Raw genomic sequence first — 72,089 nt, forward strand, 5'->3', positions numbered from 1 at the left:
TAATCTATGAAACTCGATCTGGTTTCCTAAATGGGTACTTGCCCATATTAATCTGTTTTAAGTCTTCAAATGTTGGGCTATAAATATGTAAGCAAACCTGTTAACATATTATTTTCTCTTCTACTTATTTTTACCATCCGTTTGATTCGATAGATCACACATAGTGTTATCAATACGTAGAGAAGTAGCATATTTAAGTCAAAATGTATAATAATCGTCTTTATGTACATGAGCAGCAGAGAGACTGAGCCCACCAACTATTCAGCCAAACAGAACCCTCTAGCGAGAACACTCTTGATAGAGGGTCTTATTTCACAAAATAAACCCTCTATTCAGAAAACTATGATAAATAAGCCTTCTCTGCTGACTAGAAGAGTTATTTCATGAAAAATAACTAACTATAAAAATACTTCTTGACTCCGGGGTCTACTAGACGAAACACTTGGTGGCTCAGTCTCTCTGCTGCTAAAAATGTAAATATTCTAGGATTTCTGCTGTGAATTAAAAATTTAAGTTAACAATAATGGCCAACATTGAAGAAGTACATTTTGCTAGACTAGCTCGAGAGCGACTAGAAGCAATAAAAAAATTTATTCCTGTGCGAGACAGTGTAAGACAAAAATTACAAGCACGGCAACAAGCACAAATTGAATTTGCAACAGGTGCAGAACAGTTATTTAAACCAATCGTTGAACCAACCAAAAAGATCGCTGAAGCCACAACAGCATCACAGCGAGTTATCGCGGAATTACCAAAACAGATCAGCGAAGCAATGGAGTCTGCTAACAAAACACGTGCTGAAATCGAAGACGTTAAATATATTGTCGAGGATCTATCTACTAAACCAGAATTAAAAACTAGATATTTTTCTCAGCAGGGTTATGCAGAAGTTATAGCCAATCCTGTTGCGGTCGCTGCAGCGCGATATCAATTACGTCATCAGCTTCTAAAGCCAGAATTTCGTAACACTCCAGAACATGAGTGGAACGCGAGGGTATTTCGTGAGTATAAAGATATTTCACAGATCAGCAAAAAATATAAGCGCGAATATGATAAGTTTGTTGAGCAAGTTAATAAAATGAAAAAGGGTATTCCAACACCAACGAAGCAGCAATCTCGACCACGAAGACAACCATCGCCTGACCCGGGTGGAACCGGTAGTGGTTTGGGGGGTGATTTTATTCCCTGCCCTGATAATATCGTCAATGATGTATCACGGCTAGAAGTTCTCTTAGGAGGAAAGCGTGCCGGAAATAACTCACCAGAAATAATTAATGAAGCAGCTGATATATGTCAGCGACTATTTCGCGGCGGCATCATGGATGCTCACATCTATCGGGAACTTATTGATGAACTCGTGGACAGCGATTAGAGAAATAACAATTAAATAAAATGATTGTACACAATTCTCATCGTAGACCAGTCATGGTCAGGGTGGTAAATTCACGAGTCCCTGTATACAGGATGACTTATGGAAACGGATCAGGTGAAGTTGTCAAGGGTTTATTTGCGAGGATGGCACCTAAAGCAATACCGATCCCAAAACAATTATCGATGAAAGCCATTGATGTTATTAAAGATAAAGCTATTGGCGCTGTTGGTAGCGCTGCCGGTAAAGCATTCACGGCAATCAAGGACAGACTAGCATGACTGATACGTAGAAAACCTCCGCCGGTAAAATTACCAGCCACCGCAGACATGCCAGCAAATGTTAGTAAAGTAATAAATGAAGCCGCAAATCAAAAACTAGCGGCGCTGATAAATCCTGAACAAATAAATGAAGCCGCAAATCAAAAACTAGCAGCGCTGATAAATCCTGAACAAATAAATACAAGTTTGATTGCGGGAAGTGGTCTTCGTTTTAGACGATAACTTCTATAATAAAATGTTTAAACAGGAATCCGACCCAGCATTCGACATAGACGAACCGGTTCTCAAAAATGAATCAGTGCGTGATTATCAGTATTATTCTTATGACGCACGAGAACCAAATAAACGATGACTAATTGAACTTCAGGTTCAGGATACCAGTAGATATTTCCTGCCCGCTGAAGCATTTATTGAGGTAGAAGGTGAAATTATAAAAACCGATGACACAGAATACGGACCCAATGTTAAAATCGGTTTTGTCAATAACGGAATTATGGCCTTGTTTGATAGTGCTATCTACATGATTGATGGAAAAAATATTGAATCAATTCAGAAGGATGTCGATGTTGCTACAACAATAATTGGTCTAGCGAGATATTCTGATGATTATACAAGATCAGCCGGTCCATCAATGATGTTTGCCAAGGATAATTCTAATCATGCTGACAGTGATCAGTACAATATTAGACGACCAAGAAACTTTGCCGATAACGCTGACGCTGATGTGAATCCGGTGGTTCATGGTGCTAATGCAAATTACAATTTAGGTTTCGCTACCCGTAGACAAATGCTAAAAGGTAATCGTAGAAATTTTTCATGTGCCATTCCGCTGTCGCACATCTTTGGATTTTGCAGAGATGTCAGAAAGGTGATTTTTGGAGCAAAACATACAGTCGTGCTTGTTAGAAAAGCCGACGACAATGATGCGCTATGGCGACCTCTAGGTGACGCTGGTAAGGTAAACATAACAAAACTATCACTGTGGATGCCGATAATGACTCCTGCAATTACTGAAGAACAGCGACTGCTTTCTTTTATGGGATTAAGGTGGCAAAACGCTGCTATCGTGGCTTACAACAACCACAGATAGTATTCAAAGTGCCATGAATGGTTTATTCACATGGCATATAGCATCACAGCAGGGGGTTGCCGCGCCGCGACATATTTTCATTGCTCTTCAGGATGCTGCATTGGTGGGTAATGAAACACGTTCGCATATGATATTTGATCAACTTGGTATCACTGACGTTTCTCTGAGAATAAACGGACATCAGGAACCATCCGAGAGCATAATGCTAAATTTTGCAAACAACCATGTTGCACGTGCATATCAACGATTGACAAAATATCTAGCGCGTGATCTAAATATCGACACTGGTTTGCAAATATCACAATTGGATTTTATATCTCATTATCCAATCTATTACTTCTCGCTGGAGCATCTTGATTTAACCAGACAGTCTGTCGTTGATATTCACTTTCGGGCTACCGTAAATAGAGACGCAGGAGTTATAGCTAATTACAGAGCAATCGCGGTCATACTTTCCGATAAAGCAATGTTGCTTGAAGGTGCTGGCGGCCGAATGATACTCGTTGATGCGCCAGTAGAAAATATGTAATATTTTCCGAAGATACGTAACAATTAGATCAATCTCGTATTAAATAAAATGTCATACAGTCATGTTAATGTTACACTGACTCCTGGTCAGATCAAGAAATTAAAATCAAAGCAAGCAAATGCCACAGGGATATCAATAACACTCAAACATGGACAATTAAGTGGTGGTCAAAATAAGATATCAGTTACTCAAACACAGCTTAATCAAATCAACCACGCTAAATCGACAGGAAGAGGAATCAGACTTGATTTTAGTGCCGCAGCTGTTCATGATATGATCAAATCAGGTGGAATATTTCCGCTTCTTGCAGCAATATCAGCGATGATTGCCGCAGCAGCACCAGCAGTAGCGAAAGCTTCAGCGTTAGGCGCAGTTGGAACCGCAGCTGGAATGGCACTAAAGAAAGCAACTGGAGGAAAATATAAGAAACAAGGAGGAAATATACCAGCAGCAGCACTCATGGGTGATTTCGCTCCTGCGATACTAAAAGCACTTTACATGAGACGGCCACAAGGAGCTCAAACAGGATCCGGATACAGAAAAAAAAAAAAACGGGCCGAGGGCTAAGACTTCCAGGAACTCCGCCATCATGGTAACCAAAAAGGTTTTGAAGCCACAAGGTGTTTCTGTCTCACTTCCAGCGTCCAACTTTGACTTACTTGAAGCCGCTAAACGATTACTCGTAAAACATTTCAGAGGTGTCTTTATGCGAGATCAATTACCGAAACAACCGCGCAATCCAGAAACAGGAATTATTAATCTTGATAACAGCGATGGTCCAGGAACTCACTGGGTTGCTTACGCGATCGATCCACGTGGAATTATCTATTTTGATTCGTACGGGCTAGCACCGCCAATTGAGTTTCTTCGATATATAAAAAACATCCCCGCGTCAGGTAAGGTTTGGTATTCAACGTTACCAACACAAACACTAACCGATCCTTCGATATGTGGCCGTGAATTATTAAATGTTCTTGATGCGATCTCGAAATCAGCGAATTCTCCTCACAAAGTCGTGCATGAATACACGTTGAAATCACAGATGTGATAAAACAACCCCATAACTAATAATGGTTGATATTTACGGAAGATCAAGCAGAACAAAGGAAGAAAAGAAATATATCGATTTATCAAAGTATGCGACCAAAGATGAAATTGATAATCTTTTAACGTTAACCGGAATAGACCCAGATGAGGTTGTAATTTTTCAAGATCGACATGGCAAGCTAAAAACCAGTAACATTAGGTGGAATGACATAATTCGCAGGGTCCTTGGAGCTACCGCGGACAACATCGTTGTATTCACTGACAGCGGCAGAATCAGAGATTCGTTGATATCAATTGTGATGCTGCGAGATGATGCACGAAAAGCCGCAGGGGAACGTGTAGCGAAGACCGGTGATACAATGACAGGTGAACTCAGCATGAACGGTAACAAAATAACCGTTTTAAGAGATCCAACATCCCCGGAAGATGCCGCAAACAAACAATATGTATACACGAGTGTCCACACAAGCACCAGCGCCATTGACTGTAGACTAGCCATGTTGCGGGCAGAGTATGATGTTCACGTGGGCGCGTTTACAAGACTTCGAAGAAACTTCGCAAAAACTGATGAGGCCGTGGATAAGTTCTTTGGGGCTCCTCCTGTCATCGACATGAAACTTTCTGAAATCATACCAAATCTTACTAATAACGCCAACGATATCAACAAGATTAATACCCGGTTAGGTGTAGTCAGAACAGATAGAAGTTTTTCAGATCAAATCCAGATAATAGAAAATAACATTAACACGATCAAACAAACACAGCAGGATATCGTATCGGGAATTCCTGACATCGTTAGCAAAACCAGTTCAATTAAAGTCCCCACTGGAGTTACCCCCGGGCATATCACCAACATCGTATACACGGTATCATCGGGATTCGCAACATGGTCCCGACAAAATAATACTATCAAATATACAGCAACAGCCACTGGTGTGCACAGGTTGTCTGTATTTAGTGCTGCAAAATTTGAAATCTTCACAACATATCCCTGGAGACATTCCACTGACAAATATTCCGGGGTTGTGACTATCATATTAAACAAGGGAACCGAAGAGGATTTTATACTGGAAGCCGCAGACAAGAAATTAACCGCATCATCTTACGGGTGGTTTTTGGAATTTGTAGCTGAAACGCCTCAATTGGTTACCGCGTAAAATAATAAATGCAAATTGTTTCGGCATCAACGACAACACTAAATCCTCAGCAATATAGGTATGATCAAGTACGCGAATGGCAGTAAGAGTTAAAAACCACTATTGACAATTGTGCAACAAAGATAAAAAAATACAAACGGCGTGTAACTGTATTAGACACAATAGTGTATTCGGTATCCGCGGTAGTTGCATCTACTGGGGTGCTATTATCAGCGCTGACACCAGTGACAACTGCAATCGCGATTACAATCACAATTTCAGCATCAACGACAATTGCAGGAGTTGCTAATATAATTGCGAAAAAAATATCCTCGTGCGCGCTAACAAAATTACACGAATATGAAAAGTTAAACAACGCGGCCACAAGCACCTACTCGAAATTGTCCTCGTTGATATCATCCAGCATTGACGATACAACAATATCCGATTCCGAATTCACGTTGATGTCCAGCGCATACAACGATTACAAAAACACAAAGTACTTTGATTTGAAAACGATGAAGATAAATAATGGCGGAATTACTTCAGCAGATAGCCGCAAACACAGCTCCGGCAAAAACATCAATGATAACAATATCGTCAAGGCAACCAGAGTTTAATATTAATTTTCCAACTGTGATTCCAGTAAAAGATATCGCGTTGGCACAATTACGAGTATATCACAGTTGGCCCAACATCAGGTCGACATCATTTCACGGACAGTTGCCAGATAATTCATTTGTATTTTCGAATCAGAATAACCCCGACGGTACCCCCGACTGGAATGTCATTCATTTACCAGCAGGGCCTTATCAGATAGAAGAAATCAACAAAGAAATACAGCGTCAAATGAAGCGTATCATCGGAAAAGAAGCAAAAATATCAATAATCGCACACGAGCCAACGTTGTCAACGATCATCGAGGTCGCTTCACTGGGTTACGCCGTAGACATTTATAACAGTTCAATCAGAACAGTATTAGGATGGCCTGAATCAAAACCATCGACACCACCGATACCACCTGAACCTAAAAAGTCTGATTATATCACTGACGAACAGGAATATCATTTCACAATTACCAAAGATGTTGAAAAATATATTGTCCCGATACTAACGGATTTTCCTATTCAAGATCCAGAATTTTGGTTTTACTACGTACCACCAGACAGCGGCAACTGGGTGGTAAGATACCATAAAACATATGAATATTCGCTGCAGGATCTTACTGATCTATTTAATTATTATCGTGAATTGCATAATCGACGATTAAAGAATTTACGTTCGCACTTTCAATCACATATCAGCGATATAACAGGTTCCGTGACAATATCATCAGCGAGATCAAAGTATTAAACAAAGTCGCGAGTTACATGGACATTTTGAACAACAGAGCAGTTGTTGCTATAGTCAAAGCGATCGAGCAGCAAAAAGGATTAGTAAGGAATGCTGTGGAAAGTGAAGAATACAACAAGGCTTTTTTTTAAAGACCATGATATTCCACACGAAGGATTACGAGAAGCTGTGGAAAGAAGAAAAAACGAAGAAGATAAACTGCGTGATCTCCGAGCCGCATTAGATAAACTTAAAATCAGCTAGGATAAACTTGCAAATTATAAACTACCAGGATATATTTCCCCGGTCATCTTGAAAAAATTTGTTACTGATGTCATCGATGAATACTTCGATGACATACTTGAACAGCACAAGCGAATACTGCCATCACCAACTATCCTCAGACATGATAATTCCACAGCGGGCGATGGCAGACATATTTCTCCGGAAATCGTAAATATCACTGATGTCGTCGCGGTCAATCTTGTGTGTGACGTAATCTATGGCAGTTACAACATAGACACAACAGTATCAAATCAAGCCCAGCAAGGGTTTATACTATACTCATTTACTCCTGAAGAACCACCTGGGTTTTTGATTGTACAAGAGCCAGTCAATCCAGTATTTCTGCAGTGTTTGAGCCCAACGCTGACAAGGATAAATTTTAAAGTCACTGACCAACAGGGTAGACTTTTGGACCTGAGAAATGTAACTATTAGTATTAATTTGCTGGTAAAATCGTAGACTTTCAATTAATGATATCATATCATAATAATGTCCCAAAAATCTTCGACTTACAAGAAATGCAAAGCGTTTCCGAGAAATTCGAAGAATTACCAGAAGTATGATGATGATGATAAAAATCTCTCTGACAGTGATTTTATTGTTAGTGACAGTGAAACACAAAGTGTTTCCACTGACAGTGATTTTATTGTTAGTAATGAAGATGAAAATGTCTCTGACAGTGATTTTATTCTTAGTGACAGTGACGACGATGATGGCACTGTTGGTAACATCACCATCAATGACAGCACTGTCACAATAAATTATATTAAATGATAAAAAATATAGCATGTATCAGCACGTAAAATGTTTCATATATGACAAACAAACACTTGAAGAATATATCAGGAAAATATTCAGCGATAAAAATCATTTGATAGGTGAAGTTAAAATAGTTATTGATAAATACGGCAATGATAATTTTTTACTGACAGAATCGCAGTTGAAACAATACAAGAATATCATATCATAGCGATCACATGTTTTCCAGACCAAATCATGAATTATGCTCACTCGTGCATTTCACGGGATCATCTTGATAAGATACTGCAGTGAAAGTCAAGGGGAAAAGTCACAGAAATCGGACGATAATGTTATTTTTTTGTGCAGTAAAAATATTTCTAAAGAATTTTTACTTTATATATATGATTTTTACACCACTGACCATTTCACTGATCCTGACAGGGTATTTGCTAGTAGCAACCAACGAAATCGGACAATTGCATAATTGGACAGTAAAAAAAAAGTAATATTTTTTTTTACTTTCGATTTCACTTCCAAGTACTCGATTTCACTTCCTTGATTTCGTTGAGATAAATTGCAAAGCATTTCAAGGTGAGGTATTTACTTCCTCGTCAGTGACAAAGTCAGCGATGACTTCGTCAGCGGACATACAATGCTTTAATTTTCGAACACGATTATTTATTATCTTTTTAGTTTCATACTCGGCTGCCAGTGCCAGCCGATCTTTTCGATTGCACGAGACAGTGGAACAAATTCATTTACTTGTGCCTCCGCTACGCTGGCCAGCGATTTATACAAATTATTTTGGATTATCTTTATGAATCGATATTGAGCAGGACGAATATAACACCCTGCGCATTTAGCTTCATATAATGACTCAAAATCTGACAGAATTGTTTCAGGATTTAGTACTATATTAAATCCTTGTTTTTCTAATTTTTTAATAGCATCAATCACATTATTGATATTTTCGTGATTCATATTTATATATATTTTTATATATTTAAAATAAAAAAACATCACATCTCCTTTGAGCTTCTAGCTTATCATATGATAGGCTACCAAACTCAGGAGCGGAAACATATAGGGACAACACATAACATGTAACTTATCCTAGTACTTAATTCTAACTTATCCTCGGGACGGTACAAACATATAACTTAATTCTAACTTATCCTAGGGACGGCACAAACATATAACTTAATTCTAACTTATCCTAAGGACGGTACAAACATATAACTTAATTTTAACTTATCTTAAGACGGCACAAACATATAACTTAATTCTAACTTATCTTAAGACGGCACAAATATATAGTATTTACAATATTTACAGTAGAAGCATATTTACAGCAGTAGAATCATATTTACAGCAGTTGTATACAGTAGAAGCATATTTACAGCAGTAGAAGCATATTTACAGCAGTTGTATTTACAATTATATAACTTATCCTAGGACGGTACAAACATATAGTATTTACAATATTTACAGTAGAAGCATATTTACAGCAGTAGAAGCATATTTACAGCAGTTGTATACAGTAGAAGCATATTTACAGCAGTTGTGTATTACCCCACCATGTGTGCGTGTGTGTGATTTGGATTTTTAACATAGCTTTAACAATTGTTCAGTCATATCACTATGATGCCTGCAGTGTGGCAGTTTATAGTGATACCTAGCACTGGGGGTATCTCCAAGCGAAAGTGAAACTGCCTGTGTGCATACCCCCCCAAATCGAATCCCAGGGGTAAAACGTACCCCCACGATTCGACGTGGAGGATATATGCACACAAGGCCCCTGCTTGGAGCCCCCACTATTATAAAACAACCCCAAATGGGCCCGTCGACAATATGTCCGTAACGAGGATTCGAACATGGCATTTGATAGCGTCGGGGCGAAAGTCAAACGCGTTACCATTGTGCCACTGCTCAATCTGATAATACAGGGTTTAAAAATTATTATATACTGATCTACCTGTTGTGAAATTTATACAGGTAGGTTATTTGCAGAAAATCGTCTGCTCGTTGTGTTACCTGTAGAATAATATACCTCTGTAGTGGTAACAGACAGTTAACAAATTCTGAATTGAATTTTAAACACTGAATTTAAGCTCTGATTTATGAAAATACTGACAAACGCGAGACTGTGACGCAGTGTGTATACAGTTGGATGTAAACAAAAAAACGCACTGGATAAATTTACCTGTCAAGGAGTGTTGCGCAACACTTCCTGACAAGGGGAAATAATTGTATCATTGACTTCAAAAATCGAAGGATTTTCACGCAGTCGCTGCAGAGTTATCTACATAAGAAAATATAATTTTCTGATTATTATATTTTTTTGACAACGCGGATTTATATATTTTTTCTGCGACTTTTCGTACTGAAGCCGCACAAATATCAAAATACTTGCCAGCTGCATATATCGATTGAAATATTATTTGTTCATTCGTGTCTAAATTTATGGAAACAACTGCCCTAGACTCTCTCTTTCCCCCAGTATTACCAGCTTTGCAATTTTCGCTCTGCGTTACAGCTCTCAAATTGGATGAATTATTATTAAGTTTCTGTCCATCAATGTGATCAATTACAAGACCGTCTTTGATCTCTCCGCGGAAACACTCGAACACGACCCTGTGATTAAGATACTTCTTTTTCCCAGCCCTAAATCTTAAATAACCAGCATTAGTAACAACACCAACTGGTTTTTTCACTCTGCAATGTCTCACTATTCCCTCGCGGGATGCTTCATAATTCTTAATGATAGGATGCCGAACAAATTCTTGATTCATTTATGTAATAATATATTTGTCTAATTTATAATTTGTCTGAAAACTTAGTTATATAATCACTCTCGGATTTCAACGCATTTCCGTTATTTTTTTTATTGTAATATCGCTTGAGTTCCCGGTATCGTTTCCCCCCGCATCCCGCACATAATTGTGTTTTACCCCTGACACCAATGCCACATCGCAGGCAGGGAAGAGGTCCTGTGCTTCCTCGTGTGATGCTTTGGATATGTTCATCGCAGAATTCCTTCCTGCAGGGCTTATTACAGACTGTTACAGATCCAACTTTTAACCACTTGCAGTTATTCATTTATATATATTTCTTATTTAAATATTTGTCTTAAATATAATATGAAGGGTTTATTTGGCGCTGGGAGATTTGATCTTGACGGGCTAAACAGAGACTCACGACGGCGGAATCTAACTGATCTATTTAATATAATCAGGGAGGGTAAAAAAGAATTCCGCGACGACGGCGCTGCTCATGTATGGTCGTCATTTAAAATTATCCGTAACACCGACGAAGTCATCGATGCTACAATGACTGATGCCCGAGCAAAAACAATTATTGATTACCTCGCTGATGGACATGAAAGCGATGGACACAGTAAGAAATATTTTCTTAGAATAAAATTTATCGTCAGCGTTGGAGACGATGAATGGATTATCCGTGACAAACTCGACCCTGTTCTTGCTAACGGAAAGACCATTCTGTTAAGTAAAGATTCCAAACCAGGAATGCTGACCGGGATTGATAAACCATATTACGCTCGAGCGTATCCTGTAACCGCAGTCATTTATGGAATATATCCGGTAAAAAAACCAAAAATTGATAAACTCACCCCGATGAGAACGTCATCAATGACTACGTTAAATTGTGTAGCCGAGCGAGTAATGGAACATTTTAAAAACGCAAAACGAGGAAACGGTTTAACCGATCTGCGACGTGAAAAAATAACAGCATGGGCTGAGCAAGTCAAAGATACTGGGGCAACAATAAATGATGTTTCTGTGCTATCAAGTAAATTAAAATTAATTAAAAAATTAAATTAAAATGTAAAAACACTAACCGGGGAAATATTATATAGTTCGAAGCATTATAAAAAGTCAGGATCACCGATTGAAATTATTGATCATAACTCTCATGCCTGGACTGATGCAGTTACAATATTTCCACGAGATCGTGTTGTCAAACTTTATTCTGGAAACATATTTGATGCTATTTAGACACTGAGTAAAACCGACCCTGTGTCAGTATGGTTATTTAAGAGTTCCGAAGATTCCGAGTATGATCAATTTGTAAAACCCAACGGGGAATTATACCGGACGGAGTCGTTGCAACAACAAATGAAAAAACTCGCAGAGAAATATGTGAAAGAAAACATTGAGCAGTTATTGGTTAATTGTTTTACAGTTCCAAGTGTTGCCGCTCACGCCGCCAGAGAAAGAAATTCGTGGAGACCAACCCGAAGTCAGTTTCTTTCGGATATACAATTAAGTTGTGTCGAGTATAGGCATGGCGGGTTGTGGAATACCCGATATGACCACCGGGATATGATTTCCGTGGATATGATTGCTTGCTACCCAGGAAGCTTTCTCGGGAACGGCGAGTGCAGCGAATACTTTAAGCGATCTGGACATCCCACGAACTCGATGACACAAGTTGCTATGAACGGCAGTTTACCCCACTTTGACCTGACAGGATTTGCTCGTGTGACTTCGTTTGAATTCGCCGCGGGACTTCATCCGTGCTGTTATGTTTGGTTTGGCAGACACTTCTCAGAGAAGCGCTGGGTACCAATAGTGTTATTGCGATATACGCTTGACAGCCGAATACTGGTATCGTTGACTGTCAGTGAAGCATTCATATCATATCGACCGCAGACCTCAGTCTGGTTACCAACACCGGAGCATGTCAGTGTAGATGAAGTTATCGGCGAGTATGCACGAGAGAGTCCAAATGCTCCAATGGATGTCATTGTCAGTGAGGCTCCTAAAGTTCTTAAGATCAAACTTAGCAATAGTGAAAAAGCAGCAAAAGATCTTGGACGAAGAATAATCGGTAAATTTACTCAGGGTGCAGCATTTGATCATAAAATGCATCACTCGCGACTGATTATCGATGATGCTGAATTGGATTTTATAATTGCTGACGCTGTTGCGCGAAATATATTTTGTAATCGGGAGGATGTGTTCTTGTCCGACGGGAAAAAGTTGGGCACAATTGTAAGTTATATCGACGGAGAATCGCCTCAATACACACATCTAAGATCTTCAATGCTGGGTTATGTTTCTATAAATTTACTATCAATGATAAATCAATTTCCTGACACCGCAGTTAGAGTTGCAACGGATTAATTTTACATCAATAAAAGATATTCAGAATCACTGGCTCGTTTTATAAGCACTGATGAATCATGGAGTTCGTGGAGAATAAAAGCGGAGATGTTACACGAATATTGTGAATCCGCTGATGTTGCAATTAAGGATGATTATTGTAAATTATCAGAAATGTCAGAAATGTCGAACGCACCATCTGTGTATGATCCAATCACTAGACACAAAGCCGTTTATTTGAACGGACCGGGAGGGTCTGGTAAAACAACTCGAGCGATTGAATTCTTTGGAAAATCGGATATGATTGTGCTAACACCTACACACATGCTTGCCAGGGAGATGAAACAGCGAGGAGTCAATTCTTGCACTTATCACAGCTTTTTCAAATACAGCGGCGGTGTGTGGACGCCAGATCGAATGGGAACAAAATATATTCCCGAGAAAATAATTTGGGATGAGATATGTACGGTACCGCTGGAAACATTAAAAACATTTCTTGATTGGCTGCTAACGAAAAATACTGCATTCGTTATGTGCGGCGATCACGATCAACCACCTCCGTTTGTCGGCGCATCTCCGCATGATTGGTTAAAAGATTTTGTTGATTATTACGAAGAAGTGTCTGATGATCATAGAGCACTTGATGCAACGTTGAAAGAATTTAAAACATTAATCAGATTACAACCGAATAAAAGTCATTGTGAAATTATGCGCGAGATGATTCCTGAAACTTCAATGAGTGAATTTTTACGCGTATGGAAACCATACGATTTGATAGTGGCAAGTAGAAAGATAGTCAGAGACACACTTCAACAGCAGTTATTTCAATTACAACAAGAAAAGTTTCCAATGCTGCCAGTGCCGTTATGTTATAGACCAGCTGATACGCGGTTACAAAATATAGATGTTGATATCCCTGGAAAAACAGAGAAACAGAATTTAGTACTGAATGATATTGTGTTAGTTGATATTAATGCTGTCAAAGATGCACTAAAAATAAATAAATCCCCGTGGACGCTAGGATACGCAATGACCATTCATTCGTCTCAAGGACTGACTATTTCAGATACAACTGTCTGGATTGTTGATGATCGAATCGAATGGTCAAACTTAGTTTACTTAGCTGTGTCCAGAGTCAGAAGAATATCTCAACTGCGAAGAATTGTCTTGGATGAATCAAACGCTGATAAAATTAATAATGAAAACAACAGCGATGATGATGTAATAAGAAAAAAACTCGCCGGTTACAAACAGAGTGACAAAAAAAAATAATCGCGATTTTGATCTTGACGTTGAATTTATCAGAGCGCTGAAACAACAGCAGAATAATCACTGCCAAACGAGGGGTCACGAGTTCGAAACTCGCGGATTCCCAATTGTGTATTGTTTTCATTTTTACTTCCTGATTTTTATGTTGAAGGTTTCTTTTAATCTCGCGCATCCCATTCTTGACCTTTATAATTTTGTGTTGATAGCGTCTTTTGTGACTCCTGTCCTAAATAAGATTTCATCAGCAGATAACATGGTTTCTTTTAAAGACTTAAGCAAACTCGATGTTTAAATTGTATGATCTTGAAGCAACTAAAGAACGACACTAGCTTCGATTTGTATATCCATTAATTTTTCGGTACTGACTACGTTTACTTCAATATGAAACAAAGGTCTATCAAATGATAGTAATATAGTTTATCAGATATGTGGATTGTGTTTGCATTAGTGGTTTTGATTCTGCTATTGTGCTTGTAGCTGCAAGTAAACCTGGTGTCGCACGTTAGCTGCTTCAAGATCAGTTTATTGAAACATAGCGTTTGCTTCAGTCTTTAAACGAAATCTAAGTAACTGATACCATACATCATGAATTCAACACTAATATATATGTTGTTTTTATTTCGGTGGGAGAATTTCAACGAATTATGAAGCTTTATTTGTTAGTTAAGTGGGACATGCTTATAATCTTACACTGGTCATGTCAGATCAAGACCTGATGTTATCGTCTGCATCAAGCCATTGTGAATTAGCTATATTAGCCTCACATCAATGACAAATTATACCACTAATTATAAATGCATTTCATCAAAATGTAACACTTTGTTGGGGGTGGGGGGTGGGGGCGGGCATTAAGCATGATTCATTGGTTGCAGCCAGTATATATCAACATCCTTGAAAACGTTATACAATTCTGAAAAAAGGTCGTTTATATATTCAATTCTCCGAGCCCTCCGTACCGCATCCACGGTAGGTTATCGTCCTTCGGTCCAAATGTTCACTAAAGGATTATTGACTTGATAGTATTATATGCACAGTTTGAGGGCAAAAGGAGTGAAACAAGACCAAGAAACAAACTGCAGAAGGAACATACATAATTGATGATGAGATGTCTGGTTTTGTAATCAGCTTCGCTCTGTACGTTTTGCCCAAAGACCTTAAAGTATTAAATGGCTAAAGACTTTACAGATTGTTAATTTATATTTATTCAGGATAAAGAAAAGACAGAAACGTTACAATTCATAGATTTATATACGAAACGTGCCTTAAAATAAATCAGTTCTAACGACAACTTGTTTGGATTACTTTACTTTAGCTAATGACTTCCACTGTATGACTTACACTGTGTGACTTACACAGTATTTCCGTTTGTGAATATGTGCATGCGTATCTCCTCCCCCTCTTGAGAGCAAATAAGTCGAATTTATGAAACCTTGTCTAATATCAGATTTATTATATTTTTCAGGAATAATTACCTGCTCACTATGATTAAGCTGCATTTATTTTTGCAAATATCTTCATGCTTGTCTACTCTCACTTTTGATAGCAAATACGCGCAAAATATTTCACCCTGTCTAATAACTGGTTTATTGTATTCTTTAAGAACGAAAGAGAGAAGAAAGAAAGAGTAAGCATAATTATATGTGTTTTCAGTAAATAGGTAAATATTTTGCATTGCATAAAGTTAATGTGTGATTTCTAAGACGCATATATTTATGAGAATTAATTATTTGTCATATGTATTGCATATCTGTTATCATTTAACAAGGCAGGATTATTTTCAAAATCTTCTCTGATTTATATTTTTCCAATATCGCGCATTTATCGCTTTCGTCGGAAAGAGAAGTTACATGTATTTATGGACTTACGAAATATGCGTTTATTTCAAGATGTTTCTATTATAATATGACATTGTCTCCCTGTTAATCATGTTAAATTTTTTACTGATCGGCCATAATATCACTAGCATTGGAGAGATGTTAATGAGTGTATTTTTTTTTTCTCCAAAATGTAAAATGTGACTAACATTTTCTGTTGGATCTTACAATTCACGGTTAAACAAAGGAAAATGGAATTATTACTTTTCTTTCAGTGTCCGGAATACAATTTTGTGGATACAGGCAACACTTCCGTATCATATTCATCAAAACATACACGATGCGTCACTTCAGTAGTACATAGTCCCGTCGTTGTTAAAATGTTGATGTCTCAACAAGGAAAGGTTGACTAGTATATTTGGTTAAACGTCAGCTCTTGTGAAATATTGAGCAAAATTAGTGACATAAGTTGTAATTGTATTTTCGCATGCTTTTGTTTCCCCTTTTTGAGACCTAAAAAGCGACGTTTGTTTCACTGTTTGTAATATTACATCTGTTATATTATTTCAGGAAAAAAAGCAGATACAAGCATTTGTAAGTATAAATATATTTCCTCTCAGTCAGAGTAAGATATGTATTTATTATGTTTTTTATTTGATTATTACGACATATGTTCATTAAAATATGTATTCATCGAATTTAAGCCATCATTTACTATTAAGTATAGGACCCATCCCATGGTCTAGTGGTAAGAACGTCCGCCTCAGATGCTGGAGGCCATGGGTTCGATCCCCGGCCGAGTCATACCAAAGACTTACAAAAATGGTACTAACAGATGCCCCTCTTGGCGCTTAGCATTAAGAGGTTAGTGTTAGGACTGGTCGGCCTGGTGTCACGATAACGTGACTGGGTGCCCCAGTGCATACCATCACTATAAACTGCCACACTGCAAACATCGTGGCGATATGACTGAAAACGTGTTAAAGCTACGTTAAAAAATCCAAATCACACACAAATACACATACACACACACTACTGAGTATAACGTTACAGTTTAGGTATCATGCCCTTTTTCTTTTCTATAATGAGTTATCAATGTCATTACAATAACATCAGGTAATCAAAATGCTTTATATTCGCATATAATAAAAGGGTATTGTGTTTGATACCAACTATACATTAATAAGTTCATAATACAACTTTAGATTTTCTGCAGAGAAATGAAGATGTAAATGTTTAATACAAATATGAAAACCACAATAGAAGACGCATACTTTATTTAGAGTTTCCTCTCCATTACTGAAGAAACGTGTTTCATTTTGCCATAATTGTCAGGAGAGTGAGAGTTATACCTTGTAGGTTGCGATGCTGTTTCCCAGACATTTAAATCTCAAAGCCTGCAAATTAGGTTTGATTTCATTCCAGTTTCCTCGCAGTTGTATCGTTTACTAACTAATAATTACTCTTTCATTATTTTATGTTCTGTTGGTATCAGTACCCCAGGAAAATATATTTGTCAAAGTGACAAAACTTACTATTGTAAGACACTTTTACGGGTGGTATACACTAACGTCTTTTTCGTATACCAGAAGAGACTAAGGGTTGGTATGTTATCCATTGTCCTTCTATCTGTCAGCAGTATATGTTATCATCGTACAATACGTGGACGATTGCCATTAAACGTTACACACACATACACACACACATCGCGAGTTTAGTTGCTCCTAAATGAAAATTGTGCTGCTCGGACATATAGCATGGCCACCACAGCAGCCGTCTAGAAAATAATGTTATCGCTATTCTTTCTGAGTAGATGGTCATAACAGTATTGGTATTCATGATATCAACTATGGCGGTATCGAAATTCTTGTTATCGCCATTCCTCCTCGATGCAATAGATGAATATTCGTCCGTAAGTACGAAAGACAGCTTATACAGGGAGGTACGTGTACACTTGAAAATAAATTTTCAATCATTGTGAGGTACCATTTGCCTGAATGATACAAATTTGTTGTGGCTTGTGTAAAATGGTTTATAAATCGTTACATTTCAATCAATACCTCATTCTAACTTACTTAGTATACAGCGAGTAAAATGTAGCTTTTGGCAATAATGATACAAAGAAAGTTTATATGGCTTGACATTCGATATTCCCATTATTTGATATATATCATGGATAAAAATAAATATATGATGGATAACACAGAAGTTACTCGAATAGTAAACGTTCTTATCAAAGTTTCGTTCATGGCACACCAACACCGTAAAGATCAAGAGACCATACATTTTATACCAAAGACGATGCTGGTATTAAGCATCATAACAATTGTATTGGAAGGTAGTTAAACGGCATTAGTCACAGCCAACAAATTATACACTCTAACTGTGTACAGCAATTTACAGCTGCTTGGAATATTTTACATTTCAGAGACATAGCGTGAGATTGTAAAGAAAATGCGGGATGTTTATTCATCGTTTCGAATATGAATTTTGTTTTGTTTTCATGGGGAAGAAAGGAAAATAGCATCCTTATGAACCAAAAGATCTGAAAAATTGCATCTACTTTCAAAAATCAGTATAAAGTATGCATTGGACAAGGCTATGCTCTCTAATCACCTACAGGCATTAGAAAAAATATATTGCAACTACCTACGAGAAGTATATTTTGCAATTTCTATTATCACGCTTTTTGTGTTCTTTCAGCGCTTGAAGTATCCAGATGTAAGTATTGTTTTGAACACGTTATGCATTATATAATATGTATTACTCGACCTTAATCGTTACTGAACTGCTGATTGCAAAGTTTTCAATTCATTTATCATTTAATTTCTTTAGTTTTTGAGGATAAGATATCAGTGACACTATTTCAGAACACATTACGATATCTAACTTAGTGTTTTTTCTTTAGCTTATAACGAAATTACCTTTTCACAGTAACACATGATGTATATCATAATAAAGGAACGTGTCTTCTCCACATTAAAGAGGGCGTACATTATTGTTACACAAAGGAAATATATAAAAGAAAGTGCAGATTATAATGGGAGTATGCTCACCAGTAAAGTGCCGATCAGACTGTTCTCGAATTTGCCAGGTAATTGTGGAACTGTCATTATAACTGATAATACCGTACTCCCAGACATTTAAATGCTCAAGTTTCGAACGACCGCAGACTTGTTTGTTTTATTCTTCCACTCGGTTGTGTTGACTATAAACCATTGATTATGTTCATGCATGGTTTATGTTCTAAAGAAGGAAATATGGTGTTATTTTCTTTTCTTTGCATAATATCACAAAAAGTTGAGGAATACCCATATGTATGTATGTATGTATGTATGTATGTATGTATGTATGTATGTATGTATGTATGTATGTATGTATGTATGTTTGTATGTCCTGTTCAGCTGATATTACATGAAGTTAAGCAAACCCCAGATAATGCAACATATTGAAACACAACACAGAACTGAGTCCAAAATTTAAAGAGGAATACTGTGTCAACTTACGCATTTACAAGAAGAAACATATAATCACATACATATGACAAGGGAATAGTGGAACTAAATATCATTGAACTTTATATAATCAAGCCTCTTTAAACGGTTGTTTGGTGCTGCTAGTGCCACACATAGTGTCAGTACATATTTATAGTTGCATTGTTAAATGGAATATTAACGAAAATTCCACTGCAATTATTCCTAATGAGAGAGACGTGTACATAAATGCTGTTATGCAAACGGTACGTGAGAACATTAATAAAATACGGAAAGCCAATAAACTTCGACTAACATCTTATATTTTCGTCATATGAAAGTCACCCAGTGCATTGCATTCCTACGTCACGCTAAGTACATTGAACCTAAATTACTGGGGACAACATGCTGGATGAAGTTTCTACCGACCGACGATGTAAATTTTCAGCATATTTGTCCTTCCTCGGGCTTTCAAATGCATAACGGTACCGGAAACAATTTGCTACGCTATTTATCTCAACAACACTTCTTGCCATTGCTCGCGCTTAAATTGCACTCAAGATTTCGGCTACGTCTACCAGAACTGTAATTTATTGTAGCGTGTCTGTCCACTTCTGCATACCTGCCTTAGATTCGTCCACTTTTGTAATGGAGAACTGCAAATGTGACAGATGAAGGTCTGGAGCCCTCGATGGTTCGAATTGTAAGTCGTATATTGGTATTACTTCCATTGTTTATGTTAGGAAAATGCGTCTCAAATTCGATTAAAGCGACGGGAATGTGATAAATCGTTTAATCTAAGAAAATACTGAGGGATTTCCAACCAAGCATTTGGTCATCCATAACAATAATTCGCTTTACTAAGACGCCAATACACATTGCGTTGTCCGCGTAATACCATAATATCGAGACCGTTGTCGGTACCACGATCGTCACTACCCTCGTATTTTGGATTAGACTAAAGCTGATTGACGGAATAAGGTACTGAAACATCTGCGCATGAAAAAGGACTTGCATGCCATATTTATTTGATTTGTTAGGATCTAAACAAAGCATTTTCGTGCAGGACAAACTTTCGAGATGCGTCCACTCTTTAAATCCTTGACCTTTCGATTCTTACGATTAGCACCCTTTCCGGATTGAAAACGTCCTTTAATAAGTACATGGTTTATTGTGTTCTGTCTCTTGTCTTTAAATTCATTAACTGACGTATTGTATTTTAGACCTCATTGTTGGTACACACCAGAGTTTTAAGGAACTAGTCTGCTTTCATAGCTATGTCAGAGATATTTGTGATGAATATTTCCTTCAGAAACCGGTACTGCTCTTTACCGCAAGTGGTCAACAACTGGATATCTGTGTAAATTAGTGCTTGAGCCTTGAATTGTGTTCTACCCTACTACAAATATTCGATCGTTCTGGATATTTACTTGTTATGCTGACTTATTGTGTGAATGTTCTCCCTCTCTAGATTGCGCTACATTTAAACGTTTGCGAAAACCAATTCGTTGGTTAGCTCGAATAGTTCACGTTGTTTTACTAGGAATCCACGGAACAATTGAATATTCAACTCTTAAAGCAAGATCACATGATAATCGTTATGCACATTCTCAAGTTACGGTCGTTTGTCTTGTGCCTCTTATTAAGGCGAGAAGTTCCATAATTGAATTAAACTCCTACAACACTTTTTTTCTATCCAGTGGACCGGAAATTACCTTGATCTGAAAGGTGTATGTTGCTACGTGCTTTTTCTGAGTATCGATAATAAAAAAGGAAATATATTAAGATTACACGTTTATATAATTTGATAGATATTCAGAGATATTAGGTTAATTCTATTTTTCATTAGATGTTTTAGCGGCATATACATATATTTGAAATAACACTCACTGATGAACCTTTGAATGTTGGTTTGCCTTAAATCAACATTTTTCAAAACATAGATGGCTTAATTTTTTCTTGGGCAGTTGAAACAGATATGAATTAAATTAGGCTTTCGTGATAAGATATAAAAATATATGTCAGTCTGAATCATGCTTTGTTGTCTCATATAGCTTTCAAAAACTGTTAAAATTTAGCGGATATATATATATATATATATATATATATATATATATATATATATATATATATATAAATATATATATATATATATATTAAATTAGGTTTCCTTGATACAATATAACTCTGTCTGAATCATGCTTAGTTATATAGTTTTCAAACAGTTGACGAAATTGCGTACGTAGTTATTAAATGATGTGACAAATGAATATAATGCGTTTACAAAGAAATAAGAGTAAAGACGTTAAAGACATAAAATAAAGTGTATTAGGTAAACAAATTTGGAGCAAATATGAATAGATAATATACCTCACGTTGCGTTGTTAAAAATGCAAATGTACTGATACCGAACGTTTATGACTGAGATAGCTGTCGAATGTAGGATATCCAAAGATGTTTAAACTGTTGTAAATAAGTGAATTGATGATAGGCACTCAGAATCCCATAAACATTCATTTATGTATTAAACTTTTATACATTTTACCTCGATTCTCGTCTTTACTTATATCATCCTGTGAAAACATTGCATTTGGGAAAACTAATATATTTATTTCAATATAATAGTCTGGTGCCTTGTCATAGATGTGAACAAATATATTCTCAATTATATGGTATCATCATTGCTATAGACTAAATAAAAATGATGAAAGTGAGGTAGCAACTTTATCGCTGTTAACTGCAATTATATTGTGATATTTTATTGATACGTAAGTGTTCACTCTATCATTTGCTTTCTTGCAAACGCAACTGTCTTTGCCTTTCTGGTGACTATCATCGTAAGTTCAAAATCATATCGTCAGTTGATTGTTCTTTTATGCATGTCGTTAAGTCTTATGTTGTCTGTTTCGGTGGTATATGACGGTTCTATATGATATAATTTGTGTGTTATGCAGTTAAATGTTAGCATTATGTCCATGCATGTATATAGTTCATACTGTTTTTAATGTACATAATTGTTTATCGCCATTTAGAAGAATAAATAATTCACCTTTTGTTATATATTATATACACGTATAAACCTCGGACTCACGATCCAAGGGTCTCATATTCAATTCTTAAGGCAACCAAAATCTACTGCATTAGTGTTTTCTTCCGAATTACATTTATCTCTCACTTCCACGGCTTAATATGATAAATAATGGGTTACTAAGTGGATTGAGCAAAAAACAACCGACCACCCTTTTTTGTACAGCCTAGTCACTTACTTTATATCTTTTATTTTCGGTAAGGAAATAACGATTTCACTGGCAGTGTTTATACTGTGCTTCAAATTGGAAAGCAAGCCTAAATTGAGCTTCCTGTTTGTTGCCTTTCCTTACATTAAGAACCCTGGCGCTACATGGTCTTTTTTAAATTTGTGTGCTTTAAAACACTGAACCGTGTTATATCTGTATCAAATGCTGTATAAAACATCCCCGATCCTGTAACAGTTCTTGGACAAAATGCAAGAACAATCATTACGAACACCACACAGGAGCGGCATTTACGTTATTCTAAGTAATTCTGCCAGAATATTGATATAAACAGTGTGACATGCTGAATTCGAGAATAATGTATATGAGGAAAACATCTACCTGCGTCACAAGGTAGTCTAGCAGAATAATAAAATGTCCGACTGTTCTGTGGGCAAGCACGAATAGTTGCCAGCGGAGCAGATCCAAGCTGGGATGTGATGTATGGTGGCGTAGTCATCAAGTCAACAGTTTGAAAACCCAGGCGCCACTGTGTTTTTCCCTCACAAGGACCTCAAATACAATCGTCGAGCACGACTTCCCCTCACCCGTACGATCGTCGAGCTGATTCAATAGTGTATGTTTGGGGGTGGTGGGAAGGCATGTGGTATAAAATGCGTTTACCTTGATTCGTAGCTTGAAGCTAAAATCCTTTTTTTGATACTACTGCCGTAGTGTAGTAGGATGTTCCACAGAGAGGTTCGGTGCAGGCTGTCGAAGACCTTCCCAAAGTCCACAAAGACCACATCAAGGGATCCATTCCACTCATGGGACTGCTGAAGGATCTGTGTCAGAACGACGATGTGGTCGATGCAGGATTTGCCCTTCCTAAAGCCTGCCTGTTCCTGGCGTAGGATGCCGTCCACAGCTATTGTGATGCGTTGGAGAATGGTGCGACTGACAATCTTACTGGAGATGGATATTAAGGTGATTCCTCGCCAGTTGTTGCAGTTCCCCAGATTTCCTTTCTTGGGAAGTTTGACGATGATTCCTGTTTTCCAGTCATTCGGTGCTTCTTCACTATCCCAGATCTTTTGGAGACTCTGGCAAAGACACTGCGGTGTCTTTTTGTCTTCTGCCTTCAACATCTCAGGACATATTCCATCATAGCCAGGTGTCTTCCCATTCTTCAGCTTGTGGATGGCCTGCTTGACCTCCTCAACAGTGATGTTGTCGCAGTTGATGTCAAGGTCCTCCTCTGTTTCAGGAATGTCAGCGAGTACTGGTGGATCTGGGCGATTCAGTAGGGACTCACAGTGTTGCTTCCATCTATTTAGCTTCTCCTCCTCCACTGTGACATAAGTTCCATCTTCATCTCTCACTGGAAAGTCGATGTGCTGGCCGAAGTCGCCCTTCAGCTTCTTTGTGTTCTGTTACCACGTCTTCATGTCTTTCTGCTCTAATGCTGCCTCCGCCTCCTTTGCCAGTCTCTCTGTGCATTCTCTCCTGTCTCTCCTTGCTGATTGCTTCACCTCCTTGTCTTTTCCTCTATACTCCTTCGAAATTCACTGTTTCAGTCTTGGTGACTTGGAGTCCAAAAGTTTCTTCTTAATCTGTCTTCTCTCGTCTATGCGAGTCCACGTCTCTCCTGATATCTACTCTGTCTTCTTACTGTTCCTATAACCTAAAACTACTTCTCCTGTTTCCTTCATTACTCTGTTGCTTGTCGATGGTAAGCGCTGTCTCATCTGCTAGAACACTATACATATTCCTTAGGGCCAGCCTAAACTATTCCTTCACTTTTGGATCTTTCAGCTTGGCCATATCGAAGCGCTGATTCCTGGAGACCCCTATCCTAATTTTCCTAAGCTTCAAAGGTACCTTGGCCACCACAAAACTATGATCGCTGCCGATGTCAGCGTGCCGCATCACTCGCACATCCTGCAGGGAGTGTTTCCATCGGCCGTTGATGATGATGTGGTCGATCTGGTTCTGAGTTCTGCCGTCTGGTGTCGTCCACCAGCTTGAGGATGTTCTTGTGCTCGAACAGGGTCCCTCTTATGACCAGGTCATTCTCTTCACAAAAGTTGACCAGTCTTTCCCCGTTGTCGGTCATCACACCTACTCCTTGGCGCCCCATGGTCCTCTCTCTGTCTTTATTGTCGCAGCCGACCCTAGCGTTGAAGTCGGCAAGTAGCAACAGCACGTAATGTCGAGGGACGTCCTCTAAAATGGCTTGACGAGTATCGTAGAAGGTGTCTTTGTCCTCTTCTTCCGCGTCGTCTATTGGTGCATAGGCCACAACAACATACAGCTTGGCGTACTTGGAGTTCATCCTGACGTACATCAGGCGCTTGTTCACTGGCTTCCACTGTGGAACGGTATTGGTCTTGTTTTTGCTGATAATGATGGCGACCCCCTCCCGGTGGTCATTGTCCTTCCTTCCGGACCAGATGATGACTTCTCCGGAGTTCAACTTCTTGCCGGCACCAGTCCACCCATGAGGGTCAAGTTGTAGTGATTCAACTCGATCAATACTTGTGCCAGTTTTCCAGTCTGGTTGAGCGTTCGCACATTCCAGCATCCAACTCTGATCCATGCTTTTGGCGTCAGGAGTTCCGCTATCGGGATGACGACATCCTTGCGATTTTGTTTTCCTTTGTTACAACCTTTATAGCCAAACCAAAAAAAAAGTTAAACCAATTTAATACAACCTGTAACTGTTCCAGCAACTTGAGGGCAATGTAACTGAAACGTAAATTGCAATGAAAACACTCGTTAGCCTGCGAAATATTCCGACTATGACATTTTACTTTTCAAGTTTGAATCGACGTGAATGATATGATTTCTTTTTTGAAGTTACATTCTCCGCTGACTTAGGAACCATAACATATTTTTAACCTTTGCTTCCCTTACATGTTGTAGCCATATTTGCATTTTCTTAAACAGTTATCCCATTTAAATTCTGTTCAGCTTATTAGAAACACTTGTTATAGTTGTATTTGTTGTATTTGTGAACTGTTTTATTGTATCATCTTGCAAGTAGGTTAAAGCATTGTTGATAAAATATTGTAAATACATACAACTATGTTATGATTCAATTTGTTAAAATATTCTGAAATCACATATGCCCCGCCTTCTACTATGGTTCAGTTTAACTGATTTTGGTAACAAATACTATCATTTTCAAAATGTTCTCGTGCATTTCGCGTACACTGTTAAGAGAGTGATTTATTTTTGTACGTGGCATAGTGATCTTTACCATGCTGGATTTAAGCATGTATACAGTTATTTATATTGACTAATAAACTGTAGCTGAATTGTAACTCCTGGACATATTGACTGTGTATGTAAGGAATTTACATTCAATGTATCGCATTCATATTACATATCGATAGCTGAAAGAGATAAAGGTATTGCAATGGGAATTTCTGCTTATACATAGTGTTCCATTGCGTTCCTTCATTTATATTTTCGATACCCGTGCTTTTCATTATTTGTTTTTGAATGTTATTGTATGTCCTTACAAACGAAACACATACTATTAATATCTCTAATAATACTAAAATATCACCCTAATGCATTGTAGGGATGATAAAATAATACAATTAAGACAATCAAAGATCTAAAATAACTGAACACACACACACACACACACACACACACACACCCAATATATACTTGCATTAGTGTCGGATATTTTTATCCTTCTTGCTCCTATATCAAAACTGTCGTGTCGGACACTGGCAAATTTAGGGTTCGTGCTCTGATTAATTATCTGTTAAGAGCGTTACAATGTCAATACTGGCGTGAATCCAAGTTTATTGGCTTGCCATGGTCTAGCCAAGTCCGTCAAGGGACAATCCATAGCGGCGAAAAATTGATACGAATTTCATACACAACCCGACTAACCAAAGGGGCAATGGAATATATTTCTTTGTTCTGATATATAATCGTCTCTGATCGCTTCTGTTTGTCACGGTTGGATTGACCGACTTAACAGATGATCAAAACATTCCATACTAGATTGCACATGGTTTTACTCAATTTGATATTGACATTGTAGGGTTTGTTGAAAACGTGTATTAAATCTGTACACTGATTTTCCTGGCAATGCTCGTACACATATAGATCGTCAACGTAACTAAGTGGTGAGAATGACGTTTACGTGCGGCATCATCTGTGATGGGCACCTGTCAATATTCCTTAGTGTGATCTAGTTTCGAAATATTGGTGCATTGCCAATTTTGAAAACAATCACTCTAGTTTTGGCATCGGTTTGGCATCAAAAACACTTATTTTACAAACTATATACATCAACAGTTTGATCCACCTTTAGTTTTTCTCCGCTAATACCACACCTCTTTGGTGGCCTAAGTGGTCTGAGCATCCGTATCGAATGCTGAGTTCATGGGTTTCATAGCCCGAATGAGTCATACCTAAGACTTATACAATTAGTACTATCAGCTGCCTCTCGTGGTGCTGAGCATTAAGAGGTTGATGTTATGACGGGTCGGCCTGGTGTCAGGATAATGTGACAGGTTGGGACATGATGTTAAATGTCTACGGACATGATGCCCCAGTTATAGGCATCACTATAAACTGTCACACTTCAGACGTCGTAGCGATCTGACTGGAAAATTATAAACTCTACGTGAAAAATCCAGATCACAAACACACATATCTACACACATTCAATAACATCACAGGTTTACTGTGCATCCGAAACGTTTGCGTGTTCAGTTACATCCAGGTCCTGCATTATAGGTACTTCCTCGCTGATTTTCTACCGTTCATTTTAAGGTATTCCACATTTTTCAATTTTCATTGACACTGAGGTACTTAATTTTCTTTCAAGTTGTGTTAACTCATTATGACCTATCATAAACAAAGCTGATTATCTATAATCTCCCTGCATTGTTGAAACTGATCTTCAGAAAACTGTCCACAGGTATTTATCCTATATAATACTTTATACCCCATGGCGTAATCTAGTGTAATTTATGTACTCTTGTCTTCTTTTGGTCTTCCACAAGGCTCATCATGGAAGAGTACATAATACATTATATACATGGTTGCTACTCACTGGTATTAATCTAAGTAATAAAAAGCAGCAAAGGAAACAATGTTTGCAAAACTCACCTAATATCTTAATTACTTAAACTATAAAATTAGAATTTAAGAAGAACGTACAGTATTGTAAACTAAGTCCAAAACAATCCTAGAAATGTATATGACGAGAACGAATTTCAGGTCACGAATATGCTGATATACCACCAAAATCCTGGAATATCCTTAAGTGCCAACAGTCTTGATTTATCAAACTCTCAGTATACAATACTTATTTTAAAGAATTCACAATAAGATCAAATTCGTAAGAGAGTTAGAGGGAAACAGAAACATACAAATATAATTTTTTACCTGTGGCAGGTACAATTAATGTAAATATAACACATATTTCCGGTTATAATGCAGATTGCTATGTTCTAATTCGTTTTATTCTATTTTCGCGAATGTATGTTTATCGGACCATTAGATCACTGAATATGGAAAATATGCTTACTGTCGATATTAAATAATTAAATCACGTATAATTAAATGATTTTGAATCAAGGAATCTTAATTTACTTTCAGTATAACGTCTTAGACAATCATTATTAAGTCCTAACAATTCTTTGGAAATGTTTGATTAGTATTGTAAAAAGGGTGAGAAAGCCAAGCAAAGGCAAGTCATGTTACTTAATATGCGGAGTTTCTGGTGTCGTGGCATTTGAATATATGTGTGTACACTATGGCCAAAGTAAATTATGATGAAATCGGTCGAAAACAAGAAAGGTTTACAATACAGAATTTTAATAAATTATAAAACTCTAAGTACGAAAGCTGACATTTACTAGTTAGCTGCTTTCAAATTCTACACGTCTGGGAAGATGATTCCCATGTTTATTTACCGGCAACTATATACTGTCTTTGTCTCTCTCCCTTTCTTTCTCAGACGAGGAACCATAGTCACCCGGTTCCGAAAGTTACAGACTGCAAGTGTTTACTTCACTGATGTAAATGTTTTAGAATTTGGCAAATCTCCATGTACCAAATACAAACCCTCAATCATTGTTTTTTTTACGTTTTTCCTGGACAACTTTATAACGAGAGCTTAAAAGTTGCAATGTATTGACAAATTCAAATGCAGTTTTAATTGAAATAAAGTGTTTAGTGATTTGTTTGTCTACCGCATTTAACTTATTATCTGATGTAGATCGAAGGCTTGAAGAAATTCTTTTTTAGAGAGCTACAATCTAGCAAATGCCTCGATTTCCTAATTTGTTTCTCCTTGAGAGTAACACTTTAGGATTTTGTTCTAGGTTAATATTGATGTGTAACGTAAACCAATCTAAGTGTGCATGAAAGCTATTACGAATATATAAAAGGAAAAAAATCTCCTGTTGAAAAAAATTCCTGGTAAAAAGTGTGTTGCATTCTATCTCACACTATAACGTATACTGTTTGCATTTGGGGCATGTGATAAAACCATGGCCCACGAATTTCTAAATGTCATAGCACAGTACATTTTGTTTTATACAAATGTGTTTCATTTTTATGTTTCTAGCTGCTTATTGAACTTATTTTTGATATTTTCTTTTCTCCATAATTTTCTTATATGAAAAAGCCACTGTTACCCTACCCATGATAATTCCTGGTATGCTTGCATTTTGCATGATTGCTCTTTTTCATACTTATTGCATGCATCTTATAAAGGTGATATATTGGAACCATACCGATTTTCTAGTGAGGTTGAATGTCAAACATCATGCTTTATTTATGTTTTCACTACTCACATAGTTATCAAATTTATATTTTTATCGAAATAATAATATCGTCAATAGGTAAACCTAGTTGTTGATGATACCTGATATTCCTAATAAATATATCATAGTGTCATTTCTAAGTGTGGTTGGTGATATTCCTTGTGAAAATATATTTATCTAATCACTGATTTGACCACCTACTGCGTTTATGTTGGCCCTCTTTCAAGGCGCCAGCTTCTATGATTGTGTAAGCGATATTCGTTAATAATGACGTATCAGAAGGAAACAATTTATATCAAAATGCATTTAAATGACAATATCGTTTTAATATGGTACAAGTAGACGTGGTCCAAACGTAGATTGTTGGGGCACATTACCCTTGATATACTGATATTCAGTACTGTTTATGTCTTGGATCTTTTGATGATGACGTAACTAATGCTGTATAACCTCATAAAATAACTCCCATAAAATCATAATACTTATATTGCATCCCAATAAACACGTAAGTGAACACTTGGTTCATACTAGCAAATTATTAACATAGTGCAGACTTTATTTGAGTAAAGATTTAGGTGCTCCGGAGTAAAATCAGCATGAACGCTCTAATGTTGGAAACGAACAAGAGACATGAAGTTGTTGTATGTAATGTTGTATTACTAGGTTATTAATATTGTCTAATAGCTCCCCTATGATGTATGTTGATTTGGGTCGCTGTGATTCAGGAGCTTGAGTTCCTCCATCACCTGGAACATGCACTTGTTATACTGAGTCTGAATAATGATACAGCATCTCAAACTTGCTGTTGTTATAGTACGTCTGAATGATACAACATTAATTGCATTCTTTTTCTTTCCGTTCAGTTGGTAAGAATTTACAGCAAAGATGAACATACATGATGATGGTATGTACGTAAAGGTAGCTGATCATTACATGGGTTCTACTTATATTGGAACACAAAGGTGAAGTTTGTGAAGCATCAGGCGTTGTTTGTGTTGAAAATATTATGTCTATAGGAGATCAGTGTGAGCCAGCATTATAGTTGTACCTAAATCTATAGCATTACAAATTCGACCAAACTTTCCAAAGGTGTTAATCTAGTAATGTGTAGAATGAATCACAACGTTAGTACCACAATCGCTGTATCCGATTATTTCAAATGAGAAGAACTCACTACATGGCATACCGTTTTATGCAACAATATATTTTATTATGCTTAAGTATGTCGTCACTTTTATAAAGTCTCGCCTACATTTAAGTGATACGTATTAAAAAATGCAATAATTGTTTGAAACTTAAATTTTGAATATATATATATATATATATATATATATATCACTGTCATTGTATGATAAGATAGGTTTAAGATTTAAGATTTCCAGTAAGGATTATAATAGGTTATTAGACAAGAGTGAGAAGGAACATGTTTTGTATAATTCAACAAATCATTTATGTCCTTAGAATACAAATGTAAATAGAAACCTTTCGTTATTGCAAATTAAGACCGAATTATTATTAGAATTAGGGATACAGGTCTTAACAATTCAGAATGATAACATTTCTGAATAAACGTTAATGGAAATCCAAATTAAATCCAATGCTGGAAGTGCTGATGTACCAGTGGTTGACCGTGTAGTGATAATGTGCAAACGTTATTTTGTTAATGACAATAATGCAATTCAAAATATATCCTTATCTGAAATTTCTCTAAAGTTAAGTCTCTGTTTCCAACATTGTTACTTTTATTGTGAATAAATAAATTGAATAAATAATTTCCAGCCCAAATAAATTGCTGAAAACAACAATAACGCAACCAATTATACAAGGACCTTACATCATGAATGAATAATTTCTAGAAAAACAAGAATATGTACTCTTCTACTTTAACTCAGGTCACAATTAGCATTTTCTAAAAAAGACTTTACCTGATGGAAAACATCCTTGTAGAATATTCCTAATGTTTACAAGATAGAACCTCAGCTATAAATAGAAAGTCTGGTACTAAGTTATAATACATATTGGGGAGTTTATCAGGATAGCTAAGCATATGTATAGGGGAAATTAAATAACCTAGACCCTGACCCAAATAAATGTATACTTATATTAATACTCATCCCAATTTTCTCCCCATACATGTATAAAATATGTTAGCTATGTATTATATGTTTGCATAGTTAAAAAATCAATGATTCAGGTTATAAGGAGATAAACATTCATTTCGACAAGGTCAAGTGCAACAAACAATGTCACATTATAAATTGCATATAATGAACTAACGCAAATACCACACATAATATATATATATATATATATATATATATATATATATATATATATATATATATATATATATACCCTTTGTATTCATATCAGCGGCATTGTCAATAATTATAAATTTGTATCGTATCGTGTTTTGCTGTCTCACTGGGATTGTATCATTATTTAAATTGGGGGACCATTCCGGTGGCCTAGTGATTAGATCGTCAGCCTCGGAAGTGGGTGACATCATTCAAACATAATATAATAACCATTTAAGCAGATAATTATACCGTGGTCGTCAACAACGATGTCAAAGACTTGACGAGAACGATCAAAAAAACGCTGCCTCTATTAGATACAAATAATAAATCAAAACATTAATGAAATGTTGCAAGAAGATATTAAATAAGAGATTTATAATACAAATATGATATCAGCACCAACGATAATCCCTTAGATTTATCAGGAAGAATTAGAGTTTGATCAACTGTCTCTCAGGGATTTGAACAAAAGCAAACCCAATCACATTAAAGATAATCCCAATCACATTAATGGTGCTAAATTCTAACTTTGGACATTTCGGAAAGGTGAATTGTATCAAGTCTCATACATGTGAGATATGCAACCGGAAAAGAAATATAAGCTGTTTTCATTTTCGCTTGTAATTGCTATCTTATGATACCATACAAGATGTAGATGTATCGTGCTAAAGTGACTCCAATCACATGTTGACCTAAAATTCCAGACATCATCGATGAATCATTCCAAGATGGAATGAATGTTCTTTAGAATCTGGCAGGATTATAATCGGTATGTCTGCGAAATACATCCACGTAATTTCTGTACATCATTCAATGATCAGTTAGTTACAGATCAAGATTACACATGAGTGAACATCATATGAAGAAAATGTTGTTTCTCTAAAGTATGTACCGAGTAATAGTCATAAGATATGTCAACAGAAACAGATGTGTTCTAGTCACATTATACACATTTACTACGATACATACTCAATAAATTTTCCGTGTTTGTCATTAATGTATATTTGTATAAGCTGTATGAAGGAAATATACCATATACAATCTCTGCAATTATAAAGAAATCCCAGAGGTATTACAGAAAAGTAATATAATCAGCGAATGTTGCTAGAAGAGACTGAAGCGTATGTCGGATTTAGCAAAGACAAAAATTATTATGTAATATATGAGAGGCTCGTTTAATAAATCTTGGATGATTTTTACTTGTACTTGAAAATGTAGACATTCAACAACATCATTTTACTAATTCTATTGATTTCAGCCAATTTAACCATACTTCAGATAATGGTATTGGTGTATGTCACAAATATCAGAGGAACTCGCTCTCAATGCAGAAATTAATAACTTTACATGAATACAAATCCTAATTGAAAAAACAGACTCTAGCATTTTATAAAATATATTTCTTAATATGAATCGCTTGATTCGCTTACGATGTAATGAAACTGAACGGCTAGAAATCAGAAACGTTTATTAGAAACTCATTGTATCCTTAATTAAATAGCAAATTACTATTGAGTTATAGGTGCAAACGAATTATAAAGGATTCATATATCTGTCTTTGTGTAATTGCAAACTGCAATGCACTTTCAAAACACACCGTCAGCCATAACAAATTCCATTCCAAAAAGGTACCTGCGAATTTGTACTATACACCATTATACCGCTCATTTACCATCACAGAGCAATCTTGTTTCAGAGTAAGCTGTTTCTTTTTGCATTAGTGTCGGGTAATTTTAATCTCTCTTGATCCAATTGCAAAATCTTGTCGTGTCGGAGCCTCTAGCAAATATAGGGTTGATGCACTCATACACTTTTCTCTAAGAGCGTTATAATGTATCTTCTGGCTTTATGCCATGCTTGTTGATTTGCCTTTCTCTAACCACGTCCGTCAACGGACTAGAAACAGCGACACAATTTTGTACGAAATTACAGGGTGGATTTACGATCCCCACTTGATATTCCTCTGAGCGAACACCGGCAATTCATGCCACTTACATGTGAATCGCACTCAGCAGAATAAGGCGCCAGTAATAAGTTCCTATGGCCATGTTATATACAAATGGCTTCCCCCTCCGTCTTTTTGATGTTGGCTTATACTCGCAACGTTTATGAAGCGAATAATTAGCCTCAGGGACTAGCATATACATGTTGCAATCTGGCTATTGTTTCTTGCTAATAACACACACACACACACACACACACAGACAGATATATATATATATATATATATATATATATATATATATATATATATATATATATATATATATATATATATATATATATATATATATATATACATAATCATCCCAATATTCACCCCATGCATGTAGAAAATATGCTAGCCATGTATTATATGTTTGCAGAATTTAAAAATCAATGATTCAGGTTATAAGGAGATAAACATTCATTTCGACAAGGTCAAGTGCAACAAACATTGTTTCATTATAAACGCAAATTCCGCACATGAAATATACTATATATATATATATATATATATATATATATATATATATATATATATATATATATATATATATATATATACATACATACATACATAGGTCTTGCATTTTACTGACTTCCTCTCTGAGTGTCACCTGTTCATTATACGGTATTCCACATTCTATAATTTACTTTGACTCTGAGGTACTTAATTTCGTTTCAAGTTTTGAAGTCCTGAAGATATATTTAAAATCTACCTGCTTTGTTAAAGCTGATATTCAGAAACTATACACAAGTACTGATCCAATAAACAACTTTTCACCCCATGTCGTAATCTAGTGTACTCTGGTCTGCTTTTGGTCTTCGTGATGGCAAAGTAATAATAAATTATATACAAGGTTGTTACTCTCTGGTCTTAGACAGGGCAATATAAGGCAGCACAATAAACAAGTTTTGTAAAACTCAAGGAATAATTTGATTATTTAAATTAGATAAACTAGAATTGAAGAGAAACCTACAGTACTGTGAACTAATTCCAAAACAGTCCTAGATATGTATGTCACAGGAACGAATTCCAGGTCCCGATTGCGCTAATATACCACCAATATCCTCAAACATGCTAAAGTGGCAACAGTCGTGATTTATCAGAATGGCATTATACAATACCTCTTTTAAAGAATTCACAGTAAGATGAAATTTGCAAGGGAGTTAGAGAGAGACATAAACTTAGAGAAGGACAATTTATATGTGGCAGGCGTCTTCAATGTAAACATAAATCTTATATTTTCGATTCTGTGCCGATTGTGTCGTTCTAATTCGTTTTATTCTATTTTCGTGACTTTATTTTTGTCGGACCATTACATCCTTGATTATGGAGAATACGCTTAATGTCCATGTCAGCTACCTAACACACGTATAATAATGAGTTTGATCTAAAGAATCATGGTTTACTTTCTATATAACGTCGTAGACAAACATTATTAAGTCCTAACAATTCTTTGGAAAGTTTTACTTAGTATTGTGAAAAGGCTGACAGTGCTAAACTAAGGATAGTGAAGTTGCTTAATATGCAAGATTTGGTGTCGTGGCATGTAAATAAATGCATGTACACGTGGGTCACAAAATGCATACTCTAAGATATTAATGCTTGATTTCGATTTATTTCTTTGTTTCTGCGTGAAATAATGTGCGAATTGCCAAACCATGTTTATTACACAGATCACATCAAAATGTCTCGTATACTTCTGACTCTAATTCAGTTAGTTATGTTACACTTCATTTTATTCATTTTTGCGACTCTATGTTTATTGGGCCGTAACAAACTTGTTGTGGGAGTATATTTTCAGTATCGACACCTGATATACAATTAAATGATTTTGAGCAGAAGAATATTGATTCACATTCAACATATATTTTAGACAATTATTGTTAAGGTATAATAATTCATTATAAATGTTTGCTTAGTTTGATGTCAGTGGGACATTTTTCCCTGAGTTAGGCTGAAATCCGATGTTTCCATTGTTATCGCTATACTCATAGATGTGTGAATATACAAATTGTATATGCCACAAGTAAACGTCATGACAAACATTTCAAGACAGAGGAAAGCAAGACAATTTTGGTGGATATAACTGAATAATATGTGTTTATTAACAAATGTGTATACAGATTGATTCATACCAAAATGAGAAGTCATTTTCGAAGGTTTAGTTGTACACCATTATGGCAAAACCATATCCGAAGATAAACCCATTTATCAGTGCCTTTGAAATATATAAGTACAGCCCTTTGGTTTTATAGTCAGATATTATATGAAAACTGTTTAACATTTCCAGTAACAAAATATTCAAGGTAATCATGGGTTTCAATTTGTGCTGTACTAGGAACAATGACATTTTCATTGACATACCATATCTTACATTTCGAATGCACACTCTTATTACATCATACAAATTACTATTCCTCGTGTCTTTAAATACTTGGCTCATAGCATATACGAAATCGACAAATATCCGAACCAAGTGGAAAGCAGACATTCGATGTTTGTTTCATAGCTTTCATCCATAGACGTCATTAACACAGTCAAGAAATTCATATTACTTATTGTCATGCACGCCATTTACCTATTGCAACGATCCCCATTTCATGGTTTGATTCTACTAAAAATGACTTTGAGTGAACTTCTGAATATGGATTTGTTTTTCTGGATCAATAAACGTTAGAGATTACATGACCTTGTCTATATCATGTCTTCAGACCATATTAAACCATACAAAGCGAACATTAAATACGTTTTATAATCCATGGATGCTCATCTGAACTAAATTTCTGAATTTACATGTGGTTGATTTTTCCTTTCGTAAAGCTAACTCAATTTGATGCAAGTTTCCATTGTGTTGACCATTTAACACCATCATCAACAAACAACCAACGTTCTATCCACTTGAACACTGCATAGATCTAACAGAAGGAATGATAACATATGTATGATTTTCCAGTCAAATCGAGATTTTTTTCATTAAATACGTAAACAGTGTAAATTCTTCGTTTCGAAGCTTCCCTCTTTTGGCCAGTTTGCTCAAAAAACGTTTGAGATTACATGACATGACCTTGTCCATATCATACAATGTGATATATACATAATTCAATCTCAACAGGGCTGCGTTATTTAAAACAGCTCGTCAAAATGATTGTTTGTATTTCCATTGAACGTTGTGAACACGATTGAAAACATTCTAACTGGACCATTATTATGCATCATATAAAAACCGATTATATTAAGTGTTATAAATGAATTGTTTCTATTAAAAATGTTACCCAAGGTAACAAGGTGATTAACGTAACTGGGATGCAACATATGTCCTGTTAGAATATATATCTGATAAGAAAAGGAGAGACTAACTTGATATGACATTAGTTTTGAGCAGTAACTATGTTTAACTTAAAACAAATTTATGTAAAGGGATATTTAGAAAGTATGGCTTCACGTATCAGACTTCTGTATATATTTACGTTATGCTACTGGTGAAGATTTTATACATTAGCCGATACAACTATTCAAAGTATGCACACACTGAGAGAGAACTAAACAGGACAGAAACAAATAAACCGAACAAGGAAACAATGCCCACATAATTTTCTTAGAATCATCGTTGGACTTTAAATTATCCTTGATGATATTTCATACGGTATACAAAATGTGTTTAACGTGCACATATTCGAAAATTAAAGACCTAGAAGACGAGAGATAGAAATAGTTACATGACGCAAGTAATTAGAGTGAATGTGCCATGGTATAGCGAATAAAGCTTGCTCACATTTGAAAACTAAGCTTCAAATGTAGCTCTAGGGGAGAAAAAAAAGAGGAAGAGAGAGAGAGAGTTAAAAAATGGGTATAGTCATAGTGATTATGCAAAGTATACGGGAAATATTTAGTTTTAAATCAAGTCTACAAAGTGTTAGTTGTGATTATAATCAAGAAACGTTCCAAATATACGTTGTGTGCCACAAATACCTCTTCAAACAAAACATATTTACAATATCTTCAATAACTCTATTACCCACAATATTTGCTCCTTCTCCCCTATGTTGCTACGTTAAAAGTTCAGTGCTTATTCCTTTCTGATACATACTCATCTGTTCTGTCCATGCTATCTTCCAGGTTACTTATTTGATTATGCTCTAATTCCTCGTCGTGTTTTGTACAGATGTCGTGACCAACTGCACTATTACATCATAACTTCAAATATTCATGAGATATTGGACATAATCACTAAATTTAATTTTTGTAATAGTATATGGTCTCCCAGAAATTTAGATGCTTTCATGACAAAACGTTTTCAATAGTATTTTCTTCTCCAATTCTGACATTGTTTTCAAGCAACATGCTAAAATAATTTGGAGTTGATCTCAAAAGGGCTCCGTATACATATATTGATATTTATCTTTACATTTTATCCCTATTTCTAACATTATATGATTACCAGTTATTTATGAAGTATTCATGCAGATGGACTTTCTATATACGATACCCCGAAATACGTGCCCTTCAGTCTTATTCAAATTTCACTGTTAGCCTACTGTCCAAATTTGAGAAATATTTAAACACGTGATATATAGTGTCCAGGATATTAAGATAATCGGGAATAATCTGCTACTCAATGAGTTACTGTAATATCTACTTCTTTAAGAAAGAGAAAATATAACAGGAATCGAAAAGTGCTCCTTTATGTTCCAAGTCATTTAACAAAACGTATGGTCAGAGATTCGGCGACATAAAGAGGCAATTTTCATAAAAGTGTTGGAAAGATTATTAACTGCTGAAGCATAATCTATGTATGGTATATTACGCTCGTTTCTCTATATTCGCTAATAAAGAACATTATTATTATCAATATAATTTTCATACTAGTATATTGCTTATATAATTCTTGTCCAATATAACCATTCTCTGAAACCTTTTAAAAATCAGACACCTCATACAATAAAACGTTTTAATATGTTTGTGTTTCTCACCTATGCCTATTTTATTCCAATGTTTTTTTTCTGATACACTTTATCATTTCTTCCCAACAAATGTCTACTTGTATCCTTGAAATAAGAACTAGAGGTTAATATGAATTGTTAACCTTTCCGAGACCCTTATTGTTTGTTAGTTGTGTTAACTTAATTTTTTATGACGCCTAATCCCTGTCTTTGTCATCCGAGTTGATGTTGCATATGGTATTTCTTGCCGTTGCTTATCATGTGTTTGCATGTTGACAATTGATAATCACTGTGGTAACCACCTTCTCTGCTATCATTTATTATCATAGCTTATCCATTCGAATAACTGTGTATGCACTAGCGAGACACATCATTCGGGTTCTTTTCAAGCACAATGGTCATATGTTTGAATGAAATTAACTCCCAGATATGTGTCGATATATTTAAAAACTGGACTGGTGGATATAATAAGCAATGACACAGATCAATAGACTTGTCGCTAGTCAAAACCAGTAACATAGTAACATGTCAAAAGTATGAGTTGACATACTTGACTGTCTGCCAAGAAAGTTACTCAAAATATAAGTTTATCTTTGCTAAAGTGTATCTTCCTAATTTCTTGGAAGAGATCATTTGCATAATTAGATAAGTACCTTAAGGAAAGAAAGTTGTAGATAAATTGGTAGACATAAGTGGAATTAGTTGATATGTGTACAATACGAGGGTACGATCTCCCCATACAAAAAGCTAAAATAACGTATTTAAGACCTTGACAATTTGAACAAAAATGTAACTATCAATGGTATAAATTTAGCGTTGGTAAGAAGAATCGCTTGTTAGTTGTGAGTGTAAAGAGCAATACATGTCAGTAAAGAGGATATTGATGATTTGTCCTAAGTGATAACACAATAAACAGCGTAATAGTCTTATATATTACAAATCGTCCAACAATAAGGTGTATGTGTTATTCCTTTCAGTTTAGGTTACGTGTTTACATTGATGATGAACATGCATCATGATGTTACAAAAGTAGGCACAGCAGAAAATCTCATGGGATCTGCTTACATTAGAAAAAAATATGAAGTTTGTTGTGAAGTATAGGCGATTTTGTCTGGAAAATAGTGTTGCTGTAGGGGTGAATTGTAATCATTCCCTATAGTTTTACCTAACTCTGTAACAATGTATTGTATTCTAATCCATGTTAACGTAACAAATAATGATGGTTGGAATAACGTTTTACAGTGTACTTGGCGAGATAACAATGAAATTTAAACGAGTAATACAAGTTATACTAGTTATATTAACATCAAAAATTCTTTAAGCACTCAAGACATTCTTCGTACAAAAATACAATTGTGGTGAGATATTCTCAGTAATGTAGATAGAGCGAGTATATACACATACAGAGGCTGCGTGATAATAAATATAATGACGCCTTTATAATGCATCCTAATAGCTGTAACACAGTAATATTAGAATGCCCATGCATACATCTAATCAGATACAGGAAGAGAACTAATACATTAATTTATTTTAGTTAAACCTGTATTCGCTTACCACACTCATACTAAAATACTTCATATCTATAGCATTTTGAAATTGTTTTGAAATTTGTTCCATATATAATTGTTTTGTAATAATAAATGTGGGTCTGTGGCATAATATAACCGGAATTGTGATATCTTGAATTAAAGACAAACGAGAACCAATGTTTATTCTAGCTAAATTTTTGCTAATGAACAACAAATCTGTTTGTCGATGTGATCTCGGTATGTCATCCTCGCTTCTTCATTCAACTACTAATGTATACAAGGCAAGTTCTTTATAGTCACACATTAAACCATTCAAATGTAAATCAAATACATATCCACTACAGTCAATAACAAATGTGTCATAGTTTACCGTAGCTATCTTATTAACATTCCTCGCATCAGTTAGTAACTGAAACTGGATTAATTTTATTCCGGGCAACACAAGCACGTGAAGCAATGTCTTTGAACTTTGTAAACTTGAATATTATCGGTCTATTTTTCTTCGTCACAGATTACATCGTGCATGTTCGCTCAATCTCCATTTGCTCGGCCTCTGCTGCTTCTAGCTTATTTTTATATATTTTTAAAGAATTAAATGTTCGTCTATATGCCTACATTCACCAGAAGCCTTCGCGACTCAAAGTTAAGACAGTTTTGTTTTCGCCCTAACTTGGCTTCCATATTGTCAATGTGCTTCGCAAATTGATATACCCATTAGGTATCTTGTAGAAGTTCTTATTGGTCTTTTAACTACTATTTTTATTTTATGTTTTTGCTCAGTGTGGCAACATTCCTATTCAAATCCACTAATTCAAAACAACAAATATTCAGCATTGCTATATTTGAAAATATTCCCACCATTAGGTAAATAATTTTTAAATAAGGGCACAATGTATTGCTTGATAAATGCTAAAAGGAAGTAGATCTTAATAAAGGCAGAATGTACGTTTACTCTAGAACAGCAGCTATGTCCAGCTTTGAGGGATACTTTATTGCCTTATCAGACAAAACCTGTCAACGGTCGGGTCAAATTGAGTATTGATCCCGAATGTAATTTCATTCGTCTAATTCCAGTACTAAAATAGTCCTTCCGTTTTATATTAACTTGTATTTGGCCTCTATGTCTATCCGTTTGTCTGTCTCACGATTGCTGTTTTACTCTTGGCTATGAAAACCATTTTGCATCAGTTACTATTTAGCAATTTACACTAAATCATCTTACAATGAAAATCTCACCTCTCGTACAAAAAAATGTAGTTTGTGGGGTTGACTCAGTAATGCCTTATATATGGTCTGTTGACATTAACAGAGTTAGCACCTGATACTAAAATAACTGGAAGTGGAATCCGAATAGTTATTGATTCGAAGAAATATTAGTACAAAGATGCATACTATTAGAAAACATATAGTTAAAGAAGACAAATTATATATATATATATATATATATATATATATATATATATATATATATATATATATATATATATATATATATATATATATATATCTATAGAACGATACGATTTATGAAGCTGACTATTCTTGAAAAATACAATTAAAATTTCACGTGAACTACGTCATCTCTTGCACGTCTTGTGGTAGAATGAGACTATATTGCTTATACTTCAATGTGTTTGCTTACAGTACTAAACTATCCAAATAATGGTATCACGTTACTGTGCAAGACCACATAGAAGATTTTTCTTTTTTCTTTTAAAGTATTTTTTTCTGTAACTGAGTAACACTACTTTTAGAGCTTATGCGTAGTTATAAACCCTGAATGTCTTCATTCCGTTGTTTCAAAGTTTTATCACACTGGATAATATCACCTTCTACGCAGCGGAGATCAGGATCTTCTAATACTAGGACCTTTTCTATCCCATCAGATATTTCAGATATTTCATATTTGTGAGTTGCTCAATCATGATTTTTTTTCTACCAAGGTCAAGGAATAATGTATTATATGTAACTATATATAATTATAATTTCTCTAATATTACCCTTACTGACTACCTTTCTATCCACCTCTTTAAATACATTATTCCTCTTTAGCTGCACAAGATCACTTGTTTCGCATGTCAGTCCAGTTTCCAAATTTATCTCACCATCGTTATAGTCATTATCAGACCTTTTATATAGGGAACATTGTATATAGTATCATCCTTTACTGTAAAGTAATGTAATTTTCTAGAGATTTTTTTTTATTTGATTCATGTAACAATGTAAAGCTACTATTACATCATTTGTCTTATCATCAGTGTATTATTCTTTTATATACAAATGTTACAATGCCTAATGTATAATCCGTAGATGATAAAAGTCGCATGACAGGAACCATGTAGAAAAAGTATATGCATGAAACATATATCATTGAGACGTGTTTGTGTACATTATCGTGTGAAATGTTACACATATTGATGCATATTAACTATAACTAATATGATGATTGATTTGAACTATTGTTTAATGCAAACATCACAGTGAAGAAATCATATTATGTCAGTACATGAAACATAGAGCATTAAAAAACAATCCTTGGCAATAATATTGCAAACTTGATCTGACTGACTTGTATCATGAAAGAGAACATATATTATTGCAAGATATAATAGAAGATATACAAATATTCTAACATTAATTACTCGCTTATTCCTGTGTGCAAATTAATCTGTATAAACACTTAGTATCAGGTACTTGTAACATTAAAGGCCTGTTGAAATTACATCGCATGAGGAACTTATACCTATTTGTAAGTATACTTATTTTGTATTCGTAATTTGGTTCATCATTGAGACAGAGGCCTACCTCTCCGATCTCGTGTTTTTCTCTTGTTGTAAGTTATAAAAATATATTTATTTTGTTTGGATTTAAAGACCCAGCATTGGTTTCTACCTTCGAAAATTTTGGAAACGTATTTGTTTATAAATAAGGGCAATTTACCATTAGATTCCATTAGGAAAATGCTATTGCGACTTTAAAGTCATGTGGACATGTATATAAGATTCCGAAATAAAGCAACATTCATAATTCCTGTATTTAACTTAAATTGTCTTCAGAGTTAATATGGGGATGCATCTCGTTTTATATATTATTTATTGGAACTGCAATGTGCACGTTGGCATTATGGACTTTAACACTTCTTCGGGATGATTGTGTATTCATTCAAAACTATTCTGGATTATACAATTCTGAAATTTCAAGACTGCTGGCACATCAGACTATCCAAGACTATTATCACATTATATTTGCACTTTGTATGTAGGGAAATAAATCATTGGTTGATCTGTTCTAAGCTTGCTTGACTTTCTATTTATTATCTTTTAAATATTCAGTGATGGTTCGAACAACACAAAGTGTAATAGCTAGCATGTCTGAAAGAATCCTATATTCGTTATGTATCTGCAATGTCTTGTAGTATAGATAAATGACCTATATTAATATTAAGGTTAGGATACGTAAGATAAATATTTCAAATATTTATAAATCGCATGTTTTCACTTCCGCATTAAAGTGTCCGCTGTTAATTTCGGTAATGATTTTTTCAAATTCGGGTTTGAAAGAGATATAAAATCCAACACTATAATAGTGTCGCTATTGGTGTTAGTAACAACTCGAATAAATCCCCTCAGCATTCTTTCAACTAAATTTTACTTTCTTTAGGAACCAATCTTCACCTGTTAAACCCATTGATTCTCCACAGTATGTTCTTTCATATTTGGACTGCGTTTCACTTTTGCATATCGATAATACCGTGAGACCTTAAGGCACTATATTCCACTTCATCCATGTTTAATTATGTTAGAACTTGCAAAACAATATTTATTGGTACTTTATGTGTACTACATTGTCGTCAGCCAATGATTTGATTTCACATTCGAAAACAATGCAAACTATTTTTTCTTTGTAAAGTCTCACCATGACGAGAGGATACTACGTCGCTTAATATGCTTAATATGTTTTGATAGTGTTGCGAGCCCCTGACAAGATGATGGTACCCATTCTCACTGTTTCGAGTGATTGGCGGATACGGACATCTTGCGGCAAGGATAGTATTTCCTTCCGTTTGGAAATAATGCCTGATGTAGTATATATTAATCGCAAACAGCGTTTGCAATCAAGATTGGGTCCTCACAAATTGACACTTGAAGCACAGAAAGACGGGGGTATATATCATTAAAATTCTCCTTAGTGTGACTGAAAAATATCAAGGGCAAATGCCTCAAAATCCTTTATGTGTGAGAATGTTAATTCTAACGTGATGAAAATAAATGTATGATGCTCAACCTGATTCTGAAATTATGTCTTACTTTTTGTCTGAAAATGTGTCTTAATTGCCTATATCATGTAGTGAGTAACATAATTATTTATCCCTAATCATCTGAGATGGAGTTATCCATCTAATTGTGCTGAATTAGTATTTGAGAGGATTTGTTTATTTTAGCTATTGATTTTAATTACAAAATTGCTCATACACTTTAAGACTAAATTATTTTGAATTTACTATGAATTCATTTAAACACATTTTGGATTATATTACATTCTACGGCACTGGTGCACGGGCACATTGAAAATTTGACTTCATTCAGAACACCACTGGAGATACACTATTCTTCTGCAAATGTGATAGGACTATTTGGGTGTTAATACACAATAATGATAGGTCTTTTATATTGTTAGCTTTGTAGTTTAGATAAATAGATTATTTTAAGAATTTTACAAACCTTGTTGGTTTTCCCCCTTTTATGTTACTTAGTTTATGACCACAGGGTTGCTTTAATTAATATGCACAATTATGACGTGATTCAAAACGTATGAACAGTTTGTTATCATTCAAAATTCCGAGGTAATTTGTCCTATGTTAATGTTCTTTTGATGCTGGCACAATACAAAATCTAATAACTAACACGCACAAATTAGGAACACATTTCCATTAAGGCCTACTTTTGAGTAATCAGGAGTAATTGAGTAATCACCTGATCCAATCGTAACGTTATGATAAGCAAGAGAAACATTTGCAATCTACATCAAATGTAGCGTCTACATCATTGTCTCGTAAGCAATACCATATACATTACTATATTAAGCGTCAAGCGCATTAGATACGAAGAACGGTCTGAAGACATACACCATTTATGTTAAAACATTGTTAACATGGCAAATGAACGTATCTATGAAGTGCGAACCTGGAAACAAAACCAATTGCATAAACCGTTTTGCAAGAAGATGTGAACTCACTGGAGATGGATTGTCACAACTCGCAATAATAGACCGACGGAGTGAACTTAATTTAAGGAGCAATTTTCCAAAATGATCTATGTTTTGTTCAGTTATACGCTGCGAACAACACTACATGTGCCTTATGTGAATTCACCATGAGCGTCCAGAGAATGGCAAACACGTTTGCAAATATGTCTTATATTGCTTCCAGCAAGGGTAGTATTTTTATTATCTTCGGAAAGAATCCTTATTGAGCATAAACTAAGGTTAATCTTTTAAAAATATGGCTATGAAGCATATCCCTTCCAGATATAAATAGGTAAAAATATATGCGTAACGGTTTGTCCAAGTGAGCTGCAAATTACCCAGCCTGTATGTTTGTTAGGTATGACACCCTTTATTAAGTCGTGATGCAAACTATCCATGATTTTACACTTATTTACAAACAGCATGCCCTCTAATTGCTGATGCACCATCGGATAACCTTATTATACTAGACTGAATATCGATGACTGTATCGTTCCTTTGAGTAACAAAAATAATAGAGATACAAGTATAGATAATTGAGGCAAATCATATTGATCATCCGAAGTGAATGGTTCTTACAATGGTTTCGTGATGCTTTATAATATATTCTGCGAAAACAACTCCCATTTATATTGAAAATCGATTATTACATCCCTATAAACATGGAAGCAAGTAACGTGCTCATATTTTCAAATATTATAATAACACAGTTTCTTGTAGTAACAAGTAAAGGCTTACCAGTGAAAGCACCATATAAGCCACACTATTGGGATTAATCTGAAATTTCTAGACACGAACCAAATTTGTCCGAAACATTTTATCGCTATCGTCGCACATGTTGCCTTATCTCTGCAGTTTTACGTAAAACATCGCCCTTAGTTATTTGACAGAACGTTTGACACCTGATTATCTTTAAAGCAACATTTGGTCAGTATCGTTGTTTCCTCTTATTTCAAATAAGTAAATTCTTGACTGAAAATACGTAACATTGTAGGTTAAGTGCATAATTATGTTGTCAACATTATACATTGTAACTTGCCGCTTATTTGTAATTAGTAAAGAAGACATTTATTGTCTCAAGCTTATACGATGTATACTCAGATGTAACTGATTTTCCAAAATTTAAACATTCAAGTGTTTGATGCCTTCGAAATTTGATTGGACTTTAAAAGCTGTATACCTTTGTCGTAAAACTTGTAGTATACATGTACAGTTAATCTGTCACATTTCTAATCATTTCAACTTGGAAGCTTTCAATCAACAAATTAAGAGGGAGGGAGAGAGAGAAAAATAAAGACATATAAAGCTGCATGTAAAATGGTGAATATGATATGGAATGCGGTATGGTTATATTGATAAATTCTACCTACAAAATGACAGTTGATATTATTATCAAGAATAATTATTCCAAAATAATTCATCATCAGTGGAGTTGGATGATTTGCAAAAGAATAATATAAAGTTCAAAGAGAAGAAAATGTACGTAGTTTCCTATGAGCCTATAATGCAATATATTACACAATGTTCCAAGCGTGATTACAAGCATAAAGTGATTTTTTAGCAAAAGAAATATAAAAATAATACAAAGTGAAGAAGGTAATGGGCAAAGGAAGAGACGGGAATAATGAAGTAATGCAAATACATAATTAGACTTGAACTTTGTCATTGCTGAACATAAAAGACTTTGATTCTTGGTGGGAAAACATTGTATAACCCAAAAAATTCCAGGATAGTAAACTGCATTAATAATGCACTAAATTAACAAATACAGCAACATACGTGCACACAGAGATAAATAGTTTAGAGTGGAATATTATACATTTGAACTGAGTAATGACATATTTACGATGTGGTTATTATGGTAAGGTGAAACCATTTAGGAGTTGCTTGTTTGAGTTACAGTGTGTGATAGTTAACATTAAAAAGAATAACTTGTAATAACTTCTTAAGGATATCAACTATGTCAATCACCGTTATATCCATTATAAATTATCCATTTTCTAATAAATGTTAATTGATAATATCGGAAGTATATACTTTTGTCCAGTAAATTATGACGAAATCGGTCGAAATAAGGATGGCCTTCAGGACATAATTGTAATAAAGTATGCAGTTCTAAATACGAAGGCTAACATTTTCGAGTTAGCTGCTTTCAAAATCAACACCTCTGCGAAGATGCTTCCCATGTTTATTTACCAGGAAACTATACTCTCTCTCTCTCTGTTTCTCTGCCTCTTTCTCTGTCAGAAGAGAATACATATACACAGCACACGCAGTTGGGTTCCGCTACAAATGATATGTTTGCATCTGAAAAAAATAACAAACATCTTCAAAATACATTTAATGCACTCAATATATAATTAATACGATCTAATATCTAAAATGAAACTTAGAATTGTTGTTGTTGGTTTGCGTTGTAACGCCATTTCTCATTTATATATGACGGCCAGTAAAATAGGTGGCATTAGGCAGCAACAGGAAAAGCCTCAGACACACATGAAACTAAATGCAGCTCTCTCATATATCTACATAGGCCTAGCCCGTGACTCTATGCCACACGGACGGACGTGAAATGTCAGCGATAGGTAAGGCGAACGCCTTAGACCACTCGATCACCCGGATCCCGACTGAAAGCGTTTACTTCATTAATGTAAATGTTCTAGAATGTGGCAAATCACCATGTAGCAAATACAAACCTCAATCTTTGGTTGTTTGCATTTGCGTTATTCTTGTTTTTTCCTTTCCTAATTCTCACCTTAGTTTATATATATATATATATATATATATATATATATATATATATATATATATATATATATATATATATACTATACTAGCAGATGTCAGTTTAGCGCGCAGCATGTCTTTGACTATTTTCTTCATCTTTTTGAGTTGAACTATTTTGACCATGCTAAAGTATTGGGAAGGTTAGATGTAGTCATTCCAATATCATTGTAATGTTAGTAAAGGCTATTCCGTCTTATCCTGTTTTGAAATAGTTTCCTCAACATTGTTACCACTAAATGGAAGTTTTAGTATGTTCATATCGATTATTTCAAAACAATCAGTTTTATTTTGCCTGTTTATCAAGAACGATTTTTTTGTTAGTGTTTCCTATGTTTAATCGTAGACTTTTGTTCTGCAACTACATGTCTAGCTTTAAAGATTTTAATTTTAAGACAATGCTATCTTGAATATCCAAATAGACGGTTACTCCCATATTGTCTAGATTATAATAAGATTATAGTATATGAAGTCACTGAAACAATCTCAACTATTATTGTACTGTATTTTGTGATACAAGACGAGTATTTGGTACGGATGATTACTATCTAAATTGAACGAATAAAGCATTGCAGGTAATGGGCTGAAATAGCTTTAAAAGTATCAAAGTAACAGAAAATCTGCGGTCTTTTTCGCGATACGTTTTTGCTGGGAAAGTATTACATACTCCGATCTATATCAATGATCATTTATTGGACCTCACTGGCTTGTAATTCACGTGCATGCTATTGCCGATGGCTAGAGGTCTCCAATGAATCCTTTTATATCTTTATTGTTTTGAAATAGAAATAATGAATCATGAATGACAAAACTACATTAAACAGCCCAAGCAATGGCTCTAAAAGTTTAATCCTAGCCCAACTCTAAAAAAGAACAAAGACTATATTTTATACGAAAAAGAAAGTAGTAGGTGTGCCGGAACTTATTTATACAAAATACTGAACTTCAGTATATTAATTATTATCCTCATCTTCGAGTATTACTTTCATTCAATATCTTTTCTTGAATGTCCAATCTCTGCATATTTAATAACATATAAATAGGAAAATGTTGTCTAAAATGTATAACAATGACTTGTTATGATTGTTTTTTTTTAGGAATGTTGAACAAGAATGATGGTTTTGGTACAACAATTGATTTAAAAGAAATTATCATGATATTGCAAGTGACTACAGACTCTAAATGCAATTAGTTGGAGGTCAACGATTATATTGTGTTTGTTCCCAGTAGCCGCTTGGCAATATAAAGTCATTCCCGGGTCCTAGGCAGTACGTCACCAAACATAACCTACATCAGCAATAATGCAAACACATTTTTTTCCGTAGCTGGAAGATGACTTTAGGTTTGAAGGTCGCATTAGTCTAAATCGGTTGTGTGAATATAAGTCGTCGATCTTTAATTTAGTAACATTCCAGCTTGCTGCAAAAACAACATAATGTAAAATTAGTCAGATCTCCATCTGAAGTTATATTCAAAATCAAAACAGAATGCTAAATAATAGCAATAAAGACAGAAGGCTACATGGCCGCTAGTTTGTTTTAATGTTGTACACGAAGAGCGCCATCTTGGATTTCCCGCCCTGACAGTGGCCATTGGATAGTTCACTGTTTCAATCGTTTACCAATGAACTTTATGATTTTCAGAATGATCATTGATTTGAGGAACACACCAAGTTCATATTTTGAAAGCGTTATTTCTTTGTTGTTATTATTGTCTCCAGACACAGTCTTCATGCGTTGGGATTCGGTCTGTGCAGTGAAAGAGTTTGACATATTTTGTTTAGGACATATGAAACTTGTTATTATTATAGTGTCTGAATACATATACATCACTCAATGTATGATTACTTTTCTTTCATAATTGGGTAAGTATTTACATTCACAACGAACATCCTACCTGATCATGTCATGGATTCTGCTGCCATTATGAAAAAAAAGTGAAATGTGTTGTGTAACATCAGGGCAAATTTGTTGGAAAATATTATTGCTGTGATTGTAAAAGATGAGTTATTTCTGCAATTTGAACAAATCAATATTATTGGATATTGAGAAATATGTTGACATATGTTAATTTAGTATCGATACCAAGGGCAACACAGCTAAATTAAAATCAAGTCTAGTTGCTTAATACGTGTAATTTTGTTGACGATGATAAGGCATTTTATCTGCTCAATAATATAAGGCATAAATACATGCATGTGCACTAGGGCCAGGAAAAGCCGTCAAAGAAAGTTTACTATTTTTCTTTTCATTTCTTTATTTGTTTAATGTGTGATATAATTTGCGAAATGCCGGGTCGTACATTTTGCATTGACCACATAAGAACAACGTCTAATTTCTGTTCTAAAGCAGTTTCCTATGTTGTAATTCAATCTATTGTTTTCGTCTATTATTTTGTCATGATTTTATGTTTATGGGGCTATAAACAGCTTGTCGTCGGAGACTATTCTCATTGTTAAAATCACCTCCATAAATGACTTGTAATTAAACTAATTGGATCAGAAGAATATTGATTCACTTTCAATAACACTTTTAGACAAGAAATATTGAGTTCAAAAAAATTATTATAAATGTGAGCTACGTTTGATATCACAAAGACATTTCACGCTAAATTAGACTGAAATCAGATGTTTTCGATGTTATCATCAAAATCATACATTTGTAAATATACAATATGTGTATTCCATGGGCTAACACCACACAAATCATTTCAAAATAGAGAAAAGCGAGATTATTGGGAAGGGGGCAAATAAACTCCGTAATATGTGTTTAATAAACATATATACATACAGATTCATTCATAACGAAATCTGGATAATTTGTTCCATCTAAAATGTTATGAACGTTCTGAGACACATTCATAAGGAATTTTTATGGATAATATGTTTACAATCTAAAGTGTTTGCATTTCTTGCGAAACAAGTTAAGTCATGTTTAAACTTATAGATACATAATGAAAGATAAAGAAGTGTTAAGTTGCATACAAAGCCAACGTTAAGTGTCTATCCTGCCCTATAGTATCGATAAAAGACCTATATTAATACTAACGTTTGGACAAATAAGATTTTTTTTCAAATATTTATCAATCGTGGGTTTTTTTGCGTATTGAGGTGTGAAGTGTCAAATTCAGTAATGCATTTTTCAAATTCTAGTCTAGAAAGAGATATAGAATCAACCACCACTACATTGTCTTTGTTGTTGTCAGTAAGGAATCAAGTGAACCCCTACAATATTCCTTTCACTAAATTTTACATTCATTAGGAACCAGTCTTTACCAGCAAGACCCTTTATTTTCCATATCATGTTATTTCATATTTGAACAGCTTTTCATTTTTTACATATCGGTAATACCGTGAGACCTAAAGGCACTCTATTCCACTCTATTCAGGTTTAATTCTGTTAGAACTTGTAAAACAATATTTGCCGGTATTTTAAGCGCACTATATTGACTTCTGCCAATGAAAGACATTCATATTTGAAAACAATGCCAGAGAGTGTAACTTTGTAAAGTTTCACCATAATGAGAGGAGACAATGTCACTTAATATGCTTTGCCAGTGTTGCGAGTCCCTGATAAGATGAAGGTTCCCAATTTCACTAATTTACTCCCTTTCGTTGTCGTGAGAGCTGTTGTTGTTGAGATGGTAGCTTTCTGTTTCTGTAGTTTCTTCTCCAATGTTTCTCATGTTGACGATTCATGATTACATTTGTAACCTCCTCCTCCGCTATTAATGATTACCATAACTCCTTCATTCGAAGAACCGTGTTTACCAATGCGACAGCTCAGTTAGACCCTTTTCAAGTTCATATGTTTGACTGAAATTAAGTATCGAAGATGGGTAGATATATTTCAAAACTATAACGGTTAGTATCATAAGTCATGTTACAGATTGAAAGGCTTGTCGCCTATTGAAACCAGTAACATAGCAACATGTCAAAAGTATGAGTTGACTAACTGGGCATCCTGCAAGAGAAACGTATGGAACGCCCAGAATGCAAATCGGTGAGAAAGTTACCCAAATCAAACGTGTATTATTGTCAAAGGTTATAATCCTAATTTCTTAGAAGAGATATGCAGGATGATAAGATCAACACTTTAAGGAGAGAAAGTGGTACAAAAAATTTGCAGAGATACAGAAAAATAATGGTTATGCTTATATTAACGAGGCGGAGCTATCTCGATACGAAAAGCTATATGACGTATTTAAGACTGTGACACTTTGAAGAAAAAAGGTGGTAAGAAGAATCGCTTAGATGAGCTCGAAGAAAATGACGTGTCACTAAAGTGTATACATAATAATTGTCCTAAGTAATAACACAAGAAAGATTGTAGTAGTCATACGTACTACTGTGTATTATACAAACCGTCCAATGATACGGTGAATCTATTATTCATTTCCGTTTACGGTAAGGTTTTACATTAACGATGGACTTCACATGATGCTATATAAGTAGACATAGTTGATCATATCATGGGGTCTACTTTCATTAAAACAATAAGACGAAGTTTTGTGTGGACATCAAGCGCCTTTTGTCTGGAAAGTATTATTGCACTAGGGGTGAATAACATTACAAGTTCGACTTGAAGTACGAAACATGTTAATGATAGTTGGAAAATGACTGACAACATTAGTATCACACTCGATCCAACATATTATTTCAAATGAGTAGAACATAACTATATGGCAATCTTTGGTATGCAACACTGTCTTTTGATATGCATAAGTATGTTATCAATTTCATTAACTGTAGTCTACATGTCAGTACTGATTATTAAAAAAGGCAATCCTTGTTTGAACCTTTAATGTTGAGTACACACATAATAATGAATATCTGAAACTAAACCTTGCGTTATATAACAAGAACCATTCTAAGTTAATTATCATTATTTATAAGAGGTAGAAAATAATACATGTATGCTAATCCACGCAAACATGCAAAAACATCAAGATGATTGAAACAAAGATGTAAGTTGCATTTGGCGAGATTAAATGAAATTTAAATCAAGTAATATAGATACCATTGTCATTGTATAAGACGATAACTCTACCAGCGGGTATAATTTATTAGATATCGCAAAATTTACAAATTTAAAAAGTTTTGTCCACTTGATAATATCAGTGAAAGAAGGCATCCGTTACATGTGCTCCTTCTATCATTTGTCGCTGTGGTTTAAAGTGTCATTTGCCGAGTGTTGTTACATTATTTCACGATTCTGGTTCTTCATTTCATTATTAGCTTGTATTTAAACTCATTACCATCTATCTCTCGACCTTTTATTTCGATTATATATATTAGAGGTTTCGAAAGCGGCTGTAAACCTACTGGAGATCCATTTTCTAGAGCTACAAACGCTGACAATCCTAGTTAATTTATGTGCACACGTTTTGATTCAGGTTCTGAAGTAAAACCATGAAAACATCATAATATAAACAATTAAAGAACTTCTGAATGCTTATGATACAACCTGTATTTATTAATATAAGCATATCTTTAATGCAAATTTCTCTTTAGAGACAGCCATAGCAGCCGCAATATTTTCTGGATTTAAAGTTAGTTGAATCGTGTGTTATCAATTCGGCATTCAATTGTCAGGTGCTAATTTCAGTAATGTATTTTTCGAATTCAGTTCCATAAAGAGATTAACGAGATAGAAATCCACTACTAAAATAGTGTCTCTATTGTTGTCAGCAAGAACTCGAATAAATCTCCAGAATATTATGTTCGGTAACTTTTACACTCATTAGGAACGAATCTTGGCCGTACATGTCCAAGCCTTGTGACCACCATAACTTGAAAAACAATATTAAGAGTTACTGAACGTGAACTACATTGTCGTCACCAATGAAGGACATTCACATCTGAAAACAACGGTAGAGATTGTTTATTTGTAAATTCTTATTATGAGGAGATATTACAACGTCGCTTAATATGATTTTGACTGTGTTGTGAGTCCCTGATAATATGAAAGTTGCCATCTCAGTCTTCCCAGTGATTAACTGATGATAACATGTTGCGCCAAGTGCAATATTTCCTTCCGTTTTCGAAATAATGTCTGATTTAGTATATGTTAATCACAATCAGCTTTTGCAAATGGAAATTGATCCTCGCAAACAGAAGATTGAATTACAACTCCCGTGATAAAGAAATAAAAGAATACGTGTCATTAAAATTTTACTTTAGGTGGCGGAGAAATATCAAGGGTAAATGCTTCACAATTTGTTATGTATGAAAATGGTGATTATGTCATGATGGAAATAAACGTATGACGATCATGATGGATCTGACAATGCGTCTTAATGTTTCTGAACTTGTATCTTGTTTTCTTATATGATGAGGTAACATAATTATTTATATCTTAAACATCCAAACTGGAGTGATAGATTTAGCTGTGTTGAATTATTATTTGAGAATTTATTTCAGTTTTTAATTGGAATCACGAAGTGCCCATACACTTTAAGGCAAATTATTTTGAAATTAGTTTGAGGTCAGTAAAGCCAATCTGGATTATATCATTGTGAAACATCAAAACTATTACCACATTATCACATTTGAGGTTTCTGATACATCATTACATTAAAAAGAAGTTGACTTCTTTCGGAACACCACTGGTAATAATTTGATATATTCTATATCTCAGGATTTGTGATAAGCTTTTAATACACTATAATGTTCTTTTAAAGTATTCGCATTGTAGGTAAGGGAAATACATTCAGCAGCAGAGGGGCTGAACATACCATGGATTCTGCTTCCATTATGAAAAAAGTTAAATGTGTTGTTTAACACCAGGGCAAATTTTTGGAAAATATTATTGCTGTCATTGTAAAAAAGGACTTATTTCTGCAATTTGAACAAACCAATATCATAGGATATTGAGAAATATGTTGACATATGTTAATTTAGTATCGATAAAAAGGGCAACACTGCTAAATTAAAGTCAAGTCTAGTTGCTTAATACGTGGAGTTTTGTTGACGATGATAGAGAATTTTATCTGCTCAATAATATCAGGAATAAATAAATGCATGTGCACTAGGGCCAGGAAAAGCTGGGTCGTACATATTGCATTGACCACATAAGAACAACGTATAATTCCTGTTCTAAAGCAGTTTCCTATGTTGTAATGCAGTCTATTATTTGTGTCTATTATTTTGTCTTCATTTTATGTTTATTGGGCCATAACCAGCTTGTCGTCGGAGACTATTCTCGTCGTTAAAATCACCTCCCTAAATGACTTGTAATTAAACGAATTGGATCAGAAGAATCTTGATTGACTTTCAATAACAATTTTAGACAAAAATTATCGAGTTCTAAAAATGTATTAGAAATATGAGCTACGTTTGATATCACAGAGACATTTAACTCTGAATTAGACTGAAATCAGATGTTTGCTATGTTATCATCAAAATCATACATTTGTAAATGTATGTGTATTCCATGAGCAAACACCACAACAATCATTTCAAAATAGAGAAAAGCGAGATTATTGGGGAGGGGGCAACTAAACTCCGTAATCTGTATTTAATAAACATATATACGTACAGATTCATTCATAACGAAATCTGGCTAATTGTTCCAATTAAAATGTTATGAGCGTTCTGAGACAGATTCATCGGAATTGTATGGATAATAAGTTTAAAATCTGAAGTGTTTGCATTTCCTGCGAAACAAGTTAAGTCATGTTTAAACTTATAGATATATAATAAAAGATAAAGAAGTGTTAAGCTGCATACAAAGCCAACGTTATAGCATCATGATCAGATAACACATTCGGTTTTTGATTTTTTTCATAATTGTGAGAAAGTAGTTGGTTATGTCGACTTGATGCGCACGGCGATTTTAATAATTTAGTATGGAGTCCTTGTTTATAAAGACATCAAGAGCACCACACTACCTTTGCAGTGTAATAAATACTAATTTTAATTAAATTATATTATTAGAACACATGATACGATGCAATAAATACAATTCTTAATAACAATGCTGGTTATTTAATGTTTTATATAGTCTCCAGATTTATCACCGATAAAGGTTCAGGAAATGCTAATTACAACGGATTTAGAACATTTGCAGTATTTATGATTGTTACGAACATATGTTCTTAAATTAATTAACAGAACAGAGCAAAAACCAATATATTTGTGTACAAATTCAATAAATACCTTTCTCCCCAAGAGTAAAAAAATGAAAATTTAAAAATAGCTTACATTATTGTGAATTAGGTAACACATAGTCCAAACATTTATGTCACAAGTCCAAATGAATGAGTTTATGAACTAAGTTGGTGTTCCAAATGAAATCAAATATTGAATGTGTTGATATTTCTGAAGTTTCGAATGTCCTAATGTGCCAGTAGCTAGAAAATTGGCGATATATTAAATGTCTTTAACTGAATTCACCTTAATTGCAAATTAATGATTTAGTCCAATAGTTATCGATGAGCACTTTGTAATTCCAGTGAATACTTTAAGTAAATACATCATCCAAAATTAAAAAAGCGAACACGTCATTAGAACTGATACCGTTGTTGATCTTAAAATAGAAATGGGTAATTTTTTGAGCAAACAACATTGGTATATAAATACGTATATACATATCAGGTATTTGTTGTGTTGGTCACTAAACAATGATACTGCTTAGTTAGGGCTTGCTTTGCACTACCTTGTGTATTTAAATAAGTGGTCTATATCATAGTCGAAATCAACAAATATTGGAACAAAGTATAAAACAGACTTGCGGTGTATGTTTAACTCTTATTTAGATACATCGTGAGAGTACAAAACGGTCATATTTATTATTTTTTGCACGTCATTTACCTGTCAACGCGAACTCCATTGCATGGTTTGATTCCACTAAAAGTGATTTTGAGTGAGCTTGTGAGTGTTGATTTCGTACCTGGATAAATATCGACTCAAATAATCAAATTCATGCACAGTCACCAAATGGCCACTCTGTATCTGCCAGCGGTACAGAGCCAATGCAACATGTAGGTCGTTGTCACTGGTCCATGGTCAAATTGGGCCCTACCGTTAATTCTTCATGATTGTTGCTGTTGTTGTAGAGTTTAACGCCATTTGTCAGAACAAGTTAGGCTATACATGGCGGCCATTATAAATGGTGGAGGAAAAACCGCGGAAAACCCCACAAAGAACGACAGACCCTGGATAAGCTACTGGCAAGCTTTCTCACATACACACATAGACCAAACCTGAAACTCGAACCCAGGCAGACAGAGGTGAGATAGAAGTGATCCAGAACGGTGAGCGCTTTAGACCGCTTGGCCACTCGGACCCCTATTATTCATAAAATATTCAAACAGTTATGCTGGTCTCGAAAGACGTATGCTTCAAGCATATGTAATTGCAAATCAAAATATCCGTTTCTTAATACGCGTAATGCAAATGTCACTAGTGGTATAAATTACTGGAATTTTGAAATTGTGATGTATTTAACAGTTATTAAAAAACACGTTGGTTCTTTCATTTGTACTTGTCGATGACATGACGCAATATCAAACATGCTTTATATTGATTTTGTCAAAACAGTTATTTATGCCGAACTTTTGTGTTTTTATTATGGTGAAATTATATCTTTTTTCATACAATTATAGGATTAAGTGCAGCTACATTTAATTGATAGTGGAATGGGTACTGTTTGACAGGTTGATCAAATGTAAGCATCACATTTAGATAACTATAGACTTGTTTAGTTAGAACCTGTAGGCTAAATTCTACAGAAAATAATCCAAGCAACGTACCAACAAATACCAGACGCAATTTCTAAAGAGAAACAGTAATGAGAGACAAAGAACGACGAGAGAATAAAAGAATGAACAAGAATAAATGATGTAGATGGCATGAGCATCATTGTGTTTCCCCGTGTTGCTCGTGATTTGCAAAATAAAAGCGTACGTGTAAAGAAAAGATGTTCGTGCAATTTCATTACAGCTTTCATGTACACACATGATCCAATAGCAGCATCTGAGCTCTTTGAGCGCATTTGCGCGATATATATATATATATATATATATATATATATATATATATATATATATATATATATATATATATATATATATATATATATATGTCTATAATCTGTATCCGTTAGATGCCAATGCTAAGTATGTTCTTGTCGAATGAAAATCAAGAGCATACATGTACTTCTACTTACTCAGTTCTTTTGACATTTGCAAACTTTAGAATTGTCCTGAGGAAATATTGTGCTATCGCATGTAATATTGCAAACCCCTTTGCTATCACTGATATGGAAGCTAGTTTTCCTTTGAAACCTATAATAATGAAATATGGCGCACATTTGCAGAGAAAAACAAAGTTACGGAGATGCAACGGAGGTTTTGATTCTCAAAAACCGATGAAAAAGAGAAAAGGCAGCATAACGTTGAAAATTAAATGCCCTTAATATATTGTTGGAATGTATGCAAAAAAAAATGTGCTTTCGGACTTAGTCAAGTAATTATAAATATTCGGTGCGATGACTTGTCTGAATATTTGGTGCGATGACTTGTCTGATTTATACGGTACTTTCATTACAGTATTGGTTATGATACATGATTCGATGACACCGATGGAATCGCATCAAAATATGTCTCTCCGCCTAGATTGTGCAGGAATCGCGATTCCTTCATTACTAGTAATAAACCATACTACCTACGCTAAAAAGGCCACACGAATGTTTGTATTACAGTTCCCGGCACTTTCAGCTTGGAACTGTGAAAAGTAGTTAATTGCAACGTCTATTGTAAAACTATAAATAGTTATTACAAGTGTCCAGTACAACTGCTTGCTTAAATGGGCTAGACGATTTATCAGTTTAGTTCTAACATTTATTTTCATAACTGTTACAGTTGGATGCAACTGCACATTCTTACGACGTAGAAAACATGTTGACTAAAAAGATTGCACATTATACAGAGAAAGCACGAAATAATATTAGAATACAATATTACGAAAGAAAAGCATAAAACTAGTAATTAGGGTGCGAAGGGGGAGACAATAAGAAAAAAGAGGGCAAAAGTTCACCGGTGTCAGATTTAAGCAATGTGTGCTACTGTGACTCAGTTATTAATAGCTACAAGGGTTTTTATATGATTTCAATAGGAAGAAAGTGTGGAATTTCTAAAAAATCCGATAAGACTCGTGCTTGTTTCTATATACGTTTAAGTCATATGATATGAACGCGAAGCTCATTCACAAACGAATCCGATAAAAGCTTATATATGGTTTATTGTAGTGACAGTCAATGAAGAATCTGAATTAGTTGCATACTTTCGCTCCACAATTGTTAGCCACAGAGTGTGTATGTATCTATAAATGTATCTCTGTATGTATCTCTGTATGTATGTATGTATGTATGTATGTATGTATGTATGTATGTATGTATGTATGTATGTATGTATGTATGTATGTATGTATGTATGTATGTATGTATGAATGCATGTATGTATGTATATGAATGAATGTATGTATGTATGTATGTATGTATGTATGCATGTATGTATTTATGTATGTATTAGGCATTTTCATCATTTTCACAAGATGCACATAGAATATTATTTCATGAATATCTAATGTCAAAGACACTGTATAATTCTATATTTTAGTCCAAATTCAGGCGTAGAGGATATTCACATTTATATTCTCATCTTAATAACTGGATGGCACGTTTGTGTTTTGACCATCAGATTTACTTTAAATGGATGCATAGTTGTATCCATCCCATATTGTTTTGTACATATTAGTCGAACTGGAAGAGCGTAGATTTATTTTTCAACGAGGATTTTTTGCCTGAAGTTATTAATATTTATATGTTTACATATCCTGACTCACCAGCCGATGAGAACATAATTCAGAATGATATGAGGTAAAGCGTCATAAACAAATGTATGAACGTTACACATCTTGGTAAATGTACGTCGATTGTCGTTTTGTAGGCGACTAAGCTTCCTAATAAATATTGTGAGCAGAAACTCTTAATGTTAGACGGTCAAAATTCGTCCTGTTTCAAGTTGTTCTTATGTTTCTGATTTGATTAGTATGCTTGCTTAATGACATGTAAGCTTTGAAGAAATGGTTGTTTAGAAACCTACAATCGTTTTAATATGTATGCTAATGTTTCAGTAGTGTTGTTATGGGGCTTTTGTCTCTTTCCCTCTTGGGGTTCTGATTATTCACCACAGCTAGTATCCTCAACGACAAGGTAAACAAAAAAAAATACAGAAATGCGTAACACCAGGATGGATAAGCTACAAAAATAGTCAACATGTATACACATTAGGTTTTATACTGCTATTAAGAAACCATGAGTGCTGAATGGATAGAAGGCTGCCCAGACTATTTGCTCTGAGATTACAGATCAGGCCAATCTTGCTCGACTTATATTGTTTGTAGATCCCCAAACAGCGCTGTTTCTTATGTGTGTTCGTAGTTGTTGGACATTTCCTATTTCCGTCGAAACTGTCGCAAATTTAGCCATACTAGTTATTTTATCCTCGATAGCCACCGAATACAGTTTATTGATCGTGTTGATACTGTTTGTGTTACTGACAGCAGCTATCAAAGAAACGTATTCCTGAATGTAAACGTATCGAATTAATTGATAACACCACTAGGGACAGTGGTTGCACTAGATATAGCCCCGAAAATAATTCCAATTGGCGCACCTAAGATTGTTGTAGTTCCTATGAATCCAGCCACACCAAGAGGCTAGATCACAGTATCGTCTAAGACCACCCACGAGATTATATTATTTTACTATCAGCACTGATCTCTTTGTGATTTCATATCACAGCTGTATCTCCGCCTCGCTTAATTTTTTAAGTCGAGATCAATTAATGTCCATCATAGTTCTATTAATAATACAATCGCGTAGTACAGTTATAGGACTGACAGACGCTGTCCAAACTAATTGTTTCCAGGTTCAATACGCTCACGCAGTTCTAGACAACTACCCCTTTTCACTGGTACAGCTGTCGTACTATCCAGTAAACCTTTGCCTCAGGGATATTGAAATTTTCAGGGATTGTGCGTTCTGGATATTTTGCAGCCGTATCATTTAAAAGCACACCGCTTACGCCGGTACCTTTTCCATCTAACGACCGCTTTTGCCTAATAATTATTACGCGAACAAGTGAATAACAGTCGAGATCTTTCTCTTCTTATTTAATTCAAAGTTGTTGAAAAATATTCCTTGGTAAACAGCCCAAATTCCACGATTGTCAATGTCACAAAATATTATCAACATGTTACAGTTACCACGAATCCTATTCTGCGCATGTGTGTATCATTCAGTCACACAAACAATAGTTGTGCGGGATTGATTTGATTTTCAAGCATCAAATCGTCGTATACTATACAAATGTTTTCGCTCGTATTTAGATCATCAATGATTGGTGTTTCTCCGATGCTGCAAAATAAAGCGATCATGGTGGTGTTGCCATCTTGGCTTAGCAGTATTTTCAGAAAAATGTTTTGAAACATCTATCACGGATGGCCATATATAAATTATCCCGCTGCAGCCCTCGTAAAATCATATTCAGCAACAGTTGAGCGTTTTCCTGATCCAGCGGGACCAAAAATCGATGCACGAACTGATTTTGGAAATAGGTCTCCATCTCAGTGTTAGGACAGTTTAAGAGATAGATGTGCGGAGACGTCACTGACCGAAAAATCTAAGAAAGCATATGCGAATTTTCTTTTGCCTGCGGCCAGTGAATAAGACAGTACATAAAAAATCATGTTTTCTTGTTGTGTCCGAATTCGCATGAAACCTCGTGTCGCAAATGTAACTTGAGTTCAACACATGCTGGACGTGCAATGATTACTGAAAATTGTATTCGATATAGAAGAATGAAGAGCCACATACTAAAGCAAAAGAGGCGTTGATATCACTGTTGCATTAGCAAAGTTACCGTCAACACCGTGAAGTAAATACACTGGTGAAAAGCTCCTTCCTGGATACTGTTACTGAGCGCCCTGTACACCGCTGGATATTCAACTAGATTACAACAAAGAAAGCCTGGGGAATCAACATGAATCGTATTATTGCTACTTGTTACCTACATAACCTTGCTTATAAAGCATCAAGTGATATCCGTGCACGTCATCGCGATGATGTGGATCTCCTGCATGACTTTAGTAAGATTTAAGGAGTAGGTGTTGCAGAACGAATTACAAGATGGTTCGTCAGAAGAGTTGTTGTAGCTAAGACTGCACTAATGAGTTCTTCTCATTGAAACCAAGTGTTGCAGATCCACCCGATCGAATTTATGTACATCCGCCATTGATATGGCTACAATTGCTGAAAGTGGATTCTGGTAAAGAATTTATCTTGTGTTTTACTACATTGCTAACCATCCATCATGTACGCGCTTGTGTTCGACATATCAACATTTATCGCGACCAACCTATTGCGGAATTATTAATTGAACACTGGCGGAAGGGTTTTAGGCATCTATAAGCTCAGTAGTTAGTAATGAGGCAAGACAGATCTAAGGAATAGGTAACTCATCTTCCACTAGTCATATCACGACTCAACAATTAGGTCACACTCACGATTGGATTAAAACCTGTCAATGCGATGCGACACAAGACTGTCTCGAGATTGTACCTCGAATCAGAAAATGATTTTACAGCCAGCTCCGTTACAACCACTCGAAGATAAGTTTTTGCGGTATCGGTATGCACCTGGATAACTATCGTGCACCTTCCCTAGTATGGTCCGTTGATGGGATAGTTATCTATGATAGTTACTCCATGACAACTAACACATTATTGTTTGGGATTTTCGTCGCATCGTTGAATCAGACCTGCCAGCCGATCATTTGTTTTCGAGGAAAAAAGCGGAATGTCCACCGAGACCTGTGTTAACACTTTGATGTACCAGTAGACCTATCATTCTCAATAGCATGATGACCAAACGCGTAATTGGTGATTCCATCGAGAGTATCCATAGATTGATATCAAGCGGTGAAAACGTCCTTTAGTGCGTATGATATATCTGAAATCGTACTATATTTGCCGTATGTGTAAATTCACATCGGTCTCGAAGACATTCCACGCACATATCGTGTTTGAAATACGTATACACTGTGGCTCTTTTGAGTCCTTTTGCCCGTTGAATATGTGTTGAGTCCGAGTACAATCGATTAAATTGTAGTCCTCGGTCTCACATATTTTTCAATTCGTTTATCTGATCATATTTTGTATTCGTAATACTAAGGAACGGATGATATTTTGTATAATACTCTGCATCAAATGTACTGACCAAACATAGTTGTGCCATGTCCACGTACAACTATTTGGTGGTGAATTCCATTAACAGTGAGTCGGTGTCACTGTGAACATTTTAACCCGATCCTAGTCAAACTGTTTGATTTTGTCAAAGTAAAACTAGTACATGAGAAGATTCGACACGTCCAGCACGGACGAACCATATATTGGTTTTGTTTTCCGATTGTTTTATATTTATAAGTTTGGCTGAGAATGGCAACACATCCACCATCATAAATCTTTCTGAATTCAATGGCCGGGTCAGCGATGAGACTTTTAATATTGTCTTTTTTGCTATCATGGATAAGATCGAGTTTGATTCGTGTGTGCAAATTCTCCATGGAGATTCCGGACACTGAATTGTTCTTGAACCTGAAAATGTCCTACTCAAACTCCTGTGTTTCCTTTGTTCTCAGATCCTTATTAATGTGGATATACGACGCCACCGAAGCGTTCTGACGAAATTCAAGCTACCGATGGATCTTGCTTACACGCATTCCCAACCCCATACGCAGCTGTAGGCTTCGTACATGCACTATATAAGTGTGTTTTGGTTCTAGGATTTGGTCATATTTTGGTGCATTCAATTGATTTACATCCGGATTAATGGATGATCAAGCAATGATACGGATACAGCAATGTACCATGCACTAACAACGCTTCAGATGTAAGCAGATAATCGTGTGCGTCATGTAATTATTCAGAGTAATCCAGATCAACTTCGAAGATATGTATGTGATCACTGCTGATGTAATCGCACACTCTTTCGAGAAAGAAGCGAAGCTTCCATGGTATCAAGCCACTGAAATCCACCATACGGTAGCGGTTACCTCATTACTCAGGTATAGATGTTATTCAGTTCGAGATATCTGATGGAACTGATCAGGCCAGAGGGTTCATACCCGTCAAAATTTAATTTGTTGGCGTGCACATATATGTGCCTCGCCATAGAATTCCGGCCACGAAGAGTGCGCTCATTATACATATGCTGTTCAACGTCGCTGAGCACTTCCAACTAGATTTTTGCTTTCAAAAACAACGCATCCCAAACCATTATAGGTGATCAAAAGTATTGTGCAGGAAGAAATGTATACATGTGCAGCCAGCAACAACAGGTCGGTACACAAATTGAGATAGTAATAGGCTTTTGCATTCGAATGAGTACTAAACTCTACATGCGCGTAATCTTTATCTGAAATACTGTAAGTGAAAGCGATGAATAAAATGTTTCGATCGGTGGCAACTGAGCTTCAGCAAATTTGTCCCAGTCACTCATATACTAGCATTGATACAAACCTTTTCTAGCTAATAAGTCCGTATTTGTAGGACAGTATCGAAAATGTATTGTACATACTCCGGCACTAGCATTCTTGCCCCTTGTCTAATGACGAATTCAGAACTGTAATGAATCGATGAACTGCTCTTGGATTAGCTTAAACGGCATGTACGTTTCCATGTTGTATTTTTTACACTTCTTTTTGAGTTTGATTGCGTGGTTATCGCTTGCATTATAAAGTGACTACACCCATTCAAGTTATGACACACTAGAGGGATTTTAGTTTCTTTGGGTCAATTGTCAACTGTGCATTACATGTTGTGTGTTCAGCTCCACTATACACGCAAGTGATCACGGACATTGGCGACAGTGGTAGTAAAAGCTTCTTTAAAGATCCATGCTGGAGTGGCTGCGGAAAACTCACGAGTGTTATCATCTGTCTAAATCATGTAAGTTTGTGAGTAGAACTGTTGCTGAATCGATTTTGCTGTAACCTCGATCTATTTAAGAAAACCTCTAACTAAGTCTTTGCCGCGATACCATACTGTTACCTCAGCTTTGCCCGTCACACCTAAGCATTGCTCGTGCTCAGCGACTTGTGTTGTTTTATAGACGTTGGCTGTGGAGCTGGGCACGTCTGCGTCTTAAGAAGCAGAGATTTCCACCGGAATGTTGAAATATTCAACGCCCATGTAATGATATAACGAAGAATATTCGTTCGTTGCACCTCAGTTTATTTGGAAAGGTTTTTGCCTGGTCTTGGCATTATTGTCCTCAGCGATTTTCTCCTATTCCTACCACATTAAAAGTCATGGTCAGTGAGAAGTTGTTGTGTCCTTGCTCTGTCTGTTAATCAATCGAGCAAGATACCTTATCAATACGTAGTGCGATACATACACTGAACTAATCAGTCAGCAAGAGCATATAAAGATGAGTTAGTCCATGTTGCCCAAGTGAGGATAGTGCAAGCAGATAAAACCCTTTTATCGGACGAAAACACGTTAACCGTGATGCCAGGGTTACGTGTTTCGAAATTGCTCAGAGTGGCTTTAGTAACTTGCACGGGAAGTTCGACATTACCAAATGTTGAGGTCACCAAGGTGCTACCGGTATTTAGAATCAAGTTTGTATTGTCACTAGCCTGATATAAAGCTGACATAATCATCCATTCAAAACATTGGCATTGTTACAGTTCAGGATTATACGAGCAACGCTATAAATCCACGTTTGTGTCATTTTAATCGTTCCTTGTCACGATAAAGGGTTATAAACAAATATGCATTAAGGACAATATCTGCTCTAACGCCAGATTGACCACACTCGTGTACAACCGATGTGATTCTAGGAGTCGTATTTGTTGACAGTTGTTGAGAGTCTTTACCTGGTTTTTAGGTCGGTTGGATAATTGCCACGTGATCTTTGTAACTCAGGACTACGCTTGTGAAATAAGAACTCAGGTGCTTGTGATTGTTGTGATCCGTCACAAACATACTCAACAGGTCCAGTAGAAATTGCAGATGCAAGACGTTCTTCTTTAACCCGTTGACGATTGTATTCACCCATTGTTCAAATGCTTCTTCTATCGCAAGGATATCAGCTTTTCTTGCGCCATTTGGCAGTTTTATATTACGCTGACGTGAACTTTATTTTAGTTGTTCTTCTGTTGCATGTACATTAACAACCGGCGATGAACCATGGTGGAGCAGGTTGAAACAGTGCAGGTATGGGTTTCAATAATTTAAGTATGTAATCCTTCTGCATACGATTTTTTATTCGAATTCCATGCTGCTGTGCGAGTTGTTTTAGCTGATGTAGAGTTGGCATACTTACATAATGAGAAAGCTTTATCTAATTAATAAATTCATCAATAACCTGTTTTAATATTTGTGCTACACCAGGATTATAACTGTAAGTATTTTCATCCCAATTAATATTTCGTTATATCTGTATCTGTTACCGTAGCCTCAAGTAGTAGTATTGTTATAGGTCTTTTTTCTACCTGTGTTTAACGCGCCTTGAAATATTAAGGAAGAGATCCACCTGGATGTCAGAGATGATTGCTTGATTTCACTCCAATGCCACATTTAAGGCATAGCTGAGCATAGCTGAGCATATGGTCTAGTACGTAAGAACTAGTATTTTACAATATTCATAGTGTCATGTTCATCCGCACAGTTCATATTTCCAATGCAGAGGACATTACACTTATTGCGTTCCCATGTCACAAACACACACACACACACACACACACACACATAGATAGATAGGTAGATAGATGCCATTCATATAGATAGATATATGCATGTATGTGTGCTTGTGTGTGCGTGTGCGTGTATGTGTCTGTGTGTGTGTCTGTGTGTGTGTGTGGAAGCTTATCTAATTGATTGTAAACTATACCTCTTCCTGTTTTCTCTTGTCATAAACCTACAGTCGTATTTTGCACAAACATTTTGGTGTCCAGCAATACCAAAACGAAATTGTAAACCTGCCGTTATCAAATTATTATATATGCACGTATCAGTGTCCTCATATATAAATTTCTTGGCAGCGCTAAATACAATACCTTGCATGAAACATTTGCGTAAATAACCTCAAATGATCTATCACTGACAAACACATCTTTTAGGTGCTTTATGTTCCATAATATCAACTATTAATTTCCTTTTCATGCTCTCACTGCTCTGCTTCTACTTCGTTGGATGTTGGTTTCTAAAATCGTTAATTGCAATTACGATGTAATATTAGTTCTAGCAGTTATTCTTTTTCTATACCGGTAAAATCTTCTCTTAAGCGATTCAGATTTATGTTGCAACCTTTTAACAATATTCTTTTCTTCCGGAAAAGCAAATGTACTATACGCTACTACTAGTAACTATTATATTCCTTTTCTCTTATTAATCTCTATCGATTATATATATATATATATATATATATATATATATATATATATATATATTGAAAATTCAGGATATTTTTCTGTTACACTTTGATGCACAGTTCCGCAATTGTTTATTTATCATTGCATGTTGTTCTCTTCATAGTGTTATACCTTTTGAAATTATTGTTCTCACACGTCTTATGTATTTTGGGTATCAATGCTATTTTGTTAGAAACCTTGATAAATGTATCATTCTTTTATATTGAGCGAAAAACATTTTACTTTGCGCAAGGTATGCCAACTACACTTGAGCTATTATAAAGAAACATGCAATTACTCTGCCCTTTAAAATATGTATATTTTCCATCCTCGTCTTAAAATTGATATTTACTATATTTATATTATCTGTAACTGCTTACCAGAATTATCAACATTATATGAGATGATGTTACAGTTAATACATGCTTGTCAGGTAAGGACTAGAAAACATTACAATAACGTATGGAAATAGTCATAACATCATTTTGCTAAATTCACGGTACAATATAAATTACACTACACTCTTGATTTCTTCATTTATTTAACAATGTGGTGATTCATTTTCTGCAGACAATGCAGAAAAAAACGTATGGAATGTTGCCATTCAACATTTGTCAGAATATCCTTATACCACAAATGATACAAATAGTTATATCTCACATGAGAAAATATTTTGAACGGATCATTAAAGCGCGGAAATCATCTTCAGTCAACAATAATCCGTTTCGAGAACAACGGTAACAATATAAGGCAATATATCTACAAGTCGGCCAGTATGAATAGAACACTGAACTCCAGATAAACATGTACGTATGCAAGAAGGCAGATATATCAGTAGCTACTTTTTGATAGTTCACTTATGTGGCACAGCTTCAACTGGATAATTGTCATACGATTTGCTTCATAAATTCACAACTGTATACCGTTTCAAACTAAAATAATCATTGTTTTATCTAAAGTCATATTCACAAAAGGCAGTTGAAAATTTGCTCTATGTTTCGGTCAAAATCAAGTCACATTAGGCATCTTTAATATTAAGCGATGACAATCAAATATATTTATTGTCATACAGCTTTACCTTCTTTACCTCTACTATGACTATAAACTAAGGATCCATTTTAGTAGAGAAACCATTTAATTCTTAATATTTGTATAACTGGTGCAATTTGTAAAATACATGCAGAGTTCTATAGACTTTTCGGGCAATGTACAATGTAAAATGTTTTTAATGCACTTTATTGTAAAGCTAAGATTTTAATTAGTGAACCATTAACATGAAGCAATGTAATCTCAACCTATCAGTAAATACTATCATATCCAATATCAGGTTAAGGCTGTGACAGGAACCTATCAGTAAATACTATCATATCCAATATCAGGTTAAGGCTGTAGCAAGAACCTATCAGTAAATACTATCATATCAAATATCAGGTTAAGGCTGTAGCAGGAACCTATCAGTAAATACTATCATATCCAATATCAGGTTAAGGCTGTAGCAGGAACCTATCAGTAAATACTATCATATCCAATATCAGGTTAAGGCTGTAGCAGGAACCTATCAGTAAATTCTATCATATCCGATATCAGGTTAAGGCTGTAGCATTAACCTATCAGTAAATACTATCATATCCAATATCAGGTTAAGGCTGTAACAGGAACCTATCAGTAAATGCTATCATATCCTCTATCAATTTAAGGCTGTAGCAGGAACCTATCAGTAAATACTATCATATCCAATATCAGTTAAGGCTGTTGCAGGAACCTATCAGTAAATACTATCATATCCCATATCAGGTTAAGGCTGTAGCAGGAACCTATCAGTAAATACTGTCATATCCAATATCAATTTAAGGCTGTAGCAGGAACCTATCAGTAAATACTATCATATCCAATATCAGTTTAAGGCTGTAGCAGGAACAGAGTCAAAGCTTATGGTTTGTGATGATATGTTGTTCACCAGGGTGAACACAATATTTGTTTTTTTAAAGATTGAGATAAACCATAGCTGTGTCAAGTTTGGTTGCGATTTCTATAGAATGTTTTATCTACTATGATTGTGCCGCTGTATCGTATAATGTAACTTCAGGGAAACTGCCAATTTTCTTTTGTGAGCGGAAATTTATCGATATGATTAAAAAGATGTGCCCCCTTGTCCAATCAAAATCAAGAGAATATATTGTCCTTCGAAATGTCGCCAATTAGTTAATTTCTTTGACAGAACTAGCCTGAAGATAAGTTTGGTATCACAAGGAATTTGTTGATGCTGATATTAAAGCGTATGTTCTCTGCTGTCTCAGAATAAAGATATGTAGCACACATTTAGAGCTGAAAACTAGGCTTAACATATAAAAACCAAGTTTTTTCGTTTCTAAACTATAACTATTGAGAATACAAGCCCTACCTGTGTGAGTATTTGGCACACAATATAAAGTAAATATATCCCTCCCGCTCTTGTGATTGTGTACGTATATAGATTAACTTTAAACACCAATACTGTTCTCTTTGTACCTCGAACTAACAAAAAATTGTAAAGGAATATGCACTAATTGCCACCAACAGCAAAGAGCGTACTCAGAGATGTGATTCAGACATAAAGTTCAAAATTCCATTCCCTAGTTATATTATTGGAATGATGTGCAAAAAATGTGTTATTGCGGACTTAATATTTTCAGTTTAATGATTAGAAATATTTGTATTAAAACTAATCGGCCTATTTTAATGAATAACCGCTTCTGCTGGTTCTATGACTGGTCTGATTTACACGGTCCTTTCATTAAATTATTGGCTATGTTTCCTTGACACCGATGCAATCGGAGTGAAATGTGCCTCTCCTTCTAGTTTGGGCAGGAATCGCGACGCCTTTATATCTAGTCATACACTATACTACCTGAGTTATACATGCTATAAGAATGTATTTATTATAGTTCGTGGCACCTAATCTCTGAACAATAAAAATAGTTGATTGCAATGTTTATTGTAAAACTATGAATAGCTATTCGCGTACAAGTGACCAACGCAACTGCTTGCTTAAATGGACAAGATAATTTCTCAGTTTATTTTTAACATTTTCTTTTCCTAACTGATACAATTGGATCGGGCTGCACATTCTTACACTTAGAAAACACGTTGACTGCAAAGGATGCACATTATACGGAGAAAGAACTAAATGATATTGCATATATATATGTATGTATGTATGTATGTATGTATGTATGTATGTATGTATGCATGCATGTATGTATGTATGCATGCATGCATGTTGTTGTTATAGGGTTTAACGACATTTTTCAGCACACAATACATGGCGGCCAGTATTAACGGTGGAAGAAGAACCCGGGAAATCCCAGAAAGAACCACCGACCCTCGAGAAGCTACTAGCAAGCTTTCTCACATACCCACATTGGCGGAATCCGAGAATTGAACCCACGCAGACACAGAGGAGATGGCAGTGAGCCGTAACGGAAAGCGCTTTAGACCACTCGGCTACTCGGGGCCCCTTGTCTGTATGCATGCATGTATGGATGTATGTATGTATGTATGTATGTATGTATGTATGTATGTATGTATGTATGTATGTATGTATGTATGTGCGCATGCAATCATGCATGCATGTACGTATTTGTGTATGTATGTGCGTACGTAAGTGTCTATGTATGTATGTATGAATGTACCAATGTATGTATGTATGTATGTATGCATGTATGTATGTATGTATGTATGTATGTATGTATGTATGGATGGATGGATGGGTAGATGGATGGATGGATGGATGGATGAATGTATGTATTTTGGTATGTATGTATTTATATATGTATGTATGTGTTGTTTGTGCTTGTATCGCTAGTCTTCTGCGTATGATAGGATATGAATTGTTGCTAGAGTAACTGCTGAAGGTAAAAATCTTGAAAACTCCAGTAAAAACTACTGACCGAAGATAAGTTACTGGTAATATTTTGACATACCAAACATGGCTAAACGAAAATTGAAAACGCAATGATTATATGTATGTTTGTATGCATGTACGGATGGATGGATCGATGCATGCATTCATTTATGCAAGTGTGTAGGTACGTACGCATGCATCCGTGCACGTACGCACGCTTGAATGCGTGCTCGTACGTATGTACACATGTGATACCTTATTGATATGAAAGTTCACCTATTTTCAATTGCTTTGCTTCAGACTCGTATGTCTTTGCATTTCCAATATTTTTGTTGTACATTCAATATTTAATAACGTGAACCTCGTACCTTTATTCATGTTTCGAGCTGATTGTTCTTTACTGCAA

At 35.3% G+C, this 72,089-nt stretch overlaps 1 protein-coding gene across 1 annotated transcript; it reads right to left on the bottom strand.

Moving 5' to 3' along the window:
- Positions 1–24,640: 24,640 nt before the first annotated feature.
- On the bottom strand, positions 24,641–25,324 carry LOC149774014 (protein CFDP2-like). The gene has a single exon (XM_089945897.1). It carries the CDS (start codon positions 25,322–25,324, stop codon positions 24,641–24,643), a length of 684 nt encoding a protein of 227 aa, XP_089802023.1.
- Positions 25,325–72,089: the final 46,765 nt, after the last annotated feature.

Source organism: Sinohyriopsis cumingii, unplaced genomic scaffold (assembly GCF_028554795.1).
Source record: "Sinohyriopsis cumingii isolate HCF-2022 unplaced genomic scaffold, ASM2855479v2 utg000452l, whole genome shotgun sequence".
In the NCBI taxonomy this organism is placed as follows: domain Eukaryota; kingdom Metazoa; phylum Mollusca; class Bivalvia; order Unionida; family Unionidae; genus Sinohyriopsis; species Sinohyriopsis cumingii.

Bases quoted from the DNA above. Each gene is read 5' to 3' on its own strand.
- LOC149774014 (XM_089945897.1), bottom strand. From the start codon at position 25,324: ATGGATCAGAGTTGGATGCTGGAATGTGCGAACGCTCAACCAGACTGG.